The sequence below is a fragment of the Nicotiana tomentosiformis genome, chromosome 10 (genome assembly GCF_000390325.3).
Source record: "Nicotiana tomentosiformis chromosome 10, ASM39032v3, whole genome shotgun sequence".
NCBI lineage: Eukaryota > Viridiplantae > Streptophyta > Magnoliopsida > Solanales > Solanaceae > Nicotiana > Nicotiana tomentosiformis.
This window is the reverse complement of record NC_090821.1, coordinates 64869681-64941769: the sequence shown is the minus strand read 5'-3', so window position 1 is coordinate 64941769 and position 72089 is coordinate 64869681. Positions and strand designations below refer to the sequence as shown.

The window sequence follows — 72089 nt, the reverse complement described above, 5'->3', positions numbered from 1 at the left end:
TTCATCCGGTATTCCATGTTTCTATGCTCCGAAAGTATCACGGTGATCCGTCTCATGTGCTGGATTTCAGCTCAGTCTAGTTGTACAAGGATCTATCTTATGTTGAGGAGCCATTGGCTATTTTGGACAGGTAGGTTTGAAAGCTAAGGTCGAAGAACTTTGCTTCCATGAAGGTTCAGTAGAGGGGCCAGCCAGTCGAGGAGGCGACTTGGAGACCGAGCATGATATGTGAAGCCATTATCCTTATCTTTTCACCACTTCAGGTATGTCTATATACTCGTTCGAGGACGAACGATTGTTTTAAGAGGGGGATGATGTAACGACCCGGTCGGTCGTTTTGAGAGTTATAGCCCTGATCCCCTATTTACTGCTTTCCCCATATCTCTTTCTGCTTATGTGACTTGCCGGGAAGCTTTGGTTGTGTTTACGGAGTATTTTGGGACACTTAGTCCCTAAACGGAAGCTTAAGTTTTAGAATTTTGACCATAGTCGGGACCGTGTGAAGACGACTCCGCAATGGAGTTTCATCGGTTCCGTTAGCTCCATTAGGTGATTTTGGAATTAAGGGCGTGTCCGGATTATGTTTTGGAGGTCTGTAGCCGATTTAGGCTGGAATTCGCGACAGTCAAATTTTTGGAGATTTTAATCGGAAGTGGACTTTTGATATCGGGGTCGGATTCCGATTCTGGAAGTTGGAGTAGGTCCGTAATGTCAATTATGACTTGTGTGCAAAATTTTAGGTCAATCGGACGTGATTTGATAGGTTTCGGCATCGGTTGTAGAAATTTAAAGTTTCAAGTTCATTAAATTTGAATCGGAGGGTGATTCGTATTTTTAGCATTGTTTGATGTGATTTGAGGGCTCGAATAAGTTTTTATGGTATTTTAGAACTTGTTGGTATGTTTGGTTGAGGTCCCGGGGGCCTCGGGTGTGTTTCGGATGCTTAACGGATTGAAAATTGCACTTAGGCAATTGCTGAGAATTTTCTGGTTTCTGGTGTTTTGCACCCGTGGAGGGGAGATCGCAGGTGCGGATTCACACATGTTGATGAAGGAGCCTAGATGCTGGATTTGGCAGCCCAAGCTGGGTTCGCAGGTGCAGAGGTAATTGAGCAGAAGTGGCCTCGCTTCTGCGATTGGTCTGTGCGCAGGAGCGGTGAGGGTCGCAGGTGCGGTTCCTTGGTCGCAGGAGCGCATCCGCAGGTGCGGCGCTTCTCTCACAGATGCGGCCCCAGGGGACTTAAGTTAAGTCTGCACATGCGATGGAATTTCCGCAGATGCGATTATAGACCCGCAAATGCGAAATCGCTAGGCAGAAAAGGCCAAGTTCGAGGGTTTTATCCCATTTAAAGTTTTGGGACTTTGAGAGTTCGGATTTGCGTGATAATTTGGGAGATTTTGAAAGGAAGCTTTTGGGTAACGATTCTTAACCCATTTATGGTTATATTCCAATAATCTATCATTAATTCCATCCTTTAACTTCTGATTTGGGTTGAAACATTTGGGATAAATGGGAGAAGTTCTTCAAATAAATTTTTGAGTTTTGATTCGGATTTTGATATCGTATTTGGACAATTTTGGTATGAGTAAACTCTTGAGTAAATAGGTGTTCATATCTTGTGACTTTTACCCGATTCCAAGACGTGGGCCCGGGTCGACTTTTTGGGAAGATTTTCTAATTTCTTGCTTTAGCTTTGGTTTTGTTAATTAGATTAGTTTCTTATAGTTGTATTTATGGTATGTAATTGATTTTGGCTAGATTTGGGTCATTTGGAATCGGATATTCGTGGAAAAGGCATTATTACTGATTGATTGAGCTTGGTTCGAGGTAAGTGGCTTGCCTAACCTTATGTGGGGGAAATCCCCTTAGGATTTGGTACTGTTGTGATATGTGAGCGCCGTGTACGTGAGGTGACGAGTACGTACGTGGGCTATTTATTGTAAAATCCGATTTATTTTACTGAGTAGCAACCTGTTTTCCCTTTTATTTGAGTTATACCATTTAAATGAGTATTAGTCTGTTTTCATTCTTAATGGAGCTATTTCAGTATGTGTAGTTATCCTGTTTATTCTAATATCGCATGTCTACGTGCTTTAACTACTTATTCAAACTCTGTGAAGCATGCCTAGTTGATTTCCTGCTTTTCCTTGTTCCTTATCAGTATAACTATAGAAATCTTGCTGTTAACTGTTGTATTTATCGGTTTGAGCCGTGTGTTTACTTTTGAGACTACGAGGCAGTTCCTCGAGAGTTCTCCCTGCATATCTACTTTTGAGACTACGAGGCGGTACCTCGGGAGTTCTCCCTGTATATTTACTTTTGAGACTACGAGACGGTACCTCGAGAGTTCTCCTTGTATATTTACTTTTGAGACTACGAGGAGGTACCTCGAGAGTTCTCCCTGCATATTTATTTTGGGACTACGAGACGGTATCTCGGGAGATCCCTTGCTGTTTATCCCTGTGTGTTGTACTGTTGCCTTGCTGTGTTTCTTTTTGTTAAATTCTAGTCTCTTATTATACTGTATATTCTCCTATCTTATTTATTATTTACCAGTGGCCCTGACCTGACCTCGTCACTACTCGACTGAGGTTAGGCTTGGCACTTACTGGGTACCATTGTGGTGTACTCATGCTACTCTTCTACACATGTTTTCGTGTGCAGATCCAGGTTCATCATACCAGCCTCGCTATAAGTTGTGCATTTGTTGCTGTTCCGGAGACTTCAAGGTACATCTGCTCGCGTCCGCAGACCTAGGAGTCCCCCTCTATCTCCCATATGTCAAACACTTCATGTATTCCTTTTATTAGACTCTGGTGTATAAAGACTATTTTCCTTCTGTAGCTTGTGACTTACGATGTTTCGGGTTTTGGGAAGACTGTGTATTTATAGAGTATTGGTTATTGTACATGCCGAGTGGCATTGTTACTAGTTATTCAGTTATCCACTACTGTTAGTTGCCAAGTTTTACTTTTATTTTATCATTTTCTGTAATTTGTTAGGCTTACCTAGTCGTAGAGACTAGGTGCCGTCACGACGTTAGTTGATCTCATTTATGTGACCGTATTTAGTAATTCGATTAGATCAATATTTATGTGACCGTATTTATGAGATAAAGATTAGTTGATCTCATTAACTAAATCACATAAATAGATTATGCATATAGAGATATGATCATTGAACCGATTCATTGGATAATTCCTAATGATTAGAATTACCATAAACTGTCAATAGGATATTGTGATGACACAAAAGGTCATCTTATGTTTTTAGAACTCAAATTTGCGCTCTTAAGCCTTAAAAATCTCACTTTTATCCTCCTCGATTTGCGTGCGCAGTCCGGGCATATTTCCGAAAAGCTTTTATGTTGAAAATTGATGAAAATAAGAATTTATGCCTTAAAAGTTAATTTTAGTTGACTTCGGTCAATAGTTTTGGTAAACGGGCCCGAATCCATATTTTGACGGTCTCGGTGGGTCCATATCGAATTATGGGACGTGGGCGTATGCCCGGAATCGAATTCGGAGGTCCCTAGCTTGAGTTATGAATTTTTGATAAAAATTAAAAGTCTAAAAATTAATTATTTTTAAGAATTGATTGATGTTTGGCATTGTGAGTACTGGGTCCGTATTTTGATTCCGGAGCCCGGTACAGGTTCATTATGATATTTAAGACTTGTCTGTAAAATTTGGTGTGAAACGGAGTTGATTTGACGTGATTCGGACGTCCAGTTGAGAAGATAGAAATTTTAAAGTGTTCTTGAGAATTTCATTTGATTTGGTGCTAAATTCGTAGTTCTAGGTGTTATTTTGGCAATTTGATCATGCGATCAAGTTTGTATGATATTTTTAGACTTGTGTGCATGTTTGGTTTGGAGCCCCGAGGGCTCGGGTGAGTTTCGTGTAGGCCACGAGATGTTTTGGACTTTGAAAATCTGGTTTTCTGCAGATTCTGGTGTCTGGCATATCCTTCTTCACGTTCGCGAAGGTCCTCTCGCGAACGCGAAGAGTAAAGTGGTGAGGCTGAGAATTCTTCTTCACGAATGTGAAGTGATGGGGGATTTACTCTTCGCGAATGCGAACGGCTCATCGCGAACGCGAAGCACTTGGGGACCTGGGGGAGGGTTGGTCGTTCCTTCATCGCGAACGCGAGCAAGGTTTCGCGAATACGAAGGACGGGGGGGGAGTAACCATCGCGATCGTGAGCAGGGTCTCGCGAACGTGAAGGCTTGGCAGCCAGTACCCTTCGCGAACGCGACAGTGGCCTTGCGAACGCGATGCACACTGTCGCCCAGTGCATAAAACAGAATCAAACACGGGTTTAAGCCATTTCTTCAACATTTTTCAAGAACCAAACGGGTAGAGGCGATTTTCAAGAGTCATGTTATTCCCCAAAGTGTTGGTAAGTGATTCTAAACTATTTCCTTTCAATTACCCATTACATTTTTTGAATTATCAACCAAAAGTCTAGAGTTTTCATGGTAGAATTAGAAGATAGGGTAGAAAACTAGGGATTTCGGAAATTTGGGAATTTAGACCTCAATTTGAGGTCGAATTCCAAAACTAATTACATATTCGGGCTCGGGGGTGAATGGGTAAAAGGATTTTGTTCTGAACTTCGGGTTTTGACCAAGCGGGCCTGGGGTTGATTTTTTGACTTTTGGGAGGAACAATTTGGGAAATTTAATTTATACAATATAATTTGATTTCTTTAGAAATATTTGATATTATTGAGTCATTTTTGAACAGATACGAGTGGTTTGGAGGTGAATTCCAAAGGAAAAGCTGTGATTGAGAACTAAGTGGCCTTCGGAACAAGGTAAGTGTTGTATCTAACCCTGACTTGAGGGAATTAGGAACCTTAGATTATTTGCTAAGTGAAATTCATGTGAGCGGCGTATATGTTAGGTGACGAGTACTTATGCGCCGCCAATTTACCTATTTTTCCATGTTTCTTCCATTTTTCTTATATTGTCTCTTTCCTATGCCTAATTGCTACATGTTTATACTAGTGTTGTTAAATTGATCGTCATTATCATGTTTACGGATTTTCTGTTGGTAATCGAGTATTTATTTAAAAGTTGAGATTTCTATTGTGGAACCAAATGTTGAAGTAAGGTCTATGCTTGTTATTCTATCTCCATGTTGTTATTTATGCATTGCATTATGGTAAGGAAGAGTGTTAATACACGAAGGGTGATGCCGTGCCATATTGTGAGTGTTAATACATGAAGGGTGATGTCGTGCCATATTGTGAGTGTTAATGCACGAAGGGTGATGCCATGCCATATTATGAGTGTAAAAGCACGGTCCCGTTGGTGGGAATTCCGGGCCGTGACAGATATTCTCTTGAAGGATGTGATGTAAGAGTTTCCTTTGACCTGAGATCATCATAGTAATTGACAAGTTATTTATTGTACTTTGATACTAGACACCTATGGCCCTAGGGTAATAGTTGAAATGATATTGGGTACGATTAAATATTTGTAGAATTAGTGATTGATCAAGATGGAATCTGTCAACTCTTGGTAATGAGTTTAAGATCCATGTTGTCATGAATTATAACCAACCAAATTAATACCTTGGCCAGGGCGATTGAATGAAAGAAGAAAAGAGTTTCTTAGGTCATTCAATGGTCGATTATATTTGATATGAACACATAGTTAGTCGCCTATTAGGATTTGATAGTTGAACCATATCCTAGGGTGACCCAAAGCTATAAGAACAGAAGGAATTACTACATTATTCTTCTACTGGTTCTTAAGAGTAAATTGTATAATTCATTCTATCCGGTCGTTAAGGAGTGTTGCTAGATGACACCCTTGATTAGTATATTGATGTGATCAATTAACTACCAGCTTAGTATTGAACTTATGGGGTCGCACACTAACGAGTGTTCTGATCTTTGCTAAAGGATTTATTACTTTATTATTTGATAATTAAATTAAAGAATTTAATTAGTCAAATAAATTTAGTTATTAGTCCAAATAAAATATTATTATATTCTTTGCTAGCACATAGGATATAATTAATATTATGGACAAGTTGAAGTTTTTTATTTGTATCCGATCTTTGACATGTAAATAAATTTTAAACGCGAAAAAATCTTTCTAGGACTGGTATTGTCTTCCGCTGCGTGTTACGAACACCTACATGCAATCCCACAGTGGTATCAGAGCCTAGGTTTCTCGTGTCTAAAATTTATAATGAAATATTTTAAGATAATATTTGAAAAGTTCAAACCATAATACATGTGTCTTGTGCAATAGTCAAATTGTTTGAATACATATGAATTGATATTATTTTACTGTGAATAAAATATATATTCATATAAGTTAAACTACTGAGATAGTTCGTAACTTGAATTTGAAATTTCGTATAAGATACGACGGTAATCTATAATAGGTTATTAGATTATATAATTATTTTAATTGTCTTTAGTTTATGAGATATTAATTAATAATACTGTTCTGGTATGAATTATTTTATGTGATATATAAGATAAACATGTTAGCAGTATGTTGAATTTCGTTTTTATATCACGTGCTTGTTCGTTACATGATTTTTGAATTTTTATTACATGTGATGTAAATTAATTTAGGACTAAGCGTGTAGACAACTTGAACAAAATTCATGTTCTATAAAAGATTTGATCATCTTGTTATTAAAAGTTATTTTTAGTAACAATTCCCTCTTGTTAAAATTTGAATTCTTACTAATAAAATATAAGATATTTTATTATAAAGCTATCCATCAAAATAAATAATTTTATTTATTTCTTGTTTATAAGGAATGGCTGGACAACCAGGAGACTTATAGTTCGAGAATATGTTTAAATTATTTATTGCATTAGACGTATGGATTGAAAGAATTATTTAATTTCACATTAGACACATGGACTACCCGGGGAGTATAAAATTTAATAAGTTCTTTGCTATCATGATGGTTGAACTCAACTGTGCCAATAAGATCGACCTGACTACCAAGTGACTAATTGAATAGAGCTAAATTATATGGGGATGCAATTGGTAAGTGTACCTACCTTTAAAATATATATGAGAAACGACTTGACTTTCAAGTGGCCAATACATATTGTTAAAAGATTTCTTTACTCCACTAACAGAAATAAATATTTCCTAAACTATAATGAGGGTAACTAGTTTAAAATAATTAGTGAAAATATCATTTAAATAAAAGTCCATGTCTTTACGATTTGTGTAAATATGTTCTTATAATATTCTCTTTTCTTTTCTAATTTTAGATTTCTCAATATGTCTGTTATATCATTGCGTGGAATACTAGAGACCAACAAGTTGGTAGGACCAAACTTTGATGATTGGTACAGAAATTTTAGAATTGTTCTCATGCATGAAAAGCTTATTGATGTGATCGATAAGCCTGCCAAGGAGTCCTAGATGAGGATGATGATGATGCCACCAAGATTTATCACAAATACTTGGAAGCATGTCTTACTACCAAATGCATCATTCTCGCTTCTATGAGTTCTGAGCTCTAGAGGAAATATCATGATATGGATCCAACTGCAATTATTGAACATCTTAAGAATATGTTTGGTACACAAAGCATGACAGCTAGATACCAGTTATCTAAGGCTTTATTTGGATCCAAATTGGTTGGAAACTCTCCAGTTGGACCCTATGTCAGAAGAAGAAAGGAATTGTCATGTTGGTTGGAAACTCTTCTAGGAAGAAGGGTAAGGGTAAAAATAAACCCAAGAAGAATCCTACTACGCCTAAGGGTGGTGTGACCAAACCCAAAGGCAAAGGAGGCAAAGCTGACCAATTCGATGCTGAATGTTTCCATTGTAAGAAGATAGGACATTGAAAGAGAAACTGCATGGAGTATCTTGCAATTCTAAATGATAAGAAATAAGGTAAGACTCAAATGAAAAATATTTTCAAAGTTTCTTTAACTACTACTGATGCTTCATTGTGGTTATAACATCTGCAATATGTTGCAGCGGTTCCAAATAAGTAGCAGGTTGAAGAAAAGAGAAATTAACCTAGAAATTGAAAATAGTGCAAAAGTTGTGGCGGTAGCTGTAGGATCAATTTCTTTAATAATGCCTACGAGCAAAGTACTTATATTTGATGATTGTTATTACGTTCCTAAATTTGTTTCGAACATAATTTCAGCTTCTATGTTATACAAACGTTGTTTTCGCATTATTATAAGCAATGGTATTTGGTCTATTTATTATAGTGATAATTTATACACGAATGGCTATCTCCAACATGATGTTTATGTCTTACCTAATGTGAATGCTAATTCGATTATTCATGTTTCAAGTCTTAAGAGAGAAAGAGATGATCAAGTAAATCATACATACCTTTAGCATTGTAGACTTGGTCATATTGGAGAGAAAAGAATTAACAAGTTATACAAGGAAGAGTACCTTGACAAGTATGATTGGGAATCATATCCAACTTGTGAATCCCGTCTCAAAGGAAAAATGATCAAATCTCCATTTACTGGAAGTGGAGAAAGAGCTACTAAATTATTGAGGCTAATTCATACAGATGTTTGTGGGCCTATGAAAATTCAATCTAGAGGTGGATATTCTTACTTCATCACCTTCATTGATGATATGTCAAGGTATGGATTTGTGTACCTTATGAAACACAAATATGAATATTTTGAAATGTTCAAAAGGTTCCGTAGTGAAGCCGAGAAATAAACGGGTAAAAGTATCAATGTATTAAGGTCTGATAGAGGTGGATAATATCTTAGTGAAGATTTTACGAGGTATTTCAAAGTGTCACGATCCAATTCCATTATAGGCTGTGATGGCGCCCGGCACCATTGCTAGGCAAGCCAACACTGAACAATCTAGTGATTTTTCAGTTGCTTTAAATTTTTTCCAAGTAAATAACTTTCCTTAGTTTAATAGGTTTAGTAAGAAACAGATTTAAATAAATAAAACGAAAGCAGCTGAATGTATTTATGATGATAGGAAGAAAACCAAAATCATAAGTCTACTAGTGTGTGCCAAGATCTTGTGTCACAAGTGTGTGGGCGACTAGTAAAATATACAAAAGATCTTTACTCTACTGTCTGAAATAGAATAGATAGAAAATAAATCAAAAGAGAGAATCCGGCTGCTGCTGAACGGCTCAGAAGAGTAGCTCACCGTGTGGTCTCGGACCAAACGTGAAGTGTGCTGCTAGACTGATAACCAGATGAACCTGCCTCAGATCCTGCACATCAAGTGCAGAAGTGTAGCGTGAGTACATAAACAATATATACCCAGTAAGTATCTAGTCTAATCTCGAAGAAGTAGTGACGAGGGGTCGACTTCGACACTTACTATGGGCCAAAAATATAATAGTATGAAGTTATAATTAAACATGATATATAAACTTATAATAGAACTCAGAGCAGGAAAAATAAGTAAACAATCCTTCCATTTCAAGTAAGAACCAAGTCATTTCTCTCGTCTAATCCTTTCACCATTCAAGTCCATGGAACAATATTAAATATAAAGGGGTGGTTCCAATATCTTTACGCACGAATTATGCCAAGGACATACGACCCGATCTAAATATACATATAAATATAATGTGCACTGCCGAGGGTCGAATGACCCGAACCATAAATACATCAGTTAACCTGCCGAGGCGAACATCCCGCCCCCATGAGAGTAGTGAAAATTTACCCCGCTCGCGGAATATACTTGCGAAGCGGTTGGATATCGATTTTCTCAAGTTAATATAATATTTCTCAATTCTTTTTTATAAAATAAGAAATTCAGCTAGGAACCTTTAAAATATTAAAATCCTTAATCTCCGCTTTAAACCTAAACAATTTGTAAGCATAAACAAGCAACGATATCAATAAAAAAAATATGGTGTAAGCCTAAATCTACCCGGACATAAGCATGAATAGTAGCTACACACGGACTCTCGTCACTTAGTACGTTCGTAGCCCCCACAAATAGAAGTACATAATGATTAAATTCACCTATGGGGTTAATTCCCTCTTACAATGTTAGAAAAGAGACTTACCTCGTCTCAAGGCCTACTTTCCGGTCCAAGATTATGCCCAAACCCCCAATTTGGCGCCAAATGACTCGCAACTAGTCAAATATTATTTATAATAATTAATACATGCTTAAAACTTCATATCCCAACTATCAAAGTGATTTCCCAAGCCTATTTGCAAAATTCCTAAAATTCATCCCCGGGCCCACGTGCCCAGATTTTGGGAATTGTTTGAAGAAAGTTGTTATCCATAACCTCATGAACTCAAATATATGATTTTTACTAGGTTCCATAATGAATTTCATGATTAAATCTCTTCTTCTTTTTTTTCCAGAAACCTTTTTTCACCTAAACCCAAATTTTTCACTAATTTACATGTTATAATCTACCCATAAACTATGTATTTAACACACATTGTATAGAAATTACTTACCTCAAAGTGCTAGGTGAAATCCCCTCTCTAAGAGCACCAAAATCGCCCAACAATGGAAATAAATGAGCCAAAATGACTAAGTCCCGTTTAAAAAGAGACCTCACTGCCTCCAGCGATCTCGCACCTGCGGTCGCAGGGCCGCACCTGCGTTGTCGCTTCTGCGGAAGTGCCCAGGCAGGCTGGCTTCGCTTCTGCGGATAGGGTCCCGCTTCTGCGGAGGTCGGGGCGCACCTTCGGATCCTCGGCTGCCCTTCCTTGGTTGCTTCTGCGAGCTCACACATGCGGCTGGCCAAGCGCAGGTGCGATTATGATAGCAGTTGGGAGCTTCAGTTATTGCTCCCAATTTCCAACTTGGTCCGAGCTTCGTCCGATTGACACTCGGGGACCCTGGGGCCTCGCCCGAACATACCAACAAGTTTGGAATCATAAAACGGACTCGCTCAAACTCTCGGAACGCCCGAAACCATATTAAATCTAAGAATCGCACCCCAATTTACTTATAAACTTCAAGTTATTCAATTTACTCCCAATGCGCCGAAACGTACTTAAACTACTCGGAATGACACCAAATTTTGCGTGCAAGTCTTAAATGACATTACGGAACTATTCCCGGTCTTGAAATTCCGTTTGTACCTCGATATCACCAAAACTTGCTCCAAACCAAATTTAAAGAACTTCTAAAACGTTCAAAGAACCAGCTTTCACTATTAGGCACCAATACGCCCCCGGGTCATCCAAAACCCGATCAGAACATACGCCCAAGTCCGAAATCAACATGCGAAACTATTAGAATTGTCAAATCCCGATTTCGAGGTCGTTTACTCAAAGTGTTGATTGAAGTCAAACTTAGCCCTTTTAAGGCCAACTTAAGGCACCAAGTATTCTGAGTTCAACCCGAACCCTTTCAAACTCCCGAACCAACCATCCCCGCAAGTCATAAAACCATAAAAGCACATATGAGAAGTCTTATTTAGGGGAACGGGGTACTAGAAACCAAAACGACCGGTCGGGTCGTTACATTCTCCATTTCTTAAACAAATGTTCGTCCTCGAATAGGTTCAGAATCATACCTGGAGTGCTGAATAAGTGTGGATATCTGCTCCACATGTCCTCCTCGGACTCCCAAGTTGCATCCTCGACTGGTTGGTCAGTCTACTGGACTTTTACCGTAGAAATCTTCTTGGACCTGAACTGATGATCCTGCCCATCAACAATGGAAACTAGCTCTTCTTCATAACCCAAACTCTCATCTAACTGAATCGTGATGAAGTCTAACACATGTGACAAGTTGGCATGATACCTCCGGAGCATAGACACATGGAAAATCGGATGAACTCCTGATAGACTGGGAGGAAAATCAAGCTCATAAGAAACCTCCCCAACTCGTCTCAATACCTCAAATGGTCCTATAAACCTTGGGCTCAACTTGCCCTTCTTCCCTAATGTCATAATCCCCTTCATCGGTGAGACTTTTAAGAGAATCTTCTCGCCCACCATAAATTATAAATCATGCACCTTCTGATCTACGTAACTCTTCTGTCTGGACTGTGCTGTGCGAAGTCACTCCTGAATCAACTTTATCTTTTCCATGGCGTCCTTCACCAAATCAGTACCATATAACTTAGCCTATCCGGGCTCAAACTACCCGATGGGAGAACGACATCGCCAACCATGTAAAGCCTCAAATGGAGCTATCCCGATGCTGGACTGATAACTGTTGTTGTAAGCAAACTCGACCAAAGGCAAGAACCGATCCCATTGTCCCCCAAAGTCAATCACACATGGCCTGAGCATGTCCTCCAAGATCTGAACTGTCCGCTCCGACTGCCCGTCGGTCTGTGGATGAAATGAGGTGCTGAGCTCTACACGGGTCCCCAACTCACTCTGTACTGCTCTCCAAAAATGCGAAGTAAGCTGAGGACCTCTGTCTGATATGATGGAAATAGGCACACCATGCAGTCGAACTATCTCCTGGATATAAATCCAGGCCAATCTCTCTGAAGTATACGTAGTCATCACAGGAATGAAATTTGCCGACTTGTTCAATCGATCTACAATGATCCAAACTGCATCAAACTTTCGCAAGGTCCGCGGCAACCCAACTACGAAGTCCATAGTAATGCGCTCCCACTTCCACTCAGGTATTGTCATCTGCTGGAGTAGGGCTCCTGGCCTCTGGTACTCATACTTAACCTGCTGGCAATTTAGGCATCTGGCTACATACTCAACTATGTCTTTCTTTATCTGTGCCACCGATAATGCTGCCTCAGGTCGCGGTATATATTCGTAGTGCCTGGATGAATGGAATATCGAGAACTTTGTGCCTCCTCTAGAATCCTCTCCCTCAAGCCATCAACATTTGGAACATATAGACGACCCTGGAGTCGCAGAACACCATTCTCGCCGATGGAAACCTCCTTGGAACTACCCTACAGTACCGTCTCTCTGAGAATCGTCAAGTGTGGATCATCAAACTGTCGAGCCTTGTTCCACCCAATAGTGAAGACTGGGCAATGACGTATGCAAGAACTCGGCTGGGCTTTGAAATATCCAACCTAACAAGTCTGTTAGCCAAAGACTGGATGTCCAAGGCTAGTGGTCTCTCCTCTGCTGAAATGAATGCCAAGCTACCCGTACTCTCTGCCTTCCTACTCAAGGCATCCGCGACCACATTTGCCTTACCCGAATGATAAAGAATAGTGATATCATAGTTCTTCAGTAACTCAAGCCACCTACACTGCCTCAAATTGAGATCCCTTTGCTTGAACAAATGTTACAAGATGCGATGATCAGTTTAAACCCCACAAGACACCCCATAAAGATAATGCCTCCAGATTTTAAGAGCATGAACAATCGCGGCCAACTCCAAATCGTGCACATGATAATTCTTCTCATGGGGCTTCAGCTGACGTAAAGCATATGCAATAACTTGCCCCTCCTGCATCAATACACAACCCAAGCCAACGCGTGAAGTGTCACAATACACATTATACATCCCCGAACCGGAAGGCAACACTAGGACTGGTGCTGTAGTCAAAGCTGTCTTGAGCTTTTGGAAGCTCGTCTCACAATCATCAGACCAACGAAACTGAGCACCCTGCTAGGTCAATCTAGTCAAAGGTGCTGCAATAGATGAGAAGCCCTCCACGAACCGGCGATAATAACCTGCTAACCCCAAGAAGCTCCTGATCTCAGTCGCCGAAGTAGGACGAGGAAAACTCTGAACTACCTCAATCTTCTTGGGATCCACCTTAATACCCTCGCCTGATACAACATGCGCCAAGAATGCCATAGAATCTAACCAAAACTCACACTTGGAGAACTTAGCATAGAGCTTCTATTCCCGCAAGGTCTGAAGCACCACTCTCAAGTGCTGCTCATGCTCCTCCATGCTACGTGAGTAAATCAAAATGTTATCAATGAAGATAATGACAAACAAATCAATATAAGGCATGAACACCCTGTTCATCAAGTCTATTAACGCCGCTGGGGCGTTAGTCAAGCCGAAGTACATCACCAGAAATGCATAATGGCCATATCTAGTACGAAAAGCAGTCTTTGGAACATTCGAGTCCCGAATCTTCAACTGATAGTACCATGACCTCAAGTCGATCTTAGAGAACACACACCCTGCATCTGGTCAAACAAATCATCAATACGCGGCAGCGGGTACTTGTTCTTGACGGTAACTTTGTTCAACTAGCGGTAATCAATGCACATCTGCAATAGTCCCCTCTTTCTTCTTTACAAATAACACTGGTGCACCCCAAGGTAAGACACTTGGCCTGACGAACCCCTTTGCTAGCAACTCCTCATGCTGCTCCTTCAACTCCTTGAACTCTTTTGGATCCATATGGTACGGTGGGATAAATATAGACTGGGTACCTAGAGCCAAGTTAATACAGAAGTCGATATCATGATCTGGTGGAATGCCTGGAAGATCAGAAGCAAACACATCAGAGAACTCCCAGACTACTTGTACTGAAACAATCGCCGGAGACTCTGGAGTAGTATCCCGAACATACTCTGGAGTAGTATCTCGAACATAGGCTAGATAACTCTAACAACCCTTCTCGACCATGTGTCGAGCCTTCATAAAACAGATAACCTGACTAGATGTACTGACAGACGAACCCTTCCACTCCAATTTAGGTAACTTTGGTATCGCTAAGGTAACAGTCTTGGCGTGGCATTTAAGGATGGCGTGATATGGGGATAGACAGTCCATGCCCAGGATGACCTCAAAGTCGGTCATATCAAGCAATAGAAGATCTGCTCTAGTCTCGTATCCATAGAATATGACCACACAGGACCGATAGATCCGATCCACAACAACAGAATCGCCCACAGGAGTGGACAGATAAACATGAGTACCCAAGGACTCGCGAGGAATATCCAGAAAATGAGCAAATAGAGATGACACATACAAATAGGTAGACCCTTGATTAAATAGTACTGAAGCTTCCCTACCGCAAACAGAAATAATACCTATGATCACGGCATCTGAAGCCATTGCATATGGTCTAGTCGGAAAAGCATAGAATCTGGCTGGCCCCCGCCTGCCTGACCTCTACCTCTGGGACAAACCCTACCTCCCTTCCCTCCGCCTCTGGGCGGCCGAGCGACTGGTGCGGCTACTGGTGCTGTAATCATGGACTGTTGGCCCTGCTACACTGCCTTGCCCCGAAGTCTGGGGCAATGTCTCTTCATGTGACTAGGATCCCCGCACTCATAACAACCTCTCGGGGCGGTGGACGGCTGCCCCGAGGTCTGACCCTGATGGCCTAAATACCCACCCGAAGAACCTTGAAGAGTGGGTGGGCGGTATGAACTCTCTAGCATGGCACTAAAATAGGCACTGGAAGAACCCTGATGACTGGAGTACCCACTGGAAGAACCCTGAATACCTGGCAGGCGCTAAGAACTTTCCGGCATAGCACTGAAGTATGGTCACGCTGGAATACCCCGAGGAGGTGGTGGTGCTGAATATGGGGGCCTGCTGGGCTGAACCCTCCCAAAATGACCTCTGCCCCCAGCTGGTGCACATCTGAACTCTCTAGAAAAATGGGACATCTTGTCCCGCTACATCTAATTAAATGTGACATACTACTTGATTCATTTTCATTGTCATTTTATCTTATAATATTGTTTAAACATTTTACCATGCCATTATTTATTTTCCAGCAGGGCCTGACCTGACCTCATCACTACTCTACCGAGGTTAGGCTTGGCACTTACTGGGTACCGCTGTAGTGTACTCATACTACGCTTCTGCACATCTTTTTGTGCAGATCCAGATACATCTTATCAGACCACGCATCAGTAAACTAGCTATACGAGGAGACTTCGAGGTATATCTGCCAGCGTCCGCAGACCCCGGAGTCCCCCTCTATCTTACTATTTTGTCTTCCTTATTTGCTTTAGACTCTGATGTATAGAGACATAAAGAATAAATTCTTAGAAGCTTGTGACTTATTTATATCGGGTTTTTGGAGTTAAAATTATTTGAATTGTAGTTTATTTATTTAAGATATTTATTATTATTCCTCATTGATAGGCTTACCTAGTCTTAGAGACTAGGTGCCATCACGACATCTTACGGAGGGAATTTGGGGTCGTGATAGTACGAGAAGTCTTATTTAGGGGAACGAGGTTCTAGAAAGAAAAACAATCGATCGAGTCGTTACATTCTCTACCTCTTAACCAAACGTCCGTCCTCCAACGGGTTCAGAATCATACCTGGAGTGCTAAATAAGTGTGGATATATGCTCCGCAGTTAAAGAACCTTTATTGGATATTTTGAAGTTGATAAGGAAGTTGCCATCTTCAACGGTTGAAGTTCAAGAACTAAATGTAGTTCAAGAACAGGTTAATTAACCAGTTCCAAACCAAATTGAACAACAATCAAGTCCAACACAAGGTGAGCAAGTTGTACAAGCACCTCTTAGAAGGTCTACACGAGAACGTCATGTACCAACTAGATTAAATCTAATGGTACAAGATGATGTATCAAATGAAGTTGATCATAATGATGATGACCTTAAGACCTATGATGAGGCTATACAAAGTTCTGACTAGGGCTGTACAAACTGAACCGGAAAATCGCACCAAACCGAAAAGTCAAACCAAACCGATTAAAAAACCCGACTAGGTTTGGTTTGGTTTGGTATTGAGTAAAAAAACTCGAACCAAATCGACAGATAAATATATAATTTTTATATATACTTTTAAGAATTTTCATAGAATTTTCTTTAAAAAAATGTCTAGAAATATTTAAGATTCTCTTATGGGATGTAATATTTAGTAAAATATGAAGTGCTCTATCTTTATTAGCTTCAAATAATGGGTTGTATGATCACTTTCTTATCAAGTGTTAGTGAAATGTGTCAATCTCTTTGTTCTTCCATATTCATATGTCAAGATCTATTACATTCTTATATCTTTTTCGAATTTGAAGTGGTATTTTGATAATTTAAAATTAAATAGAACATATTATTATATAGGTATCATATTAATTTTATGTTTAATTATTAAATTCATTTATCCTTGAAAGTGTACATCAATGAAAAATTATATATTATTAGACGACTAAGAAAATAACTATCATATGTTACTAAGAAAATTCTCCCATAAGAATATGTTAATAGATCATACGTTTGTCAATTTTTTTAATTTTTACTAAATATATATTTACTTATAAAAAATTTAACAAAGTAAGATTGAAATAATATTTATGCAATAAAAAATCTGAAAACCCCGAAAAATATGGCAAAACCAAACCAATCCAAACCAATATAGTTGGTTTGATTTGGTTGTGATAAAAACTGAACCAACGCGGTCCAAGTACACCCCTAGTTCTGACTATGAGAGATGGCAAAAGGCCATGGAATCCGAAATGGAATCCAGGAAGGAAAATAAAGTATAGACTTTAGTTGAACCTTCAAAGGATATAAAACCTATAGGTTGTAAATGGGTTTTTAAGAAAAAGATTGGAGCAGACGGAAAGGTGGAGACCTACAAAGTACGTCTTGTTACCAAGGGATATTGTTAGAAAGAAGGAGTCGACTATGATGAGACTTTCTCTCCCACGACAATGCTCAAATCAATTCGGATTTTGCTTGCTATAGCACCATACTACGATTATGAAATATGGCAAATGGATGTGAAAACAACTTTTCTTAATGGTGAACTAGAAGAGGATGTGTACATGAAACAACCTGAAGGTTTCACATCTCCTCGCAATCATAATAAAATTTGCAAGCTATATAGATCCATTTATGGACTAAAGCAAGCTTCTCAAAGTTGGAATATTCGATTTAACAAGACAATTGAAAAGTTCAATTTTGTTAGATGCGAAGAAGAGCCTTGTGTGTACAAAAAGGTTAGTGGGAGAACAATTATATTATTAATACTGTATGTTGATGATATATTGCTCACCGGGAATGATGTACCAGCATTGCAAAGTACCAAGATTTGGTATCTGAATAGTTCTCCATGAAACACTTGGGAGAAGCAGCTTATATATTGGGAATAAAGATCTATGGAGATAGATCTAGGAAGCTGCTTGGGCTTTGCCAGTCCTTGTACATTGATAATATCTTAAAGAGGTATAACATGGATAATTCTAAAAGAGTCTATCTACCGATGGGCACTGGAATTACTCTCAGTAGGGACGATTGTCCTAAAACACCTGAAGAGAGAAAACACATGAGTAGGATCTCATACGCTAGTGCGGTGGGAGCTATCATGTATACCATGACATGTACACGTTCTGATGTGGCTTATGCACTTGGAGTGACTACCCGATATTAGGAAAATCCTGGTGAGCAAAATTGGAAGGTGGTAAAGACTATTCTTAAGTGCTTAAGAAGGACTAAATACCAATTTCTCATTTATGGAGATTCTGAGTTGAAACTTGAAGGTTATACTGATGCAAGCTTCTCTTCAGATAGAGATGATAAAAAATCTATTTCTGGTTATGTATTCACCTTAAATAGTGGTGCAGTGAATTGGAAAAGTTCCAAACAAGCTACAGTAGCTGATTCAGCTATTGAAGCAGAATATATAGCAGCTAGTGAAGCTGCTAAGGAAGCTGTATGGATGAAAAAGTTCTTAACTAAACTTGGTGTGGTTCCTTCAATAGAAAGTGCAGTTCCATTGTTGTGTGACAATACTGGAGCCATTGCTCAAGCAAAAGAACCAAGATCACACTAAATATCCAAACACGTTTTGCGAAGGTATCACTTGATAAGAGAGATCATTGAACGTGGAGACGTCGAAATTCAAAAGGTTGATGGAAAGGAAAATGCTGCATGCCCATTCACTAAAGCTCTTGGAGCAAAGGAGTTTGACAAGCACAAGTGAAAATTGGGAATGAAGTACAAGAGTGATTGGCTCTCGTGCAAGTGGGAGATTGTTAGGGATTTATTAGATATGCCCTAGATCGAGTCTCATATTTGATGATTTGAATATATTTTGCTTTGATATGTCACGACCCGGAATTTCCACCGTCGGGAATATGATGGCGCCCAGCGTTAGACAATCATTAAACCAATCCTTATTCCCTTAAGTAAATAACAACAATTAGCTAAGATAAAATATAGTGAGTGCGGAATAATATAAAAAAAATTGTATTAATTTCTACCACCCAGATCTGGAGTCACAATTCACGAGTATTCTAGAATTTACTACAAGTAATAGTCTGAAAGAAATACAACTGTATGAATGAAATAAACAGTAGAACAGAAAAGATAGACTGTGACTTCAAGGTCTGTGAACGCTGACAGATCTTCCTTGAGTATCCGGATAGCGGTCAATTATATTGCATAAATTACATTTCCCAAATTTTCCTCCAAAAAGTCAAAAATCGACCCCAGGCCCGCTTGGTCAAAACCCGAGGTTCGGACCAAAATCCATTTACCCATTCACCCCCGAGCCCAGATATATAATTGGTTTTGGAATCCGACCTCAAATTGAGGTCTAAATCCCCAAATTTTCGAAATCCCTAGTTTCTACCCAAACCCCTAATTCTACCATGAAAACTCTAGATTTTAGGTTGAAAATTTATGAAATGAAATGGGTAATTGAAAGAAAATGGTTTAGAATCACTTACCAACACTTTAGGGAAGAAAATGACTCTTGAAAATCGCCTCTAGTCCGTTTGATTTTTGGGAAAATGAAATAAATGGCCAATTTCCGTTTTGATTCTGTTTTAAGTGCTAGGCGATAGATCGCGTTCGCGAGAGCACTGTCTCGTTCGCAAAGAGTATAAGCTGCCAAGCCTTCGCGTTCGCGTAGGCTACCCCTGGCCCTCGCGTTGGCGAGATATTGCTCGCGTTTGCGATGAAGGAAAGACTGACTCCCCCCCAGTGCCTAACAATACGCGTTCACGATGAGCTTGTCTCGTTCGCGAAGGGTAACGCCCCCATCGCTTCACGTTCATGACCAAGCCTTCGCGTTCGCAAAGAAGAAAATTCCAGCCTGACCAGCTTACCCTTCGCGTTCGCGAGAGAGCCTTCGCGAACGTGAAGAAGGACATACCAGAACACCTGCTGCAGCAAAATACTAGATTTTTCTACATCCAAAACATCCCGTAGCCTATTCGAAACTCACCCGAGCCCTCGGGGCTCCAAACCAAACATGCACTTAAGTCTAAAAATATTATACGAACTTGCTCGCGTGATCAAATCGCCAAAATAACTCCTAGAACTACGAATTTAGCACCAAATCAAATGAAATTCTCAAGAACACTTTAAAATTTCCATCTTCACAAACGGACGTCCGAATCACGTCAAACCAATTTCGTTTCTCACCAAATTTCACAGACAAGTCTAAAATATCATAATGGACCTGTATCGGGCTCCAAAACCAAAATATGGGACCAATAACAAGAAGATCAAACGTTAACCAAATTCTTAAAAACAATAAATTTTAAGACTTAATGTTTATCAAAAATTCATAACTCGAGCTAGGGACGTCCGAATTCGATTCCGGGAATACGCCCTAGTCCCATAATTCGATACGGACCCACCGAGACCATCAAAACACGAATCCAAGCACGTTTACCAAAAATGGTTGACCGAAGTCAACCAAATTAACTTTGAAGGCAAAATATTTTATTTTTATCAATTTTCAACAAAAACGTTTTCCGAAAACATGCCCGGACTGCGCACGCAAATCAAGAAAGGTAAAAATGAGATTCTTAAGTCTTAAGAGCGTAGATTCGAGTTCTAAAATATAAGATGACCTTCTTGGGTCATCACATTCTCCACCTCTAAAATAATCGTTCGTCCTCGAACTGATATAGAAAAGTACCTGAGCTGGAGGAAAGGTGGGGATATCTACTTCGCATATCAGACTCAGACTCCCAAGTAGCTGCCTCAACAAGAGGTCCTCTTCACTGCACTCGAACTGAAGGGTAACTCTTTGATCTCAATTGGCGAACTTGCCGGGCTAGAATAGCCATCGGCTCCTCCTCGTAAGTCAAATCCTTATCCAACTGGACAGAGCTAAAATCTAACACATGGGACGGATCACCGTGATACTTTCGAAGCATGGACACATGGAACACCAGATGAACTACTGATAAACTAAGTGGCAATGTAAGCCTGTAAGCCACCTCTCCCACTCTCTCCAGAATCTCAAAAGGCCCGATATACTTAGGACTCAACTTGCCCTTCTTTCCAAATCTCATCACACCCTTCATGGGTGATACCTGAGGCAATACTCTCTCCCCAACCATGAATGCAACATCACGAACCTTGCGGTCGGCAAAACTCTTCTGCCTGGACTGAGCTGTGCGAAGTCCATCCTAAATAATCTTGACCTTGTCCAAGGCATCGTGTACCAAATCTGTACCCAACAACCGAGCCTCCCCCAGCTCAAACCATCCGACCGGTGATCGACACCATCTACTATATAGTGCCTCATAGGGATCCATCTGAATGATCGACTGGTAGCTGTTATTATAGGCGAACTTCGCAAGGGGCAAGAACTGATCCCACAATCCTCTGAAGTCTATAACACATGCGCGAATCATATCCTATAAGATCTGAATAGTACGCTTGGACTACCCGTCCGTCTGAGGATGGAATGTTGTGCTCAACTCAACCCGCGTACCCAACTCACGTTGTACTGCTCTCCAAAAGTGCGAGGTGAACTGTGTACCTCAATCAAAAATGATAGACACGGGCACACCATGAAGACGGACGATCTCGCGGATGTAAATCTCTGCCAACCGCTCCAAAGAATAGGTAACTGCCATAGGAATGAAATGCGCTGGCTTAGTCAGCCTGTCCACAATAACCCAAATGGCATCGAACTTCCTCTAAGTCCGCGGTAGTCTAACAATGAAATCCATAGTGATACGCTCCCACTTCCACTCAGGAATCTCTATCTTCTGAAGCAAACCACCAAGTCTCTGATACTCGTACTTGACTTGCTGACAATTTAGACACCAAGCTACATATGCAACTATATCCTTCTTCATACCCCTCCACCAATAATGCTGCCGCAAGTCTTGATACATCTTGGCGGCGCCCGGATGAATAAAATACCAGGAACTGTGGGCCTATTCTAGAATCAACTCACAAAGTCTATCCACATTAGGCACGCAAACACGACCATGCATCCTCAAACCTCCAACATATCCGACCGTAACTTGATTGGCATCAACATGCTGCACTGTGTCCCTAAGAACAAGCAAATGAGGGTCATCATACTGCCGCTCCCCGAGCAACTGTACATGCTAGAACATGGCTGGGCTCAGAAATATCCAACCTCATGAGCTGATTGGCCAAGGCCTGAACATCCAATGCAAGCGTACTCTCACCAATTGGAATATATGCGAGGCTACCCATACTAGCTGACTTTCTACTCAAAGCATGGTCCACCACATTGGCCTTCCCGGGATGATACAATATGGTGATATCATAGTCTTTCAATAGCTCCAACCACCTCCTCTACCTCAAATTAAGTTCCTTCTGCTTGAACAAATACTGCAAGCTCCGATGATCCATGAATACCTTACATGGCACGCCGTAAAGATAGTGTCTCGAAATCTTCAGCGCGTGTACAATACCTGCCAGCAGATCCCCCCCCCCCCAAAAAAAGGGGGAAGCCGTGCTCGAACTCTTATTCTGGAAATAAGTCGGGGCCCTTTTACCAAGTCTACCAGATAGAAGATGATAGAGGGCCAACTATCATTTCCTTGCACAAGACGGTGCCCTTTAAATTCGAGTTCCTTCCTTCGTAGTCAAATCTGATGATACACTTTGGCGATGTTACCTACCAAATAAAAGGCCTGCTAGGTGATTAAAATCGCTCTGATTATGAACAAGGTAATTCTTCTCGTGAACCTTCACCTGCCGCGAAGCGTATGCAATAACCTTGCCACCCTGCATCAATACCGCACACAGACCAATACGAGATACATCACAATATACTGTATAAGATCCTGAACCTGTGGGTAATACCAATACAGTGCCGTAGTCAAAGTTGTCTTGAGCTTCTGGAAGCTCGCCTCACACTCATCTAACCATCTCAACAGGGCACCCTTTTGGGTATACCTGGTCAGCGGGGCTGCTATAGATGAACACCCCTTCACAAATCGACGGTAATAGCCCACCAAACCCAAAAAACTCCTGATTTTCATAGCTGAAGTGGGTCTAGGCTAGTTCTGAACTGCCTTAATCTTCTTAGGATCCACCTAAATTCCCTCGGCTGATACAACATGACCCAAGAAAGCAACTGAACTCAACCAAAACTCACATTTTGAGAACTTAGCACATAACTGGCTGCCTTTCAGAGTCAGAAGAACGATCCAAAGGTGCTGCTTATGCTCCTCTCGGCTGCGGGAGTAGATCAAGATATCATCAATAAACGCAATCATAAAGTAATCCAAGTAGGGCTTTAACACTCGGTTCATCAAATACATGAATGCTGCTGGGGCATTTGTCAACCCAAAGGACATCACCAGAAACTCATAATGCTCGTAACGAGTCCGAAAAGCTGTCTTAGGGACATCGGATACCCTAATCCTCAACTGATGGTAGCCAAATCTCAAATCAATCTTCGAAAACACCTGGGCACCCTGAAGCTGATCAAATAAATCATCAATCCTCGGCAATGGATATTTGTTCTTGATGGTGACTTTGTTCAACTGCCGATATTCTATGCACATCCTCATCGATCCATCTTTCTTCTTTACAAGCAACATAGGTGCACCCTAGGGCGAGATACTAAGTCTAATGAAGCCCTTATCAAGCAAATCCTGCAACTGTTCCTTCAATTCTTTCAACTCTGGCCGGGCCATGCGGTATGGTGGAGTGGAAATAGGCTGAGTGTCCGGAGCCAAATCAATATAGAAATCAATATCCCTATCGAATGGCATCCCCGGCAGGTCTGCAGGAAATACCTCTGGAAACTCACGAACAACTGGCACTGAATCCATGGAAGGAACCTCCGCACTAGAAACGCGGACATAAGCCAAATAAGCTAGTCACCTCTTCTCGACCATATGTCGAGCCTTCACATAAGAGATAACCCTGCTGGTAGAACGACCAAGAGTCCCTTTCCACTCTAATCGAGGCAACACCGGCAAGGTTAAGGTCATCGTCTTGGCGTGACAATCCAATATAGCATGATAAGGTAATAGCCAATCCATACCCAAGATGACCTCGAAATCAACCATATCGATAAGTAGAAGGTCTACACTAGTCTTGAGACTCCCAATGGTGACCACACACGAACGATAAACACAATCTACAATAGTAGAACCTCCCACTAGTGTGGACACATACACATGGGCACTCAAGGAATCATGGGGCACAACCAAATATGAGGCAAAATAGGATGACATATAGGAGTAAGTAGACCCCAGATCAAATAGAACTGAAGCATCTCTACTGCAATCTGAAACAGTACCTATGATAACAGCGTCAGAAGACTAAGCCTCAGGCCTGGCTGGGAAAGCATAACACCAGGGCTGGGCCCCACCACTCTGAACTACGTCCCTGGGATGGCCTCTAACTGGCTGGTCTCCACTTCTAATGGCTTGACCTCCACCTCTAACAGTCTGGCCTTTACCTCTAGCTGCCTGACCCCTACCTTTGGCTAGCTGAGCAGGTAGTGCGACAACTCATGCCGGAACCATGGCACTAGAACTCTGATACTGTGAGCTGCCCATTGTCCGAGAGTAAAATCTAGCAATGTGCCTCGGATCACCACAAGTATAACATGACCTAGGTTACTGTGACTGCTGACCCTGAAAATGACCTTGTCGACCTGAGTAACCACCCTGATAACTCTAAAGTGGAGGTGCACTAATAGGAGCTAGTGGTGCACCGTAGGCTAGCTGGTCCGAACAAGGCATATAAGGACCACGACCACCTGAGGCACCGTTGGATGCCTGGAGTGGTGAATGAAATGGCCTGGGGGGATAGCCTCTGCCATAAGTACCCCGGCCTCCAGATGAGGCTCCAATGAATTCACCGTAGTGACGAGGCCTCTTGTCAGACCCCTGACCACTCCCCTGAGCTAAAACCATCTCTACTCGCCTGGCAATATTGGCAGCCGCCTGAAAAGAAATCTCACTCCGAGTCTCCTTAGCCATCTGTAATCTGATAGGCTGAGCAAATCCATCAATAAATATCCTCACCCTCTCTCTCTCTAGGTAGGAAGCGGAAGAATAACATGATGGGCCAAATCCACAAAACGGGTCTCATACTGAGTAACAGTCATACTGCCCTACTAGAGATGCTCGAACTGACGGCGACGCTCCTCTCTCAATGTGATAGACAGAAACTTCTCTAGGAAGAGCTGAGAGAACTGGTCCCAAGTAATAGCAGGCAACCCAATTGGTCTTCTCAACAAATAATCTCTCCATCATTTCTTGGCGGAACAAGTCATCTGAAATGCAGCAAAATCAACCCCATTGGTCTTCACTATACCCATGTTCCGTAGCACCTCATGACAACTATCAAGATACTCCTGGGGATCCTATGAAGGAGCACCACTAAAGTGAACTGGGAAGAGCTTGGTAAACCTGTCCGACCTCCATAAATCCTCAAAAGACATAACTGGCCCATCACCGGTCTGTGCCGCAATAACCGGCTGAACTACTCTGACTGGATAAGCTGTTGGAACCTGATACTGGGAGCTATCTAATCCGGAGCGGGAGTAGTGGGAGTCTGGGCTGCTCCTCCTACCTGAGAGACGGCCGGTGCCATGGGAAATGTGCCAGTCTGGGCAACATTCTCCATAAGGCCCACCAAACGGACCAAAGCGTCCTGAAGTACTGGGGTGGCAATGAACCCCTCCGGAACCTGAGCTGGTCCAGCAGGAATAGTCTGGGCTAGAACCTCCTCGTCAAGATCTATCTGAAGCTCCACTGCTGGGGCTGCTTCTCGGGCTCTGGGCTGAGCCTTGCCTCTGCCTCAACCTCTGGCACGGCCTCGGCCTTGACCTCTGCCCCTCGTAGGAGCTGCCACTGAGGGCTCTGACTGCTGCTCAACTGAGAAAGCGGTACGTGTTCTTGCCATCTGTGAGAGAATGAGAGTAGAAGAGTTCAATCAGTATTGAGAAAACAACATCGCACGGCAGAGGAGAATGGCAGTGAAATTTGTTCCTAAACTTCATAACCTCTGGAAGATAAGCACAGACATCTCCGTACCGATCCTCCAGACTCTACTAAGCTTGCTCGTGAATCATGAGACCTAGGCAACGTAGTGCTCTGATACCAACTTATCACGACCCGGAATTCCCACCGTCGGGACCGTGATGGCGCCTAACATTTCACTTGCTAGGCAAGCCAACATTAGAGAATCATTAAACCAATCCTTATTCCCTTAAGTAAATAACAACAATTAACTAAGATGAAATATAATGAGTGCGGAATAATATAAAAAAAACTGCATAAATTTCAACCACTCAGATCTGGAGTCACAATTCACAAGCATTCTATAATTTACTACAAGTAATAGTCTGAAAGAAATACAACCGTCTGAATGAAAGAAACAGTAGAACGAAAAAGATAGACGGGGATTTCAAGGTCTGTGAACGCCGACAGATCTACCTTGAGTCTCCGGATAGCGGTCCAATAGCAAAATCTCGATCAACCCGAGCCAGTTCCAAAATTTGTACAGAAAGTGCAAAGTACAATATCAGTACAACCGACCCCATGTATTAGCAAGTGTCGAGCCTAACCTCGACAAAGTAGTGACGAGGCTAAGGCAAGGCACCTACAAATCAACTTGTAAAATTTAACAGCGTATATCCAGATAACAGTAATGAAGAGCTAGACAGGAAATATCGGGAGCGGGAAACATGCTGGGGGGGGAGAAATACAAGATAAAGAACTACAGTAGAATGATAACCGGAACAACCAATATACTATGAATCAATAGGAGCACGAATACAGTCAGAGAAAAATGCATGGCATCACCCTTCGTGCTTTTACTCTCAATCTCACCATAAAATCAATGAAAACGGCACGACATCACCCTTCGTGCATTAACTCTCTTATCATGACACGACATCACCCTTCGTGCTTTTACACTCACAATAAAGCACGACATCACCCTTCGTGCATTAACACTCACAATATGGCACGACATCACCTTTCGTGCATTAACACTCACAATATGGCATGGCATCACCCTTCGTGCATTAACACTCTCCCTTACCATAATGCAATGAATAAATAACAACAGGGAGATAGAATAACAAGTACAAACCTTACTTTAATATTTGGTTCCACAATATCAATCTCAACTTTGAAATAAATACTCAATTATCACCAGAAAATCCGTAAACATGATAAGAATGATCAATTGAACAATACTAGTATAAACAAGTAGCAATTAGGCATAGGAAAGAGACAATATAAGAAAAATGGGGGAAACATGAAAACATGTAAATTGGCGGCGCATAAGTACTCGTCACCTCACATATACACCACTCACATGAATTTCACATAGCAAATAATCTGAGGTTCCTAATTCCCTCAAGTCAGGGTTAGACACAACACTTACCTTACTCTGAAGGCCACTCAATTCTCAATCACAACTTTTCCTCTAGAATTCACCTCCAAACCACTCGTATCTATTCAAGAATGACTTAATAATATCAAATATTACTAAAGGAATCAATTATATTGCATAAATTAAATTTTTCAAATTTTTCTCCAAAAAGTCAAAAATCGACCACAGGCCCGCTTGGTCAAAACCCGAGGTTCGGACCAAAATCCATTTACCCATTCACCCCAGAGCCCAGATATATAATTAGTTTTTGAATCCGACCTCAAATTGAGGTCTAAATCCCAAATTTCTGAAATCCCTAGTTGCTACCAAAACCATTAATTCTACCATAAAATCTCTAGACTTTAGGTTGAACATTTATGAAATGAAATGGATAATTTAAAGAAAATAGTTTGGAATCACTTACCCACACTTTGGGAAAGAAAATGACTTGAAAATCGCCTCTAGTCCGTTTGGTTTTTGAGAAAATGAAATAAATGGCCAATTCCCGTTTTGATTATGTTTTAAGTGTTGGGCGACAGTGTTCATCGCATTCGAGAGAGCATTGTCGCGTTCGCAAAGAGTATAAGTTGTCAAGCCTTCGTGTTCGCGAGACCTTGTTCGCGTTCGTGTAGGCTACCCCCTGGCCTTCGCATTCGAGAGACATTGCTCGCGTTCGCGATGAAGGAAAGACTGACTCCCCCCAGTGCCTAACACTACGCGGTTGCGAAGGGTAATGCCCCCATCGCTTCGCGTTCGTGACCAAGCCTTCGCGTTCACGAAGAAGAATAATTTCAGCCTGACCAGCTTACCCTTCGCATTCGCGAAAGAGCCTTCGCGAACGCGAAGGACATACCAGAACACCTGCTGCAGCAAAATACCAGATTTTTCTAAGTTAAAAAATATCCCTAGCCTATGCGAAACTCACCCGAGCCCTCGGGGCTCCAAACTAAACATGCACCTCTAAAAATATCATACGAACTTGCTCACATGATCAAATTACCAAAATATCACCTAAACTATGAATTTAGCACCAAATCAAATGAAATTCTCAAAAACACTTTAAAATTTTTATCTTCACAACCGGACGTCCAAATCACGACAAACCAGTTCTGTTTCTCACCATATTTCATAGACAAGTCTTAAATATCACAATGAACCTGTACCAGGCTCCGGAACCAAAATCCGGGCCTGATACCAAAAAGATCAAACGTTAACCAAATTCTTAAAAATAATAAATTTTCAGACTTTAATTTTTATCAAAAATTCATAACTCGAGCTAGGGAGCTCTGAATTCGATTCCGGGCATACGCCCATGTCCCATAATTCGATACGTGGGCGTGAGAAGCATGTTGCGTGTTGTGATTTTCTCCTAGATGAGATCAAATAGAAGGTTCCTGGCTAATTGAGTATGTAGTTTGCTTGTGACTCAGAGTTAATTATGAGATTCTCATACTTTTCATATTCATAATAGATGCGGTATGTTGTGTAGAAATAAGATTTGTGTGTGCAAGGCCACGGTTTAGTTTTGAAAGGAAGGCATGAATTCTTAGACAACATGGGCAGTTTCAGATGACTAGATGAATGATTGGTATTGCCTGGGGAGAGTGTATATTTCAGGAGGTGCACTGAGTGTTGACGTATAGATGCTTCATTGGTATTGTGGTACTTGCCTGGTTGATCGTCCGCTGATATTCAAATTTTGTTATGTGGCATGGAAGAACTTTAAAAGTATTTCTCATGGGATGATCGTATATGAAAGATGTGTTAGACATTCGGGCGGTGGAGTTGGGATCAGATATGGTGATTCATGTGTTCTATGTATTTGGAGACCGAAAATTCTCAGAAGCAGATTGTTTCATGGTTGTGGGCTGAGAGGATGTGGCTAAAGCTATCCAGATGACGACATGTGTCCTGGTTAGGTCATGTTGGACTTCGGAGGGTTATTTATCTATTTGTGGATGACCAGAGTTGAGATGGGGCCCATTGGTTGGCCTAATGCGGATGTGTATTCTATAACGGGTCGGATTAATTGGATTTGTACTGCCATTGTGAGGGATGTGCCATTCGCTTTCTGATATATTTTATGAGTTACTCTCCCATGCTACGAGGGGTTGTGATCTGTTGGTTATATGCACACATGGTGCAGTTCTATTTGGGCTTCATAGCGGAATTTGAGCAAGATGGGTATTTGGGTGTTGCATGATTGATTGCGCATTGGTTATATTCTTTCGGGATTGTGTGGCATTGCATCATTTGCTTCTCCGTGGTTATGGTAATGTACTTTGGGTACTTGATGTCGAATTGCGTGTGGTTATCGATTTTGAGCAGGACGACTTGAGGTATTTCATATGGACTAGTATTTGGATGGGGTCATACATTGCAGTGGGTTATGTTGTGATATGATCCTTTGTGTTATGTTCGTGTGTTATGATTTTATGGTGTGTGATGGGTTTTTAGAATTGCGTTGTGGCGGTACTTGTTGAGCTTACGGGACGGTTCTCCCATTTGAGTCATTTTCCATGTTTGAGTACATTTGAATTATTGCGCATGGGTGTACGGATTGCACGGTTTGTGGATCTGTGTAGTATTGGTGTGGCATGGCAGTAGAGTAACTTGTATTTGATAAGAGGAGGTTGTCGGACCTAGAATGGATACTATCGGATTTTATCACAGCATGTATAGAGGATAATATCAGAAGTCGGCTTAAAAATTGGCTATAGTTCTTGTCGAAGGAGGAAGAGTTCCATGACTTGTTGGTCTGATAAGTGGTTGCGAGTTTCTGCTTGTTTCTTTCATCATCGGCAATGTACTAAGATTTTGAACGAGGTTTTATTTGATAAAAGGTTTATTACCGGTACCGGATTTTCTTCTAGCAGTTATTGTGGTCAAAATTATTGCCATGAGTATTTGAGTTATGTCACATATCATGTGATTGCATCTTGGACAATGGTTTCGGGTTGGTACAGCTTGTTCAGACTTATACAGTGTGTAGATTGCGAGGTTCGGGTCTTGTAGGAAATCCCGGATGTTGGAAAAATTGGATTCCAAGGTTTATGGGCTAAGGTTGAATTAAGGATTTTCAGTTATGTTGTGTCGTCAGGATTCTATGGATTAGGGTGACATGGGATCACCCCTGGGTATGTGCATGGCAAGGTTACACGGCGATTTGGCGGCTTTGGAACAACTCTGGGCACGTTCGAGGACGAATGTATGTTTAAGTGGGGGATGATGTAACGATCCGACCGATCGTTTTGAGCAATTGCACTTCGCTCGGTATTCTATGGGCATGAGTATCTATGTATGATATATAATGACGTATGTGAATCGTCGGTCTTGGTTTTTCAGGTTATTCGAAAATGATTTGGGAGAATGAATCTCAACTAGGAAGTTTTTAATTGGAAGAGTTTACCAAGTTTTACTTTTTAGTATTTGACCTCGGATTGGAGTTTTGTTGGCTCTGTTAGCTCCGTTTGGTGATTTTGGACTTAGGAGTGTGTCCAGATTCTAATTTGGAGGTCCGTAGTTGAATTTCGCTTGAAATGGCAAAAGTTGGATTTTCGGAAAGTTTGACCGGAAGTGGACTTTTTGATATCGGATTTGGATTGTGATTTCAGGAATTATAATAACTTCGTTATGTCATTTGGGACTTGTGTGCAAAATTTGGGTTCATTTTGGATTGATTTGCTATGTTTGGGCACAAGTAATGGAAGTTGAAAAGTTCAAAGTTCATCAAGTTCGAATTGAGTTGCAATTCATCGTTTCGATATTGTTAGGTATGATTTGAGGCCTCGATTAGGTTCGTGTTATGTTATGGGACTTGTCGGTATATTTTGACGGGGTCCCGAGTGGCTCGGGTGTGTTTCGGATTGATTTCAGATCATTTTTCTTCATGATTTCATTGTTGGTTGCTGCTGGTTCTAGTGTGACCACACCTGCGGAGCTATGGGCGCAGGTGCGGAGCCGCAAAAGTAGCAGAAGAGTCGCAGGAGTGGAAGAGGAACTGGGAGAAGGTCTCCGCAGATGCGAGAAATGAACCGTATACATGCGGAAGCGCGGAAGCGGTGCCTTGGAGCGCATGAGCGAGGTTTGGCGCAGGTGCGATGGTAGAACCACACCTGTATGCGCGCAGGTGCGAAGTGATATTCCGCAGAAGCGATGGCTGCTGAGTTGGTTTCTTCGCAGAAGCGAAGAGTTGGCCGCATGTGCGTGTCCGCAGAAGCGGAAATTTTGGCCGCATATGCGAAAATGCTGGGCAGAAGCTATAAAATCGAGGTTTTGGTTCTTTCTTCATATTTTTAGATGTGGGACTCGGATTGAGGCGATTTTTGGAGCAATTTTCGTCACAAGGATTGGGGTAAGTATTCTATACTTGGTTTTGATCTTATTTCATGAATCTATCTTCATATTTGGCAATTGGTTGATGCATTTTAAAGAGAAATTGAGGGTTTTAGCCTAACGTTTTATAATGTGAATTTTTGAGTTTTGAACATCGATTTGGAGTCGGATTTGAGTGAAACTAGTATGGTTGGATTCGTAATTGAATGGGTTGTCAGATTTTGTGTTTTGTCGTGTTCTGAGGTGCGGACCCGGTTTAGATTTTTTGATCATTTTGGGCTTCTGATTAAGGATTCAACATTTATCGATGGGTTTGTACCCTTTGGCATTATTTGATGTATTTGAGTTGTTTTTGGCTAGTTTTGAGCCATTCGGAGGCCGGTACGCGCGAGATGGTATTTTTGGAGCATCTCTTGGCTTGCTCGGTATTGGAATTGTCTTGTTCGATGTAAGTAACACTTCTAAACTTGGTGCTGAGGGTATGAAACCCCGAATTACGTGTTATGTGATTGGTGTTAAGGTGACACACATGCTAGGTGACGGGCGTGTGGACGTGCATCATATGCATTGTGACTCCATTATTTTTATAGTACTGTGTAGTTACATGATCTTACCTGTAACCATGAAATTTCTACATACTTAAGCTATTGAGCTCTGATCCATGTTAGAAATCATGTCTAGGCTATATGCCGGTACTGTTGGGACCTATAGTGGCCGTTTCTTGCTGTTATCTTATTGATTTCATTGATATTTCATACTCACTCATATTCATTCATTTCACATCATATCTCAGTCTCTGTTGTTATTTATCGATGCATCATATCATTATTTTCGGGCTAGTTTCATTAACATGGTGAGCCCCTGAGAGAGACTAGAGAGATTGATGACTGAGTGAGGCCGAGTGCCTGACTATGAGTGACATTTAAGGGATCGGGCTGCATGCCGCAACAGTTATACTGATTTATGATAGTGCTTTGGCTGAAGGAACCCCTCTGGAGTCTGCACACACCCCAGTGAGCGTGGTTGATTTATATTTAGGGATAAATATTCCATGAACATGGATCTTGTCCGAAGCATTTATACCTAGGGATGGATCTTCCCCACGGGCTGGATTGGTCCTACTCGGTACTGAGTGACTGATGATCAGTAGATGTATATATTCCGGGATAGATCTTCCCTAGGCCGGATTGGCCATATACAGTACTGAATGATTGAGCATGATGAGTGGAAAGTGTGAGACAGTGAGATTGAGTACTCTGAGAGTGTGAGTACATGAGGTCATCTCTGAGATAAATTGCATTGACATGCACACATGACATACAAGCATAGAGATGTATTTTTTCTTATGTTATACGATATCACGTCATTCATGACTTCTCACACATGTTGATATATGGGCATAGAGATGTATTTTACACTTGCTATCTGGAAAGAAAATTGGAACATCTTATCTATTGTTGAAAGGATTTTTGGGAAAAATTACTATTTTCAAACTTACTCATATTTTTGGCAACTTCGATAAATGACTTGGGTTTTCATTGATATACTTGAAAGGCAGAACTATTTTCTGAAATCGTGATTAAGATGATCATTCTATCTCTAAGTTACTTCTTTTATTTATTGTTTTACGTTGTTATGGACTATTGTTGGCTGTTGGTATTGGACCCGACCTTTGTTCCAGCTCGTCACTACTTTTAACCTAAGGTTAGGTTTGTTACTTATTGAGTACATGGGGTCAGTTGTACTCATACTACACTTCTGCACCTTGCGTGCAGATGTTGGTTATTGATGTTGCTGTAATCGACGAGAGCTGGAATTGAAGATGTACCTGCGTTCCAGTTGTAGCTGCCTCTTGTTCAAGGTAGCCTTGGATTCATAAAAATCTATTTATGTACATTTCGAACAGATGATGTATTTATTTCATACCAGCTTGTAAATTATAATCTTTGAAGCTCATAATTTTTACTATCAGTCCTTGGGAAATGTATAAGATTCAGATAGATTCTTTTACTTAATTGTCTTATTAAATATTATTGGAATTGGATAGTTATTAGTTGGCTTACCTAGCGAGTTGGGTTAGGTGTCATCACGACTAGTTGGATTTTGGGTCGTGACAAGGTGGTATCAGAGTTCTAGGTTCATAGGTTCTACAGGTCATGAGCAAGTGTCTAGTAGAGTCTTACAGATCGGTATGATGACGTCCATACCTATCTTCGAGAGGCTACAAGGCATTTAGGATAATTTTTCATCTTTTTTTCCTTATCCTGCGGAATTGATTCAGCTTGAAACATAACTCTTTGAATTCCTTCCACGCATTCGCATGCGCACATGAGCGCTCAGTATCAGCTGTGCATCGGCGACTTGTGATTCCATAGACGAGGTGCGAGACATGATTTCTGTGTGCTGATGATGGGCCAGTCTGGAGGACTTGAGGTCGGGTATTGACTGTAGCTTGAGCAGGGGGATTTGGTAGCCAGTTGTCAACAAATCTGCAATAATATGACAATTATACTCCTGTCAAAAGATATAAAACATGCATCATGCATTAATCGCGTGATCTGCAACCTCATTCGTAAAAAAATTTACATTGAATCTAAAACTTAATGCTAATACATGTTGAAGTTATTTATCCTGCAGTCTACAGTTTTGTCATGAGTTTTATCCGAAACTTTAGTCTAAACATGCTGAAGTTTTTTAGTTCATTTGTTAAAACTTCAGACTAAACATGCATAACTTTTTGTCCTGCAGTATGTAATTTTCAAATGAGTTTTTGCTAATACATGCTGAAGTTATTAGTTCATTTGCTAAAATTTCATACAAAACATGATGAAGTTTTGTCCTGCAGTCTACAGTTTTGTCATGAGTTTTATCCGAAACTTCAGTCTAAACAAGCTGAAGTTTTTTAGAGTAGTTCATTTGCTAAAATTTAAGACTAAACATGCTTAAGTGTTTGTCCTGCACTATGTAATTTTCTAATGAGTTTTTGCTAATGCATACTAAAGTTATTTAGTTCATTGGCTAAAATTTCATACCAAAACATGCTGAAATTTTGTCCTGCAGTCTACAATTTTGTCAATAGTATTTTATTAAAGAAGGACAAAATTATCTTTTTAAAACGGGTACGAATACAAACGAAAAAATAAAACGGATACAAGTTAAAAAGGAGCGATCAAATAGGGCGCCCCATTCAATTTTTACTATTAGAGACACCCAACATAATGGGCTCGCAATTGCCATATTCTCGCAATTCGTAGCCCTTATGACAGACTTTAGACTATGAGGTAGAAATTCAAGAAAACAGGTAGACCTCGTGTGAAAGCCTTTTTATTTTTAAGAGTGTGTGTAAAAAAGCGTGAGCCCTTGTGTGGATGGTGAGGTGCTAGTGTGTGTTTTATGTGTAATTAGTTAGGGAAAGGATAAGGATGAATATTGCCAAATGACAACTTTTGATATGTGTTTATCTTTTTCATTTCTTTTGTTTTTTTCCAAAGATAAAGTCAAAAAAGAAAAAAATCATTAACTAACTAAAAATATATATAAGAGAATCTTATTACACCATTTATCATTAGGGAGTTGGTGAGTAATCTCTCTATATATACCATTCATGACTAAATCTTCATCATACAAGCTACTAAGAGAAAACATTCAATCCTCAAAACCAATGACAACATCTCACAATTCTAAATCGCTTACTCCCAAATATTTACAAGAGGATGGCTTAAGTGAAGAGTGTAAGAAATTGCTCTCAACCCTACCCAAAGAAAAAGGATTGATTGGATCATATATATACAACTACCAAGGTTTTTGGGTATCACCAAGAATAATCCAAGGTGTGATTGCATGCCAAAAACAATTTCAAGCTCAAGAAAGTGATATCATTCTTGTTACTACTCCTAAATCAGGAACTACCTGGTTAAAAGCGCTCGTGTTCACTCTAGTGAACCGAATTCGCTTTCCTCTTTCAGCACAAAATCATCCTTTGCTAGTCAAAAACCCTCATTCTCTTGTTCCGTTCTTGGAACTTAAGCTTTATATTGATGGACAAGTCCCTGATTTCTCATCCTTCACAACTCATAGGTTATTGGCAACACATTTGCCATTTGCTTCATTGCCAAAATCTGTCCAAGATTCGAAAAGCAAGCTCATTTACCTGTGTAGGAATCCGAGAGACACTTTTATTTCAATGTGGCATTTCACAAACAAGTTAAGATCTCATTACATAGATACCAATTCGATTGAAGAAATGTTTGATCTTTTCTGTAAGGGAGTGAGCCTTTTTGGTCCATTTTGGGATCACGTGTTAGATTACTGGAAAAAAAGTTTAGAAAAGCCAAAAAGAGTACTTTTCTTGATGTATGAAGAAATTAAAGAGAAACCCGAGATTCAACTGAAACGCTTAGCTGAATTCTTGGAATGTTCATTTTCTGAAGAGGAAGAAACATCAGGAGTGGTGAATGAAATCTTGAAAATGTGTAGCTTTGAAAATTTGAGCAACTTGGAAGTAAACAAGAATGAGAAATGGCCAACTGGAGAGGAACATAAATTGTTCTTTCGTCGAGGGGAAGTTGGGGATTGGAAGAATTACTTCACGACTGTGATGGTGGAGAAACTAGATCACATTATTGAACAAAAGTTCGTAGGATCTGGATTAAGTTTTTACTACACTTAATTTAGCATTAATGTACAATGCGCCTATTGCATGCAGTTATTTGTTTCGAAAATCAATGTTGGAAAATTAATGTTTGAGAATATAATTGAAGTTCTATTCGAATACTACTATTTTTGGTGCTTCTACACGTGATAATTATGACGATAATTAACCAGAATAAACACCAAAGAAATAATTGTCGAAAATTGAGTTTTGATGATTACTAAACATGTAACTTGATTGATTAAGTATCGTGAGTCTGAGACCCGAGCCAAAAATAGCTCTGAGCCAATGACTAATCTAGATTGATTATTGATATACTCTCATGAGTAAATCTTCATCGTAAAACTATGAGAAAAAGATTAAATGATAGCAAAATTGGGATTTAATTTCTGTCTTACTTCGTACTACTATTGATTATATTTAATCATGACATGCACAAATCAGCTGAGTCTATACTTTCTAATTAGGTCAGTCGCATAATGACACCAAAAAATACTTATAAAGTTTCACCGTCTTACATTTTACAATATTTTCCTAATTAAAGTATCTTTCTTATGCTCACAAAATTGTGTTACATAGTAACTAGAGACCAGAAAATAAAATATAAAATAGACAAAGTAAGTCAATACCAATTATTTAACTCTTAATAATCACAAAACATAACAACCAATTGTGACTATCTTTCAACTACTATGCAAATGCTGGCAATTCCAATTAGCTAGCAGCCCCCTAAGTGCTACCTAGTGCAAAATATAAAATTGATCGGTCGGCTGAAACTAACTGCATTCGATAGCCAAAAAATATATAAAATATGTATATCATACATATATTAAAAAATTATATTTTGTCAGGTATTATTTTTTGAAATGGCTAAAAATATACGATTCTTAAAGGCCTAAATTATGGTAAAACGCCCCATATACAAATGGGGGTATTATCACTTTTAGCCTGCGCCAGAAACTATTTACATTTGGTAGCCGAAAAGTGTATAAAATTTGTATTATTTTTGTATATAACATACCAAATGTATATATATACAAAATATATATATTTTATATATATATTATTGGCTATTATTTTTACAGCGGCTATATAGTATCATTTCATGTATACAAATTTGGGTTATCATAGTTGTGTATTAGGGAGGCCCAGTATAAATGGGCTCATAAGTTGCAGCCCAATTTATTCAGTCCAATATAGAGAAAATGACTCTCTATAGCCTCTCAAAATTTTAATAGCCCATATTTTTTTCGCATTGACACGAAATGTCTCTTCGGCCCAAACATATTATATCTAATAGCCCGAAATATCTATTTTATATATTTTTTGTATAGTGATTGTCTATTTTGTATATTTTTTGTATAGTGACAGTCTATTTTTTTATATATTTTGTATAGTGAAAATCTATTTTGTATATATTTTGTATAGTGGCAGTCTATTTTATATAGTTTTTTTTATAGTGACAGTCTATTTGTATATATTTTGTATAATGACAGTCTACTATATATAAATTGTATAGTGACAGTCTATTGTATATAAATTTTATAGTGATAGTCTATTTTGTATAATTGTTGTATAGTGACAATCTATTTTGTATAGTGACAGACTATTATATATAAATTGTATAATGACAGACTATTTTGTATAATTATACGTATAAATTATCTCCCTTATCTAGAAAAAGATTCAAGAGTTCAGATCTTTATTTTCCATAAATTTATGTTTTTGTTTGTTGGGTTTTGTTTTCTCCTCTTTTCTTGGTGGCGGGGTGGTCGTAGGTGGATGGCAGATATTGAGTATTGATAGATTGGACAATTACTGTGATTGTTATCTTTAAAGAATTTGTTAAATACATTAGTTTGATAGAATTTATCAATTGCAAGAGTTTAATATAGAAAAGGGTACATTTATCTTATACTCATATTTATCTACATTACTAAAAAATAAGTTAAAAGAATTATTACACAAAACATTAAAATAAATAAAGTAAACGTAATATTAAAAACTAGTATAAGGGATGTCAATCTCTGAAATTATCCTAATAGTAAATTATAATTTTTTATAAGAAAGCCGAGGCTCGGGGGCGGCAGAGCGGTTAACATAATTTATTTATTTATGGCTACAGGTTGTAATATGCAATTGTGGGCTAGTGTCATGACCCAAAATCCACCTAGTCGTGATGACACATAAATCAACCCGTCAAGTAAGCCAATTAACAACTATCAAATTTAAATGAGATTTATTAAGAAAAGAAAAAATAATAATAATAAAACTGCTTTTATACAAGAATTTTTCAAGGACTGGTAGTACAAATCACGAGCTTTTAAGATTGGAATTTACAAAACTGGTATGAAATAAATACATCATCTGTTCGAAATGTACATAAACAAATTTTTTAAATCTAAGGCTACCATGAACAAGAGGCAGCTACAACCAGAACGCAGGTATGTTTTGAAATCCAGCTCTAGTCGATCACAACAACATCAGCATCCAATACCTGCACCCAAGGTGCAGAAGTGTAGTATGAGAACAACTGACCCCATGCACCCAATAAGTAACAAATCTAACTTTAGGTTGAACGTAGTGACGAGCTGGAACATAGGTCGGGGTCCAACACCAATAGCCAACTACAATTCATAATAACATAATGGAAGTAATAAAAAAAAGTAGCTCAGAGATAAAATGTTCAGCTCATTCACAGTTCTAGAAAAATAGGCATGCTTTCCAAGTATATTAGTGAAAACCCAAATCTTTTACCGATATTACCAAAATATCAGTACGTTTTGTAAAACTATGATTTTTTCCAAAATCTTTCAACAAGTAAATGTTTCATTTTCAAATGGTATGAGAAAAATACATCTCTATGCCTACATGTCAATGAGTATGTGAAGTCATGAATGACGCAATATCGTACAACATGAGGAAAATGCATCTGTATGCATGTATGTCAAGTGTGCATGTCAATGTGTAGCAACTTAATGATAAAACCATATGCATACTGTCAGAGTATCAATTCACTCAGTCCTTTCAATCACTCAATCCTCCTAGTCACTCAATCCTCACAGTCACTCAATCCTTTTACTCGTTCGGCACTCGTACTTAGTAGGTACCTGCGCTCACTAGGGGTGTACAGACTCCGAAGGGGCTCATTCAGCCCAAGCGCTATAACAAGCCAATCATGGCATAAATCAATAAAATATGATGTGGCGTGCAAACCGATCCCATAAACATCCTCACCATCAAGCTCTCGGCGTCACTCAGTCATCAATCTCTCCACTCTCTCGGGCTCACAATGTCATAAAAATCTGCCCAAAATGATAATGTGATGTATCAATAAATGGTGAGAGAGACTGAGATATGATATGCAAATGAATATGTATGACTAAGTATATAATTGCAATATAAGCAAATAATTCAAAATCAGTAATGACCTTGATGGGTCCCAACAGAATAAGCATGTGGCCTAGACATGGTTTCTAGTAGGGGTGGGCATATTTCTGTCCCGAACCGAAAAAACCGACCGAACCGAAAGTATTTTTATTTCAGTTTCGGTTATTCGATTTTTTCGGTCGATTTCGGTTTAAAATTTTAAAATTTTAATTTTTCGGTTTGGTTTTCGGTTATTAGTTTATTTGGTTCGGTTAACCGAAAAACCGAATTATTAGCAAACCAACAACTTTTCGGTTTGTTTCAGTCTAATTTACCAAAATTTTGAAAGAAAACCAACAAATTCATCAGTCCAATTATTACATAGAGAGAGCCCAATATGATAATGTTCAAACCGAAAACCGAACTGAAATAAACCGAACCGAATTTCTTAAACCGAACTGAACCGAGCTTATTTCAGTTCGATTTCGGTTACTACTTTTACAAAATCGAAAACCAAATAACCGAATCGACTGAACGCCCACCCCTAGTTTCTAGCATGAATCACAACTCAAAAACTCTAGTACGTAGAGATTTCATGGTTACAGATAAGATCAGGTAACTACACAGTTCTATGAAATCGACTTAATCACAATTCACACGGTGCACGCCCACACGCCAGTCACCTAGCATGCACATCACCTCAACATCAATCACATAACATGCAATTCGGGGTTTCATACCCTCAACACCAAGTTTAGAAGTGTTACTTACCTCGAACAAGATAAATCCAACACTGAGCAAGCCAAACGATGCTCCAAAATCCCGATAATGCCAAAGGAAATAAGCCCAATCGATAAAGGTCGAATCTTTAATCAAAATCCCGAAATCGACCAAAAGGTCAAACCTGGGCCCGCGCTTCGGAACCCGATTAAACTTACAAAATACGATAAGCCATTCAATTACGGGTCCAACCATACTAGTTTCACTCAAATCCGACTATGAATCGATGTTCAAAACTAAAGGAAATCGCTTTATAAAGTTTTAGACAAAAACCCGCAATTTTCTCTTTAAAACTCATAATCCAATTACCAAAAATAAAGATAAAATCATGAAATATAATCAAAACTGAGTGTAGAACACTTACCCCAATTATTGTGATGAAATTTGCCTAAAATATTATCTCAATCTGAGTCCCACATCTAAAAAAAATGATAAAAGAATCAAAACCTCGATTTAAAAGCTTCTACCCAGCCATTTCTGCTTTTGCGGACACATGCGCCGCTTCTGCGACACGAGTTCTGCTTCTGCGGACTCCACTAGCTAGCTGACGCCTCGCACCTGTGGATCTCCATACGCATCTGCGCAACCGCAGGTGCAAAAAAAAATGGGCTTATGCGCTCAAACTCGCTCATGCGCCCAAGACCATTGCTTCTGCGGGGCCGCAAATGCGCCCCTTTTTCTGCTTCTGTGATCTTCTCCAACCAAGCCTCTTTGCTCTTCTGCGACCAACTGTCCGCATTTGTGGACTCGCATATGTGCCCATTATTCCGCAGATGCGGGTACACCAGAACCAGCATACCTACAGCAATGCAACATGAAACGAAAATGATCTGAACCTCGTCTGAAACTCACCCGGATCACCCGGGATCCCGTCTGAATATACCAGCAAGTCCTATAACATAACGTGGACCTACTCGTGGCCTCAAATCACACATAACAACATCGAAATGGCGAATCGTACCTCAAATCGAACTTAATGTACTCTAGAACTTTCAACTTCCAAAACTCGCTCCGAAACATATCAAATCAACCCGAAATGAATTCAAATTTTGTATACAAGTCCCAAATAATATAATGAAGCTATTCCAAATCCCGGAACCACAATCCGAATCTGATATCCAAAGAGTCAACTCCTGGTCAAACTTATGAACTTTCCAAACCTTCAAATTTCCAACTTTAGCCAATAGTGTCGAATCCTTCTAGGAACATCCTAATGCAAATCCGGACATACGCTCGAGTTCAAAATCACTATCCGGACCTAACAAAATCGTCAAAACTCCAATCCGAGATCAAATATAAAATAGTCAAATTTGGTCAACTCTTCCAACTTAAAGCTTCAACAATGAAATTCATTCTTCCAAATCGATTCTGAATAACCTAAAAACCAAAACCGACAATTCACACCAGTCATAATACATAATACAATGCTACTCAAGTCTTCAAATAGCTGAACGGGATGCAAATGCTCAAAACGACCGGTCAGGTCGTTACAGCTACGCAGTTGTTTATGGTTTTTGCAGAAAGCAAATTTCATTTATGGTCGTTCGACACTAAATTAAGACAATCGCTAACCTATTAAATTTGATTACAAGTTATAGCCAAAAACTTATTACATTGGCTACACACAAAAAAATGCGCTGACCCATTTGATCAACCCTTCAGGTTGCAAAGTAGAGTTTTTAATTTATTCCGATCTACTACTCTTCATTATTTCTCCACCACAAATTGTTAAATTTTTAAAAATAAATTAATTTTCTTATTTAACTCCATTTGATTTGCAGGATTTAGTAGACAACTAAAAACTATTTCAAAGTCGATATCACTTCTTTTTTAATAACTTAAGAAATGGAGAAATGAAATGAAAATTTCATATAACTAAAACCAAAAGTACCAACTTACGGTGAAATGAGCAAGTTTTAATTTCTCTCTCTCTCTCTCTTCTTTTTTCTTTAAAGGCTTCGTCTTTATATTCCTCTAATCTGAATAAGTGTCACATTTTGCTTTTTAAGGTCAATTTGGGCCATTTTGAATCAGTCTCTTATTTTATGGATAAAAATTAAAAGGTGTAAAATACCCTTTAAATATTCGTCAGAAAGATATCCAGTTTTTCATATTACGAATAATGAGTCCCTTAAATTTACTAACACTTACAATTAGCAGAAAAAAATTTATGCTTGTTTAATAGAAACTGAAAAATAGCAAAAAATTTAAATAAACAAAAAAACTAATTAGAGTAATATGAGTCTTATGAGTTGTGATTCAATAGAATTATTTTAATCTTTTTGTGAGGTGGACCTATTATTTTTGTTCATTACCGTTCTTTTATTTTTGTTTTAATAGAAATGTCAGCAGCTTCTTAATTATAAATTTTTATACAAAATAGTCTATACACGTTGGATAGATAAGGTTAAGGTAAAAGAATAATATATATACACTTTTATACATCATACAACAGTCTATACATATTGGATAGATAAAAGTATCCGGGGATACAAAATAGACTGTCACTATACAAAATAGACTGCTACTATACAAAAAATATACAATAGATTGTCACTATACAAAATATATACAATAGACTGTCACTATACAAAATAGACTGTCACTATACAAAATATATATATAAAATAGATTGTTTCTATACAATTTATATACAAAATAGACTGTCACTATACAATTTATATACAATACACTATCACTATACAAAATATATACAAAATAGACTGTCACTATAAAAAATATATATATAATAGATATTTTGGGCTATTAACTATAATATGTTTAGACCGAAGGAACATTTCGTGTCAATAGGGAAAAACATCACCTATTAAAATTTTAAGGAGCTACATAGAGTCATTTTCTTTTTGTAGAGCGGCCAACTTTGTCAAAAGCTCTCCAATATATGTTTGCCTAATTAGTGTCCGTTTACGAGGCCTACGAAGTTTTAAACTCCATTTCCTATTTTTGATGAATTTAAACTTCCATTTCCCATGTTTAGCAATAACAACAAAAACAAAAAAGTTTTATAAGGACTTATAACACTACGATTCAAGCAGGATTATATTTTGACTGTTGTAACAAGTAACTTGCATTGCTTTGGACCGAATCTTTATGCAAATTTTAAAGTTTACAGGGAATTTCCTCTTTATATAACTATACCTTTCAAATAACATTCAAATAACAGATACTACATTTGTAATACTCCATTCCATTCGTTTACTTTTACTTATCTACTATATTAAAAATATATTTTTACTTTTATTTATCAATTTTAATAAATCAAGAGAAAGATAATCTTTTTCTTTTTTTTTTGTTTTACCTTTATCATTAACAATTCATTCCCCAATCATTTCTCAAGATTTTTTGAAATGTTATCATTATTATGAATAAAACTGTAAAATACAAGCTTCATTTATTTTTTTCTTAAAGGGGAGTGCAAAGTTAAAAGTGAACAACTAAAAGTGAACGGAAGTAGTATATTAAACTAATGAAGTTGTTGTTAGTTTATTGCTTTTTGCCATGCAATACATGCGGATTCACGATTCAAATTATATGGGTTCAACCTTTAAGGTTCTTATTACTGAATTCATTATATCCTTCAAGTTATGGGTTCATATCGATAATTTATTGCGATTTTAGTAATTTGTTTTCATATAAATTTGTACTATATATCGAAAATTATGGGTTCAATTGAACTCAATGTTATTGGGCTACATATGCCTTGTTCAATAAAAATAACTGATTACAGCTTCCAATATCTGCAAGTAGAACTTTTTAATAACAAATACTCCCTCCGTTTTAATTTAGATGGGTAGTTTGACTCGACGCATAGTTTAAGAAAAAGAAGAAGACTTTTAAAACTTGTGGTCTTAAAAGCTTAAGGAATAAAAATTTTGTGGGGTCATGATATTTGTATGTTTATAAAAGTTTCTCGTTAAAAATAAAATGGGTAAAATAAAGAGTTTAAAATTAAATTATTTTCAAATTAAAAAATATGTCATTTATTTTGAAACATACCAAAAAGTATACGATCATCTAATTTGAAATGTAACGAGTAATCAATTTAACAACCAACAAGATCTTAAAGCAAGATTTGATTCCTTCTTAAATTAGTTGGAAGATATCCATAGGTTGTCAATATGGGACATATATCTCTGCTAGTTTATTCATTTCTAGGGACTTTACTATATTTTTCCTTGGAAAAAGAATCACCTCATATACATTCATCCTCTTCAAACAAAGTCGGAATCTCAAAATTTTCCACCAATTCGTCCCAAATGTTTACGAGAGGATGAACCGAGTGAGGAGTGTAAGCAATTGCTCTCAACTCTACCCAAAGAAAAAGGATAGATTTCGTCGCATCTCTACAACTACAAAGGCCTCTGGATAGGACACGCGACGACACTCCAAGGTGTGCTTGCATTTCAGCAACAATTTCAAGCTCAAGATAGTGATATCATTCTTGTTACCACTCCTAAATCAGGAACCACCTGGTTAAAAGCGCTCGTGTTCGCTCTAGTGAACTGAAGGGAATATCCTTTTTCAGGACAAGATCATCATTTACTTTTCAAGAACCCTCATGATCTTGTTCCATTCTTGGAACTAAGGCTTTATTTTGATGGAAAAGTCCCTGATTTCTCATCCTTTACCTCACCTAGGTTGTTATCAACTCATATGCCATATGCATCATTACCAAAATCTATCCTAGAGTCGAAAAGCAAGCTTATTTACCTGTGTAGGAATCCTAGGGACACTTTTATTTCTATGTATCATTTCTCAAACAGTTTAGGACTTAGTTATATATAAACAAATTCTGTTGAAGAAATGTTTGATCTTTTCTGTAAGGGGGTGAGCCATATGGGTCCGTTTTGGGATCACGCGTTAGATTACTGGAAAGAAAGTTTAAAAAATCAAACAAGAGTACTTTTACTGATGTATGAAGAAATTAAAGAGAATCCCGAGATTCAGCTGAAACGCTTAGCTGAATTCTTGGAATGTCCATTTTCTGAAGAGGAAGAAACATCAGGAGTAGTGGATCAAATCGTAAAATTGTGTAGCTTTGAGAATTTGAGCAACTTGGAGGTGAACAAGAATGAGAAATTGTCGACTGGAGTGGAAAATAAAGTGTTTTTTCGTCGAGGGAAAGTTGGAGATTGGAAGAATAACTTCACGACCGAGATGATTGAGAAACTAGATCACATCATTGAACAAAAGTTCCAAGGATCTGGATTAAGGTTTCGCTACATTTGATTTTTTGCCAATAATAATAACCTTTAGTCCATTTATGTTTGAAAGTGAGAAGTTTGTCACAGTATACTGTAAAAGTGTGTTACTACTTGTTTGGCAAAATAAAAGAATGCAGATCCTTTCTTACACTGTTTAGTGCACAGGTTTAGTGCTGTTTTTGCTTCTAAAATGGAACTTTAGCTTCTGTTGTAGCTTCAAAAACGGAACTCAATTTATTCTAGAAACAAAACAAATATCGACATTTGCAACATGCATAAATCCAACACATTTATCACAACAATAATAACGATATAAACTACGCCTCAATCCCAAAAGTATTATAAAAGCCATATATACAAGTAAGGGTGTTCATAAAAACCCTAAAAACAGAACTAAACCGAAAACCGAACAAAACCGACTAAAAAAACCGACACTTTTTACGTTTGGTTTGATTTTGGTTGAAAATTTTAAAAACTGATCAATTTGGTTTTGTTTTAGTTTTAATAAAAAAAATAACCGAAAAAATCGAACCAAACCGACTATAAAAGTAGCTATATAAATTTTTTATTACACCTATATATATGTATATTTTTATATAAAGTTTCTGAAATTTTATGGTACATATTACTCATTTGTATTTTTGGTCTAGTTCTTTGCTATTATAATAATCTAATTCTTTGTCTTCTAGTTTGATTGGTAGTTTTCTTTTGCTAAGTACAAGAATTTATTTTATGTTAAAAATAATCGATTTTTAATTGAGTACTTAAATTATTCATCACTATTTGAGTCAATTATCATCAATATATCTTGGTAAATGATAGATTTCTCAAAGAGCAATTAGTTTGATAGTGTTACATTAAAAATGTAGTCGCCGGAATATGCGTTTGTAGTGTATGTCTCATATTTAAGAAAAACCCGATAAATAACCGAAAAACCGACAAAAACCGAATCGATAAAAAAACGACTTAATTGGTTTGGTTTGGTTCCAATATTTGAAAAACCGACTTACTTGGTTTGGTTTCTTTTAAGGGAAAAACCGACTCAAACCGAACCATGAACACCCCTATATACAAGATGTTAACAAAGGCTCAAAAGCATCGACATAACCATTAAGATGCCAACTTGGGCCAACAACAACATACATAGTTCAATCTCACAAAATGCGGTCTTGGGACGGTAGTGTGTACGTAGATCTTACTCCTACCTTGTCAAAGTAAATAGGTTATTTCTGATAGACCATCGGCTCAAGAAAAACATAATCGTAGCAGATTTGAAAAGAGAAGCAGTAACCACAGAAAAAATTAAATAATCTATGTTAATAGGACTCTTGGAAAAAATCAATAATTAGTGAATTAATAGTAACAAAAAGACATGAATATTAAACGTGAAGTAGGGAGATGTAATGACCCGACCGGTCGTTTTAAACATTTGCACTTCGCTCGGTGGTTTGCGGGCATGGGTAGTCCCGTATAATATATTATGACTTATGTGAGTCATCGATTTTGGTTTTCAGGTTATTCGGGATTGATATGGGGAAATGATATTCAACTAGGAGCTTTAAATATGAAAGGTTTGACCAAATTTTGACTATTGAGTAATCGATCTCGGATTTGGATCTTTATGGTTCGGTTAGCTCAGTTAGGTAATTTTGGACACAGGAGCGTGCCCGCAATATAATTTGGAAGTCCGTAGTGAAATTAGGCTTGAATTGGCGAAATTGGAAATTCGGTGATTTCCGGTCGGCAGTGAAAAATTTGATATCGGAGTCGGAATAGAATTCTGAGAGTTGGAGTAGGTTCTTAGTGTTATTTATGACATGTGTACAAAATTTGAGGTCATTCAGACGAGATTTGATAGGTTTGGGCATCGGTTGTGAAAGTTTGAGGCTTCAAGTCCATTAAGCTTGAATTGGTGTGCGATTCATGTTTTTGTTATTGTTTGAGGTGATTCGAGAGCTCGATTGAGTTGGTATGGTATATTAGAACTTGATGACACATTTGGTTGAGGTTTCGGAGGCCTCGGGTATGTTTCGGGTGAGTTTTGAGCGAGTCCGGGCATTACCGAAACCCCGGCATGGTTTTGGTGCTTAATTTTCGCGGACGACGGCAAAATTTCGCTGAGGGCGGAAGAGGGGGCACGGACCGGGTAAATTTGGTCGCGGAGGCGCTCCAGGGCAGATCTGCAGATTCACTGGTCCGACTTTGAAAGTCTATATCTTTTGATATATAGAGAATTTTGAGATGATTTAAAAACGAAAGTTGTAACCCTTCGTGTCTAGTTTCCAGAAAGATAAAGAAATCATCATTTTGATATATGTAGAGAAAGATATGGCCAAAATACTAAAGTCTGTCACTACAGCCACCAGAAGCGCGGACAACGCTACTTTTTCGCGACCGTAGGGGTTGGATTTTCGCGGCCGCGCCTGGAGTTTCGCGGATAGCGTAGTGGAGATCAGAGAGTGCACTATATAAATGGGATTTAGGGTATTATTTCATATTTTGGACATAGGGAGCTTAGTTTGTGGCGATATTTCGAGGGTTTTTTCATGAAATTCATCGGGGTAAGTGATTCTAACTCGGATTTGGTTAATGTTCATGAATATATCAATGATTTCATTATTTGATTAATACTTTAAGGTAGAAATTTGGGGAAAATTGTAGAAACTCCAAACAAGGAATTTTTGGGATTTGAACATCGAATTGGAGTCGGATTCGAGTGAGACTAGTATGGTTGGACTCGTGAGTGAATGGGTTTCCTAGTTTTGTGAATTTCGTCAGATTTCGAGACGTGGACCCGGGGGACGGGTTTGACCTATTTCGGGATTTGTGGTTTAATTTAATAATTTTCATATGGGATTCATTCCTTTAGCGTATATTGATGATAATAGACTGATTGTGGATAGATTCAGAGTATTTGGAGGCCAAATCGCGGGGCAAGAGCATCGCGGGCTAGAGTTTTGTCCGGTTTGAGGTAAGTAACGATTGTAAATCTAGACCTGAGGGTATGAAACCCCGGAATTTCGTGCTATTTCACTACATTAAGGTGACGCAAATGCTAGGTGACGGGCGTGTGGGCGTGCACCGTTAGGGATTGTGAATTGGTCCGTCCCGTAGCAACTATATATTTATGGATCGGGCTGTAGGAACCCTTCCGGAGTCTGTACACACCCATAGTGAGCGCAGTCGACTATATATTTATGGATCGGGCTGCACGCCGCAGCAGTTATTATACGGTACCTACTGAGTGCGAGTGCCGAGTGCTGTGTGACGAGTAATTAGGAGGCCTGAGTGGCTGTGAGGCTTGCCCGAGGGGCTGCTCATGAGTGATATGTTTTGCCTGAGGGGCTTGTTTATGAAATCATTATTTTCACTCTATTTTTATATTGAGCCTCTATTGAAAATGTTGAAGATATTCTTATATGTCTTCCATTAAAACTAGAGTTTTACGAGATATTTTGACGTGAACACTGATTTGGCATTTGTTGTTTCAGTGAGACTTTATAATTATGAACTTTATGTGATTTTACTGCTCGTCACTGCACTCAGCCTTTATTTATAATTGTTACTTACTGAGTTGGCGTACTCACGTTACTCCCTGTACCTTGTGTGCAGATCCGGGTGCCACAGGACATCCGAGTGAGTGTTGATTCTTCTTCAGTCGATTTCGGAGTATAGCAAGGTAGTTGCATGGCGACCGCAGCCTTGCTCTTCACTCTCCTATCTGCTAGTAGATTATTTCGTTAGACTTCTCTTGTCGTTTTGAGTAGACTGTATCAGACTTGTATCATAGATGCTTATGACTAGTGACACCCGAGTTCGGGCCGTTGGTTTTATATTCGATTACTTTCACTTATTTTGAATTGTTTAATGAAAGATTTATGATGAAAAAGATTTGAAAATGAATTATTGAAGAGAATTATTGTATGTTTTGAATAACGAATCGGCTAGCCTATTACTGCGATAGGCGCCATCACGACGGAGTAGGTTGGGTCGTGACAGGAGCTCACATGGAGTGTATGTATAGGAATTGGATCGTGGGTCACTCTAAGTCGGCTTACCCAAGCTGACCATATAAGATGAAAAGAGATAAAAGATTAGGTAATAATTATTTATTTTTTAAATATAAAATTTAAAAATATTAAATTATGCACAATTTGTTGTTAATAGTTAGTTACTCCGTTTACTAGTGAATCGAAGTTTAATGCGGGGCCATTTTTTCGATGGTGTGTTAAATAATTCTTTCGGTGCGTTAATAGGCATACAATTATTGTTCTCGCCTCGCAATTTGTCTAACAATGTGCTTCATGATGAGGTTAATAAATTCATGAGTGTATTAATTATTGTTTTTGTTTAATAAACTTGCAAATTATATTATTTACGAGAATTTTCCTCTTTATATTAGTACTTAATAATTATAGTTGTGAAAGAACGGATACTACACTTGATCTTAACCAAAAGGCCGAGAAACCAATAATATAGATGCCCTGAATTATGATACTCATGTAAAGCATGCATCTGTCCAACTACATATGTATTATTACTGTAAGATTTTAAAGTAATGAAGTGTGTAACAAACCAAATATTTCATCCAAACCAACTGATTGTATTAACTCAACATTAATTGGAATTACAATGCAAATGCTAATGATAGTAAGGATAGTGCAACAGAAAACTAAGAAGAAAGATGATGAGAAATAGACTGACTCAGAATTGGGGATGAGAAGTATAGAAGAACAGAGATGAGAAAATAGAGCTAACAATTGGCAACTTCAACATAAAATGTACTACGCTTTCTACTGTTTTTACAACTAATTCTCTCACACTACACTTCACGCAGTGAGAACCTGCCTACGCTCAAAATGGGTCACACACATAATTTTCCAAATCTCCAAATATGTCCTTCACCGAGTCACTTATTGAGTTCACGACAATACCTCCTGCCTCAAAAAGAACCTTGCCCGCAAGGTTCTAGTAAAGCAAAAGTTACAGCAATATCCGCTTAACACTGTCAACCGCAAACAAGCAATTCACAGCAACACCTTCGCATCTGGTACGAGGCGTAATAATATAGTGACGGAAATCAATATCTGCCATCAATGAAAGCAATCTTATGTCATACCTTAAGGTACACAAAAAAGCATCAGCAACAAGCTTAATGTAGTGGCTCATTACTCTTGCATCGGTGCAAAGAAAGGCACAGGAAAGGGCAACACAAATTAGTCTAATCTCAATGTGAACAACTCTTTTTCCCATCCCTAGTATTAACATTGGGTAAGGCATTTCACGTAATTTTAGCTTCATCACTGAGATTATAGCCATGGAAAATAGATCTCGCCATCTGACACTAGGGATAAAATGATTGAAGGAATGTTGCACCTTTTTGTTTATGTAACGATGATCTAATGTCATCCAACCAGCATCTTCAGGGGCCTCAACAAAATTTGCAGCAGTTGCACTTAGTTCTTTGGGTCGAGGTAGCAACTTAACAGAATAATATGTACAAACACCACCAAGTAGAACATTGGCAACAACCTCCTTCCTACGTACAGGACCGTAGGTGTTAGGTAGCAGAATCTGGATTCCTGGATCATAGAGGTAAAGGTCAAAGCATTGGCTCGCAACAACCCGCTCAACTAGTCTTGCGTCCTTACACATTGCAATAGTAAAAACAACACATGATGCTGGCTTCCCCTCACTATAAATCCAATCATCCCATAGCGTAGCTATTGGATCATAAGTAGGAAAACATTACTATTTGTAAACATATTTAGGTTGATAGCATAGGTTATAGTGATATCATGTATACCGGGATCAAAGGGAAGACTAGAAAACTTGAGATAAACAACCAAATCTGCTGTGGAAGATGAATAATGTTGCAAAGAATATATGACGATTTGGAACCCCACCTTGGAAAGCCCTCTAAATGGCTTCATGTTAACCCCAACAACCAATAAGTCCATATCCATGAATTCTGCAGCTTCATATATATTGTTTCCAGCATGAACTAATTGACTTGATCGACCAAGCATGTATACAATGAGGACATAACATGCATTGTCATGTTTAAGCTTAGACTCATCCATTATGCTGAGACAATGTACTCCTTTGTCAAGCTTTAATAAATGTGTTGGCGCTTTGCTCTTCCATCTATTTTTATCAGCAAACAGAGCCAAAACCTTACTAAGTTGATGCAACATTAGAACTTTAGAATTAGGAACTACAACCCAACAGGAAAGCATCATTAAAATTTTGTATACGGGGCTGTAGTGAGTGATGTCTTCTTCATAATGAATGAGCTCCATTAGTATCCAATGTATCACAACAATTAGATAAGCAATCTCATAGTGACACCACATTATTCCACTCCTAAAATACCTCAACTGAGTAATTATGGACGATTCCTCAAGGTGAGTAGGAGTACCAACAAAGGAATAGAGGAAGGAATGTGCTATAGACTCATCCAGTAGCTTGTATAATTTATAAGAATTTTGAAAATTACAATTGCATTCAACACCCGTTTTGACTCCACCCACAGGCACCCAATCATACAACTTTGCAAATAAGCAGCTCCTTCTATTCTAATTTCTTCAAATAATGTATGTGCCTCCTCCTTCTCTGTACAACCTGTTAGAGCCATGAACTCGGAACTAAGTTCTGGATCCCATACACAAAGATTCGATGTAGTTAATATTATGGTGACACATAAAACATTAGCACCAGGATCAAATGGAATCGATTCAAAATATGGTGATCACTAAATCCCCCGATAGATTTCCCATGCCCATCATCACATAGCATTTCATCCGAAGGCATGTACCTTGCAGGAATGTCGTCCTCATTCTCCTTAAAAGAATTATCAAGATAGAGGTCCTCAATAGTCTCAGGATCCAAGAGAAATTCAGCAATATACATGTCTTCAAAAGTTTCAAATTCAATTCGCCGTTTACTAGGGCCGTGATCAAAAGAAGGTGCAGTAACATGCCTCACTAGCATATCTCTTTGGGTACTTTCAGCAAACAGTTGGTCTTTGCTGCTTTTAGGACATGTAGCTTCTTCATCGATCATTTTAATTGGGGCATCTGATTGCTCCTTCGCAAATACTGGTGGGCAATAACTATTTAACATTTGATCGAACACCTCCTTAGATTTTCTATCCTCTAACTCAGATTGCATCTCAAATGGAAGGACTGGTGCAGCCAAAAGCTTGTTAGATGCAACACATAAATTCTCAATAAAAGAAAATTGAGCACTCTCACAGGGCACAAACTGATCTCGTCCAACAATAGAAACGAAGAGTGATTCATTACATGTAAAATGGCAGGTCAAATCAGGTTCGTCACACTGGAAAATTTTGTCGAACATATTGTCTTCGTTTGGTGCGCATTTCTCCCTATTAGTTAAGCTAAAGATGGGAGTACGTATATCAGGTATTTGAAGGTTTGTGAATGAACCAAAGGAAGAAGAAGGATCAATGTTGGAGTTCGCTGCTATAACCAAAGGATTATCAACCATTGCATTAGGTAAAACTCCAGTAGACATTGAAGCAAATGCTTGTTTCGTGTTATTGTCTGGTCTGGAAGCAGATTCAAGCTCATAGAAAGTTGAACTATGTTGCAAATCAGCAAAGGTTCTTTTGGAAAATGCAGAAGAAATTTCTCCTTGAAATGGTTCCAATCATAGAATTGATTGTTGCGAAACAACCAATTGAACCATGCCAGGGCATCACCTTCCAAGTAGAAGGAAGGAAGAGGCAGTCAGTCCTTCTTAGAGAAGCCAAGGTATGTGAAGTACAACTCGGCCCGAAAAATATAGTTCTTCGAGTTGCCGTCGCCACTGAATTTAGGTAAAAACATTGTCGTCGTTGGAGTTAGATGGAAGAAAGCACCAATGTAATAAACCAAATATTTCACCCAAACCAACTAATAGTATTAACTCAACATTAATTGGAATTACAATGAAAATGCTAATGATAGTAAGGATAGTGCAACAGAAAACTAAGAAGAAAGGTGATGAGAAATAGACTGACTCAGAATTGGGGATGAGAAGTATAGAAGAACAGAGATGAGAAAATAAAGAATGATATTTTATACTTCAATGCCACAAAAGAGGGGGTGATTTGTGTGATGTCCAATTTTTCGCGTGCACAGATTATAGAATGACATGGTTCTTCTATGTGTTCCTTATACTACTGTTGCAGAATAATAAATGTGGAAAGTAAAGTACACGGGTATTTTTACGTGGAAAATACTTGGCTCAAAATATGAAAAAACCACGACCTACTACCTAGTAGAATTTTTTCCAACACTTCACTAAATCATTCTGCCAAAAATAGTATTTACAAAACTCTTTGTAAACCTAAGGATTACCTCTAACCTTTTGTGGCAACCAACCTCTAGCTGTTGCGACAACTTTAAGTTAACTCTAACCTGAATACTACACTCAAAGTACCTAGTACAATTGCTTCTAGATAAAGCTGAAAGATACAACTCAAAAGCCCTACTACAATAAAACTAGAATAAAAGACAGACACTTGGAACTGGATCTTTTATCTGGTTCATGTAGCTTCAGGTTCACACACTTGAATCACATAGGAATTACTTGCAAAATGCCTTGCTATTTTGCTCTCAACTCACATTTAGATTCAGTGTGTGCCTGTAAAATGAGAACATCCTGCAATATATAGAGTTAGTAGAATAGGAAATAACTAGAGTTCTAATGCTATACTCTTCCATGGTGGAAGAGTTATAATTATATTTAACTTCTAACTCCTCCCTTATCTAGGATAGAGTTTTCTTCGAGTAAAGAGTCCTTCTCCTTATCACTTATGCAACCTTTTTGTTCAAGAGATATTAGATATAACCACTTAAGCTTATCACTTTCACGTGCATGTCTTGTGGTCGAATCTACCCGTGTCTATGTACACTGTGTATGAACCTGGTTCATACTTGAGTTCCTTTGTCAATCATCAAAACAAACTTACGTAGGCCAATAGATTCCCCCTTTTTGATGATGACAAACTCTGTGCTTTTAATAAACATAAGACCTATTTCAACTCAGCTCAACATCAACACAATGTTAGAATACTTTTTATTTTTAAAGTCACAAATCATCAAGGACCAGGTTCATTAGGTTATAAACATCACAGTCCAAAGTAAAAAGCACAACCTATCTTCCCCCTTTTGGCATCATCCAAAAGTTGCATAATTATGTTAGATAACCAGATTTTAATAGATATTACTCATGGTCACTGGGGCTACTTCAAATGCAATCGTGGAGTCAAACATCATATATCAATCTAATGGTATTAGCTATTTAAGAAGCGTCAACAAACAGTTAGAGTACAAAACAGTTGACTAACATTGATATTAGTCATCCATAAAGTAGAAAGAAAAATAAAGATATTGGATCATGAGCAAAAAGAACAAAAACAAATCTCATCCGGGTTACTGATTTGTCTAACTAGGCTGGGAAGATTTCAAGGCTGGGAAGGATCGGGTTCTTGGTTTCTGTCCTGAAGTAGCTTTAACATATCATGAAGAATGCCTCCATTTTTCTCCTTCTCTTTTGCAAGCTCAGCCCTGAGAGCATCCCTCTCAGTTTCTACTTCAGCCAGCCTCTTCTTCAGCTTCTCAATCTCAGCATCCTTAACCCCACTCTATTGCACCAAGGCTCTCACTTTGCTGTTCATGGGCACCTTCTTGGATGAACCAAGTTCTTTGGCAGTATCATGGACTTCGTAGTCACAAGCAGTCAGGGTGTTTGGTCCAAAATGATTCTTGCTTGTACTAACATTCCATTTCTTGAGGGGTACCTTGAAGTGAGCAAGTACAGCCATGAGAATGAAACCATAGGGTATGGCATGAGTTTTAGTGTCAGTTAGAACTCTATCAAGAAGTTGGATGATAAACCCAGACCAATTGATCTGCCTCCCACTATCCAGACATTCCATAAGGACCAGGTCCATAAATGTGGCAATGTGCCTTCTTTCCTGCCTCGGCAGTACAACCTTGTTAAGAAATTCAAACAACACTTTGTGGGGTGGTTTCATCTCACTTTTGTATATAGCCTTGGGATGAAGCTCTTCTTCATTGTCAGCAAACTTCCTTGTAATGGCAAGTGAGGTGGGGAGGTTTTCTAGGCTTGGACATTTTAACTTTTTGTCATTATTATACCCTTCAGCAAGTACTCCCAAAATTTCTCCCAATTTCTTATCATCAAAGCTCACAGTCACCCCCTTTACCACACTGGTGACTGCCATTTTTTATCTCACAATTTGCCATGAACTTCACAATCTCAGTTCTGGCAAGCTTTCTATCCATCTGAAAAACCATGTCCTTCCAACCCTGCAGTTGTCACGACCCAAAATCTATTAAAGGTCGTGATGGCGCCGGACACCGCTTTCAGGCAAGCTAACAAACAATACTCAATTTGGTTCTCATTTTAATATTTTGAAATCATATTTTTCCTTCCATTAAATAGTAGAAGATGGAATTTACAGAGTAAATGATAATATTTTTAACAATTTCAATACAGAACAACTCATAATCAACCCAAAACCCAGTATCACAAGTGCATGAGCGTCAATTAGGAATGTAAAATAAAATACAGCATATGTCCGGAATACAAATTTGGACAGAAGAAATATAAATACTCTGAAGGAGACTCTGCCGGTTACGGGTCGTAATATGGAATGCAGCTCACGTAAGTCCCCGCATGCATACACGCCTCTGCTCTCACAAGGCCACTAGTCACATATGTACCTGCACAAAAATGTGCAGCAAGTGTAGTATGAGTATGTAATCAATGTGCGCCCAGTAAGTATCTAGCCTAACCCTGGAGAAATAGTGACGAGGGGTCGACATCGACACTCACTAGTGGTCCAATAATATCAAGTACTGTAAGGAGGTGAGCATATACGAGGCAAAGTAAATAAATGAAATAAACAAGTGTAAATATGTGGTACAATTATCCTCCTTACAATAAACTCAAGCTCTCAATTAGAAAATTCCTCCTCAACCGGAGCATATATATGTGTATACTGGATCTCACCAAGCAGGTTGTTATAATTCGAATCAGGGGAAAATTTACAGATACCCTGACTTGTTGCCAAATATTACGCACGATTCCATGAGGATAAGATATAGGAAATGTCGAGGCGTACGACCCGATCCAACATAAATATTTAAATTGTGCATTATCGAGGGTCGAACAACACGAACCATAGATACATCTGTTAAACTGCCGAGGCGAACGACCCACTCCCATGAGAGTGTGGTACATAAATCCTGCCGAGGTGAACGGCCCGATCCCATAAGAGTGATATACAAATTCCTGCCGAGGTGAACGGCCCGATCCCATAAGAGTAAGAAGCTTTGACGGGTTCTTGACCTCACTCATGAATAAACATGTGAGTTGTAATTTCTTTAATAAAAACCTTTCAATGAAACATATATACCACGGAAACATGCCGTAAGAGGAGTAAAATTATTTGGTGACTAATCATGAACTCGTGTAGTCTCTACAATAGCAAGTCTAGTCTCAAGTAGTAATGTAAAACAGAGGAATTTAATAGGCGAGAGACTGCTCAAATAGTACAGCTATAGCATGATGTCAACCTAAGTCTACCCGGACAATAACATGAATATAGCTACGTACGGGCTCTCGTCACCTTGCACGTACGTAGCCCCCTACTACAAGTAGCACACATCAATATACAACACCTAGGAGTAATTTCCCCCTTACAGAGTTAGACAAGAGACTTACCTCACTCTGAAGTTTCGTAACCGGCTCTAACGCCGCTCTAACACCTCAAACCGGTGCCAAATGTTCAAACCTAGCCAAATAAGATGCAACCCAATAAAAATATACTATTATACACATAATCAATCAATTTATAACAATTTCCAACTCCGCTCGAAAAATCGATAAAGCAACCCACGGGCCCACGTGCCCGGATTCTGAAAGTTTTCGAAGATAAACATTAACCACAACATTACGAACTCAAAGATATGATTCTTTCTCAATTCCATGCACATATTCGTGGTCAAAATCCAAAAAATACCAATTTCTAGGTTTTTCTTCAAAATCCCAAATTTCTACAAATTTTCATGCTTGAATCCATATAAAATCATGTATTTAACTCACAATGTGAAGAAATCACTTACCCCATTATAGTTGATGAAGATGATACTCCTAAAGTGCTCCAAAATCGGCTCCAATGGATGAAATGAAGTAAAATTGAGCCAAACCCTTGTTTTAAAGAAACACACTACCCAGCCCAACCTTCGCACCTGCGGTCAAATAGCCGCTTCTGCGGCTCCGCACATGGTCAAATTCTATCGCAGGTGCGGCTCCAACTCGGACCAACAGTCCCCGCATCTGCGCCCCATGTAGCACATCTGCGCGTCCGCTTCTGCGGTCACCAAGCGCTTCTGCGCTCGTGCACCTGTGCGTTTATGCCCGCTTCTGCGGCCCAGGCCTTTTGGTCAGCCTCCGCTTCTGCAACCCTCATGGCCGCTTCTGCGGCTCTGCACATGCGGCCCTAAACTCGCAGGTGCGGTTACACGAGAAGACAACAGCCTCAACATTTCCCCCAAACACAACACGATCCGTTAACCGTCCGGAATCCATCCGAGGCCCTCGGGACCTTAACCAATTATACCTACGCGTCCCAAAACACATTACGAACTTACTTGAGCCTTCAAATCATATCAAACAATGCTAAAACCATGAATTGCACCCCAATTCATGCTTAATGAACTTTAGAACTTCAAACTTCAACCTTCGATGCCGAAACCTATCAAACCCCGTCCGATTGACCTCAAATTTTGCACATAAGTCATAATTGAGATTACGGACCTACTCCAACTTCTGGAATTGGAATCCGACTCCTATATCAAATAGTGCACTGCCGGTCAAACTTTCTAAAAACCTTCTAATTTCCATTTTTCACCAAAAGACCCCGAAACGACCTACGGACCTCCAAATCCACTTCCGGATGTGCCTGTAAGTCCAGAATCACCATACGAAGCTATTCCCATACTCGGAATCACAATAGGACATCAATTACATTGAAATGCACTTCAACCCAAATTTATGAAATCTTTCCAAAATGCCAACTTTCCACAATAGGCGCTGAAACGCTCCCGGTTTATCCAAAACCCGATTCGGACATACGTCGAAGTCCAAAATTATCATACGAACCTTTTGGAACCTTCAAATCCTGATTCCGAGGTCATCTACTAAAAAATCACACTTTAGTCAATTACTCCAACCTAATACTTCCGAAATAAGAGTTTTCTTTCCAAATCAACTTCGAACTTCCCGAAATTAAATTCTGACCATGCGTACAAGTCATAAAACCTGAAGTGAAGCTGCTCAGGGTCTCAAACCGCCGAACGACGCGCTAGGGCTCAAAATGGCCGGTCGGGTCATTACATTCTCTCCCACTTAAACATACGTTCGTCCTCGAATGTGCTAAGAACTGCTTTGGGGTTGTCCGAAATCACTGTTCAACAACTCGTGCACGTATCCGTGCCACCAAAACCAAGTTGGGCACATTAGCTCGAGCCAATCTGAAGATTTTTCCCTTTATTTAGTCAAATAAGCCTTAGTGCCAAATTCCAACATCCAGAATCCTCCACTAGGCCTGTTTCCAACATACGAGCACCGTATCCATCACTACATGATGTACCAATACATGATTGTATACCCTTACTGAATTCTTACCATATACCGCGTAAGTCATTTGCCTAAGGCAATTTTTCCAAGGCACAACAGCTAAAATTTCCCCTGACCCGAAGCCCGTGGTGTACCTCATGACCAATTAAGCCTTGCTTTAACTCTCGCAATACTGCCACGACAGAGAAGATATGTAGAACTCATAACCACCTGCCGAATAACAATTTATTGAGTCTCTCCTCTCAACAAGAACCATTACCTCATTCTGGACTGAATAACAATATTTACTCTTTAATATGCTTCATATAAATCTGATCGCATTGATCCCAGGTCCAATAATCTTGTCTCACCCAGTACATGCTGCTCAAGCAATAAGCCACCTCAGACACTGCCAAAAGTCTCATAGGATGCCATAATGTGCCAACAAGCTACAAACTCGAATGTGATACATAAGGAAACGAACTCTGGAAAGATCTACAAAACACACAATAATAGATATGGGAAACTCTACTCAATATCACACCGTTGCGGCGTGCAACCCGATCCACACATGATACCGTTGCGGCGTGCAACTCGATCCAACAATGATACCCGTGGCGGCGTGCCACCCGATCCAATCAACATATTCGTGGCGGCGTGCCACCTGATCCACACATAATAATCTAAAGAAAACACACATAGAGTTGTAATGCTTATACTCACGAAGTGCCCGAATATCAATCATAAGCACGCTAAGTGCATAATACAAATCCTGCGGAGACGGGTAGCGTCACGTGCTATAAAACTCAAGCACAACTAAGGTGCGATATGTGATTTGCTTCTCGAGAGCCATCCTGCTCACATAACACCACAAACTATATGGGATCTCAATACGAGTGCGAATAATCAAACCGCCTCATAACCCACATGACACAATAGAGACTACACAGAAAGGCCGACAATAGAAATATCATCCAAGGCCCGAAGACCCCTTCGAAAACAATGTTATGCTGAAATGAACATATCCGGCCTGATATAGGGCCCACATTCATGTTTAGATCCATCCACGGACCTCAAACCGATTCTGATCATACCATGCTCGGCTAAATATCCACTAAAGGACCCACAATGACCTATTCACAACACATAAGAATAGCCGTCAAATCCGAAACGAACTCACATGGTTCACAACCCAAGGAATAGAATGCCTCTCAGGCATAAACTCTCGCACTTGCGATATTACCATGACCTCCATATTCGGTCTCAATATTTAACAATCAAGCGACTGACATGTCACACTTATACAAATCCACTTGTGGGGCATGCTCCTACAACCATTCCGGTCAAGTAGCAAGTCTGCACATCCATGCCACCTGCCATACTAATGCCGTAAAGCAAATCGGGAATCCGCAAATCAGTACACCAAGCCTCTTACGTAGGACACCGATCTCAGGTGACCCTAAAAATAATATCAGCTCACTCTAAACATCTGAATTCTTCCCTGCTCATCCGAGCTCTTGACATTCTTGTCGACATCAACTGTAACCTTGATCCTCAACTTCCAATTCCCATGCCGCTCACTGCACCTAACATACCAATACGCAAGAGTACAAGAATTTCATCATAACTCCCGAACCACCAATAGGGTACACACTTCATCATATAGAAACCTTTCACTTAACTCATTTCAGGAGAACCATTGCCACACATGACTGAATTTCCATAACCGAAGAAAATACAAACCTCGAGTGGTGTTCTAAACCACCATAATTCTTTCGGGATCCATCTACACATAACAGGCCATAATACTCGAATGCCTCTAAATAAAATCAATTACGGTGGCCATCAAACCTCGCACGTACCGCCACAAATCACATGTATAACTCAACACGCTGAAGGAACTGATCATTGCCACCATTATGCTAGTTCAACCATTACTAACCGGTTCGACTTCCTTTAATTTACTCCGGACTTGCCTTAGGAATAATAATAGCTCTATTTAAAACATAACGAACCCAAATCCGCACTCATCCGGAGTGACCTTATTTCATGAGACCATGTTGTCTCAAAACCCATGAACCATCACATACTTTCCTTGTGCGCATATTTGCATCTTCAACGGGTACACCCATTCTGATAATTCTTCCACGAATCCGAAGTTATTTCTCCCGTTCCTCTGATGCTGCACCGCAGACTGTAGACAACATAGAACATTCCAAGTCCCTTTTTCCATAATCCGCTGCCAAAACTCGATACTTAACCATACCACAGACTCGAAATCCTTAGGCACCGCACCTTAAATTTTGAACCTACTAGGACCATTGTTGAGAGTCACCCACTCTGACTTGTCCCCGAATATAATCAAACTCCAATGCCTTGCGAGCACATGAACACCCTCTCAAAGAAGGAACCAGCTGAATTCCTTTCCTTATACATCACATCCACACGAAGAATAGATTATGAGTCTTCCCAAGACCTGAACATGAACCGATAAGGCCAAAGATAGCTCATATTCCTCAAATCCTTTGCTCAAGTTACCACTGATGATTTCTTTCCTTAGTCGTAATAACCCATCAATACACCGATAACAAGAAACTGCACAAGTTGACAACTACGCAATCCAATCATAAACGGTGGGGCTCTCCCACTTAGCTTAAAGCTACAATTACATAACCCTAGGACCCGCCGAGGTTCCTTCTTCCCCGTTGACATCAGCTAAAAGTCCAACAACGCATTCCAAACTCGAAGTCATGTTGCATCCAAATAAAATCCATGGTCCTAGTCACTGCCTATCACGATTCCCAAATTGCCCTAAGCTTCCCTCAAGGCGTGTGTCTATCCTACCACGGAACCCATATGCTACTCTGTCACTCTCCTACTTTGGTCAAACCCTCTCCTTTAAGCAACTCCTCGAATTCTACTTTTCACACTTGACCTCTTAAGAATTCAACCACCGCAAGACACCTCTCACATGTACTTCCTCGTCCTTCACTGCCCAATTATTGCTCCAAACCCGAATCCATCTCTGTAATATCCAAACACATGAGTAACCACCAACTCTAAACCTCTTAGAAGATCATCTTTCTTGAGCCATCAATACTAGAAGTACCAATTCGATTTCGAAACTGCTACACTCTGTTATCTCTCACAATCGCATCTCAGGCGCCAATTCACAACACCCTGCCATGAAGGCAATTTGAAGAAGACCATATCACCGGCGAATTTAAAACATTAAACAAGGGCGATGACACCGCATCACAATTGAGAACTCTACCACGCTCGAAAATATCAAGCCTCATTACTCCATCAACCCCAAACCTAAACATTCATAGTATGAGTACATTTCCCTTGCTGGGATTAAACGATGAACCTCTATATCCTGCGCTGAGAAATCCTCCTTTCAAGTCATTCACTACGTCCGCACATAAACGAGCACCCCGCCATTACGTTATTACCGCGAGATAATAACTCATGAACATCGTAGCAACCAGTGCATAGCCGCAAAATCATCCAAAATATAGCTATTGAGCTGAAATGACAGAACATCCTTCTGCAAGAAGACTACAATAACTCGCTCGAATGCACAGGAAGAAACATCCTGCTCCATATCTGTAGTACCACTGCAACTCCTCGATGCCCAATTGACATGAGTGCTCAACACCGTACAAAAATGAGTAGGAAGCAAATAAAGGCATAAGCCTCTAAGGAATCAAATCGCACAATGTGGAATAAAGAAGGGAAGTGCTCCTAATAGCCCTATAGCCTCTCGAAGATAAGTACAGGCGTCTCCGTACCGATCCGCAAGACTCTACTAGACTTGCATATGACTCGTGAGACCTACGTGAACCTAGCGCTCTAATACTATGTTGTCACGACCCAAAATCTATTAAAGGTCATGATGGCGCCGTACACTGCTGTCAGGCAAGCCAACAATAAATACTCAATTTGGTTATCGTTTTAATATTTAGAAATCATATTTTTCCTTCCATTAAATAGTAGAAGATGGAATTTACAGAGTAAATGATAATATTTTTAACAATTTCAATACAGAACAACCCATAATCACCCCAAAACCCGGTGTCACAAGTGCATGAGCATCAACTAGGAATGTAAAATAAAATACAGCATTTGTCCGGAATATAAATTTGGACAGGAGAAATAAAAATACTATGAAGGAGACTCAGCCGGCTGCGGGTCATAATATGGAATGTAGCTCACGTAAGTCCCCGCATGCATACATGTCTCTGCTCTCACAAGGCCACTAGTCACATATGTATTTGCACAAAAATATGCAGCAACTATAGTATGAGTAGGTAATCAACGTGTACCCAGTAAATATCTAGCCTAACCCCGGAGAAGTAGTGATGAGGGGTCGACATCGACACTCACTAGTGGTCCAATAATATCAAGTACAGTAAGGAGGTGAGCATATACGAGGCAAAGTAAATAAATGAAATAAACAAGTATAAATATGTGGTACAATTATCCTCCTTACAATAAACTGAAGCTCTTAATTAGCAAATTCTTCCTCAACCGGAGAATATATATATGTATACTAGATCTCACCAAGCATGTTGTTATAATTCGAATCAGGGGGGAAATTTATAGATACCTTGGCTTCTTGCCAAATATTACGCATGATTCCATGAGGATATGATATAGGAAATATCGAGGGGTACGGCCCGATCAAACATAAATATTTAAACGGTGCACTGCCGAGGGTCGAACGGCACGAACCATAGATACATCTATTAAACTGCCAAGGTGAACGGCCTGCTCCCATGAGAGTGTGGTACATAAATCCTGTCGAGGCGAACGGCCTGATCCCATAAGAGTGAAATACATATTCCTGCCGAGGCGAACGACCCAATCCCATAAGAGTAAGAAGCTTTGACGGGTCCTTGACCTCACTCATGAATAAACGTGTGAGTTGTAATTTATTTAACAAAAACCTTTCAATGAAACATATATACCACGAAAACATGTCGTAAGAGGTGTAAAATTATTCGGTGACTAATCATGAACTCGTGTAGTCTCTATAATAGAAAGTCTAGTCTCAAGTAGTAATGTAAAATAGAGGAATTTAATAGGCGAGAGACTGATCAAATAATACAGCTATAGCATGATGTGAACCGAAGTCTAGCCGGACAATAACATGAATGTAGCTACGTACGGGCTCTCGTCACCTCGCGCATACGTAGCCTCCCACAACAAGTAGCACACATCAATATACAACACCTAAGGATAATTTCCCCCTCACAGAGTTAGACAGGAGACTTACCTCACTCCGAAGTTCCGTAACCGGCTCTAACGCCGCTCTAACACCTCAAATCGGTGCCAAACGATCGAAGCTAGCCAAATAAGATGCAACCCAATCAAAATATACTCTAATACTCATAAGTAAATAATTTATAACAATTTGCAACTCCGCTCAAAAATATTTTGAAGATAAACATTAAGCATAACATTCCGAACTCAAAGATAAGATTCATTCTCAATTTCATGCCCAAATTCGTAGTCAAAATCCAAAAAATATCAATTTCTAGGCTTTTCTTCAAAATCCCATATTTCTACAAATTGTCATCCTTGAATCCATATAAAAATCATGTATTTAACTCACAATGTGAAGAAATCACTTACCCCATTATAGTTGATGAAGATGGAACTCCAAAAGTGCTCCAAAATAGGCTCCCATGGATGAAATAAAGTGAAATTGAGCCAAACCCTCATTTTAAAGAAACACACTGCATATCCCGACCTTCGCACCTGCGGTCAAATAGCTACTTCTGCGGCTCCGCACATGCAGAAATTCCATTGCAGGTGCGGCTCCAGCTCGGCCCAACAGTCACCGCATCTTCGCCCCATGTAGCACATCTACGCGTCCGCTTTTCCGGTCACCAAGCGCTTCTGCGTTGGCGCACTTGCGCGTTTATACCCGCTCCTGCGGCCCATTCCTTTTGGCCAGCCTCCGCTTATCTGACCCTCATGGATGCTTATGTGGCTCTGCACCTGCGGCTCCGCACCTGCGTCCCTAATCTCGCAGGTGCGGTTACACCAGAAGACAACAACCTCAACATTTCCCCCAAACACAACTCGATCTGTTAACCGTCCGGAATCCACCCGAAGCCCTTGGGAACTTAACCAATTATACCTACGCATCCCAAAACAAATTACGAACTTAGTAGAGCCTTCTAATCACATCAAACAATGCTAAAACCATGAATCACACCCCAATTCAAGCTTAATGAACTTTAGAACTTCAAACTTCAAACTTCAATGCTGAAACCTATCAAATCACGTCTGATTGACCTCAAATTTTGCACACAAGTCATAATTGACATTACGGACGTACTCCAACTTCCGGAATTGGAATCCGACCCCAATATCAAAAAGTCCACTCTCGGTCAAACTTTCCAAAAACCTTCAAATTTCTATTTTTTGCCAAAAGACCCCGAAACGACCTACGGACCTCTAAATCCACTTTCGGACGCACCCCTAAGTCCATAATCACGATACAGAGCTATTACTAGGCTCGTAATCCCAATCGTACATCGATAACATTGAAATGCTCTACAACCCAAATTTGTGAAATCCTTCCAAAATGCCAACTTTCCACAATAGGCGTCGAAACGCTCCTGAGTCATCCAAAACCCAATCCGTACATACGCCTAAGTCCAAAATCATCGTACGAACCTGTTGAAACCTTTAAATCCCGATTTCGAGGTTGTTTACTCAAAAATCATACTTTAGTCAATTCCTCCAACCTAAGGCTTCAGAAATTAGAATTTTCTTTCCAAATCAACTCCGAACTTCCCGAAATTAAATCCCAACCACGCGTAAAAGTCATAATACCTGAAGTGAAGTTGCTCAGGGTCTCAAACCTCCGAACGACGCGCTAGGGCTCAAAATGACCGATCGGGTCTTTACAACAGTTGTAGCTTTTCCAGCAGCATCATCATGCTTTCCTCCTCCAAGTCCCTAAGGAGTGTACCCTTCAAGATGGTTCTTTTCCCAAAATTAATCATCTTGTCCAGCTCTTCATCAGATTCCTCTTCTTCTTCACTCTCTTCTTCCTCTACTACTTTCACTTTTCTAGACTTCATGGCAGACCTGGTTCTCTTTGCCAAGGTAGAAGGCTCTGCAGACTTTGTCTTTGAATGATACTTCTTTTTGGAAGTCTTTATTTTCTTTGTCTTTGGAGTCACAACCTCCACCTCTTCTGACTTCTCTTCATCATGAAGGACCAGGTCCATCTCCTTAATTTTAATTGCCTCAACGGGCTCACTCACTATCTTCTTTCCCTTTGCAGCAACTTTCCTTTTACTATCCTCCAAAGCCTTTTCAAGTTCACCCCCACTCTGCTTCTTCTGACTCCTTGTAGCTCTTCCTCTTGTGGGAGGAGTCTCTATAGGGATAGAAGAGGCATCCTTTCTCTTCATGTTTGCCCTAGCAGTTCCATGAATTTTAACTCCTGAACTCTTTTTCCTTTTTTGATTATAGTTGTCAGACACGCATTTCAGTAGGTCTTTGATGGGTTCCTGCATAGATGGAACAAGTTCTTGAAACCTCTTCCTCAACCTAACCAACCCCTCAGCAGCTTCTCCATACCCACTATCCCCTTTTTCTCTTAAACTTTCTTCCTCCTCAGCAGATTCCTCGCTCCACAATACCATAGCTCATGTTTCTTTAGTCAAACGAACTAGAGTGGGTGAATATTAAGTTACTCATTCTTTTCCCATTCCCCTCACATCACCTTGAGCACCCTCATTCTTTTTTTTCTTTTCTGTTTTTATCTTTACCACCAATTTTCCCAGATTCAGTGGTTTCAACCCCAGCCACAGTTCCTACCAGAACAAACCCATTTTCTAGATTTTCAGCAACCTCAAAAAGTGTTTCAGATGTAATTTTAGGACCAAAGTTACCTGCTCTATTTCAGATGAAAAAATTTCTTCCCTTCGGTAGCAGACTTAAATGATACTTCAGATTTTTGGGGTTCTTATGCGTGGCTTGCTTTCAATTGTTCATCTAACTTCTTGGATAATTCACTCCCGACCACTGTCTTACGAGAAATAGCCTTTACTCAGCCTTTCCTGGGTGTAGGGTTAGTTGAAGGTGTGGGTGTGGATTCTTTGGATGGTGATAAGGGTTTTTCATAGAGGTTAGCCATTGATGATGGTAGAAGGAATATGTGTGTGTTTAGAAGATAAGAGAAAATTGAGCGAAATATTTGGCGGCTAGAAATTAGAAATGAAGAAACGGTTAAGGCCAAATCAATATAAAGAGGAAGAATTTAATTGGGTAACAACAGTTTTTCAGAAGATCAGGAGTCTAATCAAACTGGGAGTCAGTTCTCTCTACTTAGAGCTTTTGTGAAGATGTCAGTAATTTGCTTGTCAGTAGCACAAAATTCCACAGTGAACAAACCCTTTACATAGTTGTCCCTCAAAAAGTGATGCCTAACATCTATGTGCTTAGTTCTTTTATGATGAACTGAGTTCTTGGTCATACTAATTGCACTGGTGTTATCACAAATGTCACGACCCAAATCAGAGGGCCACGACTGGCACCCGGTGCCTACTCAACCGAGTGCCACATAATTTATCTTTTTTTTTTCTATAAGACTCGTCACGGGCCATGATAGGCCACATCTATATATATATAATTAACAATATTATAACTTAACTCACATAACTAATTCAAAAGGATGTATATAGATACATAGGGGCTGACAAGGCTGTTGATATGTCATACCTAAAGCTATACACATGACACTGTCTGCAAAACCTCTAAGAAAATATAACCATAACATATAAGTCGGGACAGGGTCCCCGACATCCTCATAAAACAAAGTAACATATATAGAACGTGACTCGACAATACTCCAGGAAGATGTGGAGCTCACCAACCAAAGTTGATATTTGGAGGCAGCCTATAGTGGATGTCCTCACCTTACCTATCTACACCTACGTGGCATAAAGCACAGCGCCCCAGGAAAAGGGGCGTCAGTACGAAGAATGTACCGAGTATGTAAGGCATAAATGAAATGTAATAATAAAAAGATACTATCTCGGGGAGAGATAATAGTCAACTTATAACTTCTGACTTGCCTCTGAGGGCCGTAACATATAGAATAAAACCCATCTCGTATATATAAATAAAACTACAATATAATAGTGCTAGTTACCTCATTTGCGTGACGTTAACTGCCCAGCTGATCAGTGATAACCGCCCGACTGGCCGTAGCTCGATGGTAACTGCCCGACCGGTCGTAGCTCGGTGGTAGATGTATAGTACATATAATACCATTATGATATTAACATTTTCATTAAATACCTCAATAGGGAACTAGATACATACTTAGACATCATTAAGTGCTAAGAGTAGAAATAATTATGAAATAGCATTACATTTACGTATCATTACTTGGATCATGCCAAAAGAAAGAAGGATTAATCTTAACATACCTCTAATGTGAACAATCTCTTCAATTTTGAGAAAAACCGATATGGAAATACACATCTACGTTCACGGCTTGTTCTAATGCAAGGAGCGTTTCTAATCTCAAATCTATCTTTGTAGATCAAATCCCTCCAAGACCAATTCTAATCTCAAGCAACAAGCACTTTCTTTGCTAAATGTATACATATATGTACATAAACCACTTTGTGCTGTCTTGATATGTCTTTAGACTCTTGTTTTTCTCCATCAGTAAAAATGAATCATATTAATATACTTAATTTCACAAGAGCAAAATAAGCATCTTGAAATGTGGTCCAATTATTTATTTTATTTTTTTTGTTTTTACATGGAGCAGATCATGTGCCTGCACATATGCATATATTTGTGTTGATAAAATCCATCCAAAAATATGAATAAGTGGAAAGTGGGGTCCACCTCAATTTCCACCATATTGAAAGATTGTTACATGTGGCATAAATGTCACATATTAGTCACACGTCATTTTTGGAAGGGGGGGGGGGATGCCGCGTTATGTCTTTAGCTAATCTTTTAATTAATCTCCCACTAAACTTATTAATTATCCAATTATCTACATAACTAAGAATTATTTTGAATTACTTAAAATTCTACTTACTTTTAACACACTTTATATATCCTACTATATTATACTTTACTATCATGGTCGTGTGGTGTATTGTATAGCACTAATCCATAAATACAGGGTATTATTGCTTGGATCGTATTTTTTCACAAAATAACAAACTTCGGCGATACTCAATTTCTTCGATTCGTTAACCCTCTGACCTTTATAACACTTACTTATCACTTGTTACAAATAACATAAATGCTTATGATCTCAAAATAATCTTATTCCCGAGTCTACGTCGATTAACTTACGACGAAACTTTAACGTACGAAATGCGGGATGTAACAACAAAAGATGAGGATACAACCTAATTCAATTTCAAAGTCCATTAATTATTGTTTAATCCACAACAAATGAGCAAAACATGAGGCAGTGACAACATACTCAACTTCAATAGTAGACAAGGCCACAAAACTTTGCTTTTTGGTGGCCCAAGACACAAGACATGAGCCAAGAGAGTGTGCCATACCTGAGGTGCTATTTCTATCCATATGAAAACCTGCATAACCAGCATCAACATATCTCACTAAGTTGAAATTACTACCTTTTGGATATTCTAGACAAAGGTGAGTGGTGCCTTTTAGGTATCTCAATATTCTCTTGACAACAGTCAAGTGAGACTCCTTTGGATTCACCTGAAATCTAGCACAAAGGCTTTCACTGAAAATAATGTGAGGTCTACTAGCAGTGAGATATAACAAAGAGCCAATCATTCCCTTATACAACTTTTGATTAAGAGATGAACCAGGTTCATCTATATCCAATTTTGTGGTTGTTACTATAGGTGTGTCAATTTCTTTGGAGTCTTTCATTTTAAACCTTTTAAGCAACTCTTTCACATAATCTTTCACATACACTAGCAAATTCTTTATAACTTTTTCTTTTAAGAACAAAGTATTGTCAATTTTACCTCTCTTGTATCCATGCTCAAGTAAGAATTTTGATAATCTTTCATACCATGCTCTTGGAGCCTGCTTGAGCCCATAAAGTGGCTTATCAATCTTGTACACATGATCAGGACACTCCTTGCTTTTAAATCCCGGAGGTTGCTTGACAAACACATCTTCCTTTAAATAGCCATTGAGGAAGTCACTCTTGACATCCATCTGATGGAGAGTGAATTCCATGTAAGCAGCAAAGGCTATAAGAAGTCTAATTGCTTCCAATCTTGCAACTGGAGCAAAGGTCTCATGATAGTCTATGCCCTCCTCTTGACCATATCCTTGAACCACCAATCTTTCCTTATTCCTTGTAATTGTTCCATCTTCATCAAGTTTATTTCTGAAGACCCATTTTGTGCCAATTACTGATCTGTCCTTGGGTCTTGGTACCAGATGCCAAACTTGACTTCTCTCAAATTGGTTGAGTTCATCTTATATTACATTTACCCAGTCTGCATCCTGCAAAGCCTCAACACCATTTTTAGGTTCAATAAGAGATAAAAAAGCATCAAAAGCACAAAGATTCTTCAAAGAAGATCTGGTTTTGATTCCAGAGGCTGGATCAGTGATTATGTTCTCAATGGGATAAGAACTTTGGTACTTGTAAGGTTTCACAACCAGCTAGTTTCCCCTAGATGTTCCTTCAATATTTTGTTGCTGAAGAACAGGTTTATGGATAGGTTCCCTCGAGGTTTGGGTATCAGTTCCTCTTTGTTCAGTTCCTCATATCAGGTTGCCCTGGGTGGAAGGACATGTTCCTTCCTCTAGTGCAGCTTCAGTCGGGGTTGTGCTTTCATTTGAGTTTCTTACCAGCCCAATTGCTTCATCATCATGTTCCTGCCTCTCAGAAAGATTGTTAGTTTCGTCAAAAACCACATGTACACTTTCTTCTACACACATAGTTATTTTGTTATAAATCTTATAAGCTTTACTATGTGAAGAATATTCCAAGAATACTCCCTCATCTCTTCTGGGATCAAACTTACCTAGGGAGTCTTTACCATTATTGTGCATAAAGAACTTGTATCTAAATGCCCTAAGATAGGATATATTTTGCTTTCTCCCTTTAAGTAACTCATAGGGAGTCTTCTCAACAAGAGGTCTAGTCATGCACCTATTTATGATGTAGCATGTGGTGTTCACAGCTTCTGCCCAAAAACTATGGGGCAGTTTACTAGAAAGAAGCATAGTCCTAACCATTTCTTCCAATATCCTATTCTTTCTTTCAACTAACCCATTTTGTTGTGGAGTCCTAGGAGCAGAAAAATTATGATTTATGCCATGTTCATCACAAAATTCAGCAAATTTAGCATTCTCAATTTCAGTACCATGATCAGACCTAATTGATGAAAGTTAATTACCTAGTTGTTTCTGAGTTTTTCTAACAAAAGAAGTGAACATGTCAAACGCTTCATCTTTAGATGCTAAAAACAATGTCCAAGTAAACCTATAGTAATCATCAACAAGCACCATAACATATTTCTTACCACCTCTGCTCAATGTTCTCATTGGTCCACAAAGATTCATATGGACCAGTTCCATCGCCCTAGTAGTGCTTACCATTTTCTTGCTT

General features: G+C 39.2%; 3 protein-coding genes and 2 pseudogenes across 3 annotated transcripts; 2 read left to right on the top strand and 3 right to left on the bottom strand.

Moving 5' to 3' along the window:
- Positions 1 to 14142: 14142 nt before the first annotated feature.
- On the bottom strand, positions 14143 to 14946 carry LOC138900303 (uncharacterized). The gene is made up of 2 exons (XM_070187027.1): positions 14568 to 14946; positions 14143 to 14459 (listed from the first exon to the last, which is right to left on the bottom strand). The coding sequence occupies exons 1-2, from the start codon at positions 14944 to 14946 to the stop codon at positions 14143 to 14145; spliced, it is 696 nt and encodes a 231-aa protein (XP_070043128.1).
- Positions 14947 to 35415: 20469 nt separating this feature from the next.
- Positions 35416 to 36532, top strand: LOC104109126 (cytosolic sulfotransferase 12-like). The gene has a single exon (XM_009618341.4). It carries the CDS (start codon positions 35448 to 35450, stop codon positions 36453 to 36455), a length of 1008 nt encoding a protein of 335 aa, XP_009616636.1. The 5' UTR covers positions 35416 to 35447; the 3' UTR covers positions 36456 to 36532.
- An 8261-nt stretch (positions 36533 to 44793) lies between these two features.
- On the top strand, positions 44794 to 45935 carry LOC104109125 (cytosolic sulfotransferase 6-like; annotated as a pseudogene).
- Positions 45936 to 50190: 4255 nt separating this feature from the next.
- LOC117279810 (U2 spliceosomal RNA) lies at positions 50191 to 50282 on the bottom strand (annotated as a pseudogene).
- A 214-nt stretch (positions 50283 to 50496) lies between these two features.
- LOC108947361 (uncharacterized) lies at positions 50497 to 53353 on the bottom strand. The gene is made up of 2 exons (XM_018775209.3): positions 51618 to 53353; positions 50497 to 51534 (listed from the first exon to the last, which is right to left on the bottom strand). Exons 1-2 carry the CDS (start codon positions 52165 to 52167, stop codon positions 50795 to 50797), a joined length of 1290 nt encoding a protein of 429 aa, XP_018630725.1. The 5' UTR covers positions 52168 to 53353; the 3' UTR covers positions 50497 to 50794.
- Positions 53354 to 72089: the final 18736 nt, after the last annotated feature.

Coding starts and splice junctions, on each gene's coding strand:
- LOC138900303 (XM_070187027.1), bottom strand. CDS start 14,946: ATGGCTTCAGATGCCGTGATCATAGGTATTATTTCTGTTTGCGGTAGG. Junction 14,460..14,567: donor ACCTAAATTGGAGTGGAAGG/GTTCGTCTGTCA, acceptor ATACTACTCCAG/AGTATGTTCGGGATACTACT.
- LOC104109126 (XM_009618341.4), top strand. CDS start 35,448: ATGACAACATCTCACAATTCTAAATCGCTTACTCCCAAATATTTACAA.
- LOC108947361 (XM_018775209.3), bottom strand. CDS start 52,167: ATGTGGTGTCACTATGAGATTGCTTATCTAATTGTTGTGATACATTGG. Junction 51,535..51,617: donor TAGTCTTCCCTTTGATCCCG/GTATACATGATA, acceptor ATGATCCAATAG/CTACGCTATGGGATGATTGG.